The sequence below is a fragment of the Dinoponera quadriceps genome, unplaced genomic scaffold (assembly GCF_001313825.1).
Source record: "Dinoponera quadriceps isolate SergipeBrazil2010 unplaced genomic scaffold, ASM131382v1 scaffold2131, whole genome shotgun sequence".
Classification (NCBI taxonomy): domain Eukaryota; kingdom Metazoa; phylum Arthropoda; class Insecta; order Hymenoptera; family Formicidae; genus Dinoponera; species Dinoponera quadriceps.
This window is the reverse complement of record NW_014556217.1, coordinates 51661-120342: the sequence shown is the minus strand read 5'-3', so window position 1 is coordinate 120342 and position 68682 is coordinate 51661. Positions and strand designations below refer to the sequence as shown.

The 68682-nt window shown below is 38.9% G+C and overlaps 13 protein-coding genes and 1 pseudogene across 13 annotated transcripts; all 14 read right to left on the bottom strand.

Moving 5' to 3' along the window:
* Positions 1-2568: 2568 nt before the first annotated feature.
* On the bottom strand, positions 2569-4751 carry LOC106747196 (odorant receptor 13a-like). Its single transcript, XM_014624543.1, has 6 exons — positions 4495-4751; positions 4015-4360; positions 3579-3809; positions 3220-3333; positions 2909-3064; positions 2569-2619 (listed from the first exon to the last, which is right to left on the bottom strand). Exons 1-6 carry the CDS (start codon positions 4749-4751, stop codon positions 2569-2571), a joined length of 1155 nt encoding a protein of 384 aa, XP_014480029.1.
* A 1125-nt stretch (positions 4752-5876) lies between these two features.
* LOC106747205 (odorant receptor 4-like) lies at positions 5877-8371 on the bottom strand. The gene is made up of 6 exons (XM_014624552.1): positions 8115-8371; positions 7352-7697; positions 6925-7161; positions 6391-6504; positions 6128-6283; positions 5877-5927 (listed from the first exon to the last, which is right to left on the bottom strand). Exons 1-6 carry the CDS (start codon positions 8369-8371, stop codon positions 5877-5879), a joined length of 1161 nt encoding a protein of 386 aa, XP_014480038.1.
* A 1050-nt stretch (positions 8372-9421) lies between these two features.
* On the bottom strand, positions 9422-12090 carry LOC106747206 (odorant receptor 4-like). Its single transcript, XM_014624553.1, has 5 exons — positions 11767-12090; positions 10830-11066; positions 10030-10143; positions 9765-9920; positions 9422-9472 (listed from the first exon to the last, which is right to left on the bottom strand). Exons 1-5 carry the CDS (start codon positions 12088-12090, stop codon positions 9422-9424), a joined length of 882 nt encoding a protein of 293 aa, XP_014480039.1.
* Positions 12091-13737: 1647 nt separating this feature from the next.
* LOC106747208 (odorant receptor 4-like) lies at positions 13738-16389 on the bottom strand. Its single transcript, XM_014624554.1, has 5 exons — positions 16066-16389; positions 15125-15361; positions 14353-14466; positions 14093-14248; positions 13738-13788 (listed from the first exon to the last, which is right to left on the bottom strand). The coding sequence occupies exons 1-5, from the start codon at positions 16387-16389 to the stop codon at positions 13738-13740; spliced, it is 882 nt and encodes a 293-aa protein (XP_014480040.1).
* A 3135-nt stretch (positions 16390-19524) lies between these two features.
* On the bottom strand, positions 19525-23448 carry LOC106747195 (odorant receptor 13a-like). The gene is made up of 6 exons (XM_014624542.1): positions 23043-23448; positions 22401-22746; positions 21430-21663; positions 20677-20790; positions 20378-20540; positions 19525-19607 (listed from the first exon to the last, which is right to left on the bottom strand). Exons 1-6 carry the CDS (start codon positions 23297-23299, stop codon positions 19525-19527), a joined length of 1197 nt encoding a protein of 398 aa, XP_014480028.1. The 5' UTR covers positions 23300-23448.
* A 2380-nt stretch (positions 23449-25828) lies between these two features.
* On the bottom strand, positions 25829-27225 carry LOC106747194 (odorant receptor 4-like). Its single transcript, XM_014624541.1, has 5 exons — positions 26893-27225; positions 26567-26785; positions 26223-26336; positions 25974-26126; positions 25829-25879 (listed from the first exon to the last, which is right to left on the bottom strand). Exons 1-5 carry the CDS (start codon positions 27223-27225, stop codon positions 25829-25831), a joined length of 870 nt encoding a protein of 289 aa, XP_014480027.1.
* A 2883-nt stretch (positions 27226-30108) lies between these two features.
* LOC106747193 (odorant receptor 4-like) lies at positions 30109-31481 on the bottom strand. The gene is made up of 5 exons (XM_014624540.1): positions 31164-31481; positions 30829-31059; positions 30502-30615; positions 30253-30405; positions 30109-30159 (listed from the first exon to the last, which is right to left on the bottom strand). Exons 1-5 carry the CDS (start codon positions 31479-31481, stop codon positions 30109-30111), a joined length of 867 nt encoding a protein of 288 aa, XP_014480026.1.
* A 2625-nt stretch (positions 31482-34106) lies between these two features.
* On the bottom strand, positions 34107-35735 carry LOC106747192 (annotated as a pseudogene).
* A 2029-nt stretch (positions 35736-37764) lies between these two features.
* Positions 37765-39150, bottom strand: LOC106747191 (odorant receptor 4-like). The gene is made up of 5 exons (XM_014624538.1): positions 38836-39150; positions 38502-38732; positions 38154-38267; positions 37905-38057; positions 37765-37815 (listed from the first exon to the last, which is right to left on the bottom strand). Exons 1-5 carry the CDS (start codon positions 39148-39150, stop codon positions 37765-37767), a joined length of 864 nt encoding a protein of 287 aa, XP_014480024.1.
* A 2233-nt stretch (positions 39151-41383) lies between these two features.
* Positions 41384-43281, bottom strand: LOC106747190 (odorant receptor 4-like). The gene is made up of 5 exons (XM_014624537.1): positions 42961-43281; positions 42588-42818; positions 41786-41899; positions 41528-41680; positions 41384-41434 (listed from the first exon to the last, which is right to left on the bottom strand). Exons 1-5 carry the CDS (start codon positions 43279-43281, stop codon positions 41384-41386), a joined length of 870 nt encoding a protein of 289 aa, XP_014480023.1.
* Positions 43282-45997: 2716 nt separating this feature from the next.
* On the bottom strand, positions 45998-47475 carry LOC106747189 (odorant receptor 4-like). Its single transcript, XM_014624535.1, has 5 exons — positions 47143-47475; positions 46753-46983; positions 46387-46500; positions 46138-46290; positions 45998-46048 (listed from the first exon to the last, which is right to left on the bottom strand). Exons 1-5 carry the CDS (start codon positions 47473-47475, stop codon positions 45998-46000), a joined length of 882 nt encoding a protein of 293 aa, XP_014480021.1.
* A 1913-nt stretch (positions 47476-49388) lies between these two features.
* On the bottom strand, positions 49389-53287 carry LOC106747188 (odorant receptor 4-like). The gene is made up of 6 exons (XM_014624534.1): positions 53067-53287; positions 51858-52203; positions 51415-51645; positions 49780-49893; positions 49530-49682; positions 49389-49439 (listed from the first exon to the last, which is right to left on the bottom strand). The coding sequence occupies exons 1-6, from the start codon at positions 53285-53287 to the stop codon at positions 49389-49391; spliced, it is 1116 nt and encodes a 371-aa protein (XP_014480020.1).
* Positions 53288-61411: 8124 nt separating this feature from the next.
* Positions 61412-63094, bottom strand: LOC106747203 (odorant receptor 4-like). Its single transcript, XM_014624550.1, has 5 exons — positions 62921-63094; positions 62341-62571; positions 61993-62106; positions 61639-61794; positions 61412-61462 (listed from the first exon to the last, which is right to left on the bottom strand). Exons 1-5 carry the CDS (start codon positions 63041-63043, stop codon positions 61412-61414), a joined length of 675 nt encoding a protein of 224 aa, XP_014480036.1. The 5' UTR covers positions 63044-63094.
* A 1527-nt stretch (positions 63095-64621) lies between these two features.
* On the bottom strand, positions 64622-67505 carry LOC106747209 (odorant receptor 4-like). The gene is made up of 5 exons (XM_014624555.1): positions 67176-67505; positions 65892-66122; positions 65619-65732; positions 65362-65517; positions 64622-64672 (listed from the first exon to the last, which is right to left on the bottom strand). Exons 1-5 carry the CDS (start codon positions 67503-67505, stop codon positions 64622-64624), a joined length of 882 nt encoding a protein of 293 aa, XP_014480041.1.
* Positions 67506-68682: the final 1177 nt, after the last annotated feature.

Here is a 68682-nt window from a genome sequence, read left to right as displayed (position 1 = left end):
TCTGTGCTCTTAACATCATGAGTATTAAAGTACAGCCGCTTTGGGGACTTAAATTATACCATTCTGTGCGCTTTAACTTCGATCATTTTATTCTGCGAAAGTAGGAACAGCTGAGACTGTTAATACTCTTATGGTATTTGCGAATATTTCTTCAATGCGAACTTCCAAAGTAACACATTATTGATTATTGTTGCAGATATTGTTTTTATTGTTGCAGATTTTTGTCTCTGACCTTTCAGGCCTTCAGGCCTTATTTCTCTTTTCTTATATCCTCCTGTGAAGCATTATATAAAAGTTTCCAAATTCGTTGCAATTTAAAGTAAAAGAGATTTCATTATTTGCTTCGTTACAACGGAGTTACCGATTGGCTGTAATAGAGAAACGATACGTAGAAGATTATTGAAACAGCTCGGGGGTTATAAGTAAAAATGATTATATGTAAGAAAGTTCAATGGAGGACAAGTAAAATTTAGTATATACGTTACATGTGTTAATATCCAGGTGGCTAATTATAGAAATAATTGTAAGAAGTAATTATAGAAATAATTATATGTATATGTGTGTGTGTGTGTGTGTATAGAATCGAATTATTTTTATCTATAATCGATCTTTTACTTATAGTTACGACAAAAAATATCAAGGTGCAAGTCCGCAAACGTTCGCGGCGAATAGCAGTGACATGATGTACGTGTACAAATTCTCAAGTTACTCCGAGAACATGATCGTTTTCTGATATTTTCGAAGAATTTTACTCATCGTGATAAGAACGAATTCGCGTTTTCTTCTCCTCTGACCTTCCTTCAGCACCAGTTCGCTCAGCCAACAAAGCAGGATGTTCATTTGATCGCTTACATACGGAACCTGAAAATAATTATTCTACCGCCTATTAGAAAATAATTAGAGCCAGAAGAAATATAGGAGAAGAGACAAAGAGGGAAAGAGAGGAAGAGAAGGAAATATCATTAGCCGACCTTTGAAAGATGAAACGATACGCAACGTGTTAAACAACGTTACGAGAAGGTGTCGCTCAGTTACTATCATTCCACGATAGTTGCGTATTGTTCGTAACAAGAGCCTGCCTCGTCGCAACTTACCAAAATCAAGAGTATGATGTTCACTAAGCCGGCTTCGTATTCGGTCATCAAGAGAGATACGTGAATTGAGTGTGCACCAGTGCTTTGTACCTGAATTCCGAATGTATGTTGACAGAAAGCTTCACCTTTAAGAGCAAAGGTAACATAATCTCATGATCGTTCACGTCCACGTCCTCGAAAATGATCCCGATGCTGTACGCGGAAGGATGTGCTGTCGTATCAATAGAATCAGTCAACAGAGCCCTAATTGAAATGAATCTTTTTAATCCAATAGCAATATTATTGAAACTAATATATCATACATTGTTTTGATAACTCGAGTGTTAGTTACAATAATATCAAATCAAGAAAATTCACTCCAATTACGGCATTGTTGACCAATTCTATCGATGCAACAGTATTTTTTCGGTGTAACGTATAACGATTATTATCGCGCAAAAATTGACTATCATGCATTCATAATGCAACTCGATATTTTTATTTTGCATTTTGCTTCGTGCGTATTGGCATCATTATCAGTACTATCATCCCAGTTCTTCGTTATCATCGATAAGGTTTTCCCTTGGATAATTTTTGTGAATAATTAAAATCCTCTTTTGCTCCTCGAATATGCGTCGAACCTTTTTGTAAATTTGGGAAAGGGGAACGTGAAAAGGGGATGTGAAAAGGGAACATATAAGGGTCATCCTTTCTTTATTTTTGCTTGTTGTCAAACTGCCAATTATTCCGTTTAAATATGTAATGATTCGTACGGACGTAGATATAACGGTGCAAATATAATAAAATATACAAATATTTTTTAGATATTTTTTCTCTCAGCGTAAAAAAGTAAATTTTGTTTTACCCGTGACAATTGATATGCCGTAACATCTTTTTTTTACAGCGTCTTTCTGGTGAACACAGATGAGGAATGCATTGTTTGAAATGGGGAGATGAAATTGCAAGTGGAAGTATAGATGGATCGATCGCATTGTAATAATAAGGGTACGGACGTACGCGAAGAATTTCTCATATTGAATTCTCTGGCGAGTAACAAGCGTTATTGATCTCGAATTATCCGGTCACTAGCGCCCAACAACTTTCTCATTACACAGAAAGCGTAGAAGCGTGCGTAAACTGGTGCAAATCGAGAAAAACGTAGAATTGCATTGAATCGCTGCAGTCTTTCTTTATCAACGTTTTCATCATCTTCATTACATGATTTTTACTCTTATTAATTGCGAAAAAGTCGGTGTATCACAATCTTGTATGATTTATTTTATGTCTCACAGTAAACAAAGACGCGTTGAGGTTGGTTTATTTTTTCATATCGCTTTTTTAAAAAATCACCATAGTCGCGGAGCGTATCAGCGTATGGAAAAATATGTTGCGCTATTATTGTCTATCACTAGTGAGGACTTATTTAAACAGCATGCGATATATGCGTTTCACGACTACTGCTTAATAATCTTCCGACCGAACGGTATGTGTGTGTTCATTGCATCGCCAATAAGACCGACAAATACGATCCCGAGGCTTTCATGATCTATAATGAGTTATGCTCTTTATATTACATATTAATATGATCTTTTAAATCTTTTGTTACACTCTATATTATGAAAAAGCACTATTAAAAAAATATGCTTTAAAATGTCGACAAACAATTTTACCAAGAAGAGAGATCGCCGTGGAGAGATTTTACGAGCGTAATATTCGGAAAAGATTTATACGCGCAAACGAGAAGCGAATTTTTTATGTAGAAAAAGAAACGAGCACAAACAGCGTGTTTGCAATCACTGTTCGAAATGATGTTGCGTATTACGCGCGAGTCTTACGTTTGTAAAAGATTCTAAAGAGAGGTCCATTATTTTCCCAACTGTGAGCGTTAATTGCTTCTGTGCTCTTAATATTACGAATATTAAAGGACGGCTGTTTTCAGGTTTTAATTCGTACCATGCGCAATTGTACGCCGCGGTTCCGATCGCTTTGCTCTGCAAAAATAATTAATCAATTAGAGATAATCGGGACGCTGCCTTATAAATATCTACGGCATTTGTAATCGTTGCTTTAATACGCAAACAGACTCGAAGCAATCCGTTGCCGGGTTTATTTATGTCACAGACATATTGCGCGTCTCGCCTCTAACCTTGTTTTTCAGATATTCACCGGCGAAGCAAAATATGAACGCTTCCAGATTCGTCACAGTGTAAAATAAAAGAGACCTCACTATTTGCTCCGTCGCATCGGGGCTGCCGATCGCCTGTAATATCGAAGCATCGGGGCGAAAGAATTACTGAAACCGCCGGCCGGAGTTACAATAAATCGATATCCCGCCTGTAATGTATGTAAGAAAGCGCGAGAGAAGGAGGGAGGAATTATCGAGACGCAATAACGGGAACGGACGCGCCGGAAATCGGGAATGCGATCGATCGGTTTCCACCGAATTAAACATTTATATATTTATATATTTTCATTCGCGGATATATACAGCGACTCGAGACTCACGGTCACGATGAGGAACGCCAACGAGCATATCAGCACGGTGTTGGACATGAATTGCACCAGCGCGATATACGTGTACAGATCATCGATGTACCCCGAAAAGTTGATTATTCTCTGATGTTTCCGTATGATTTTGTTCGTCGTATTAACGATCGGTTCGCGTCTCTCCCGCTCGGGCACGAGCTCGGCCAACCAACTGCGTAGGACATCCATTTGGCCGCCCACGTGCAGAGTCTGAAATAATAACTCCGTCGGTCTCCATTAAACATGATTAGAGCTCGGAAAGGATTCGCGCGCACGGACGATGAGCAGCGAGAGGAACAGCGAAAGAGACAAAAAAAGAGCAATTACACGCGACGTTACTCACCTCATGTTATAATTTGGAGAAGTGCGCGCTACTCACGGGCAAACCGGGCGACTGTTCGTCGCAGCGACTTACCAAGGCTAAAAGCAGCGAGTTCAGTAATCCGGTGCCGCAGCCGGACATGATGAGGTGTACGAACTGCGCGCTCAACAGCAGTCTGTACGTGCGCTTCGTGCTTATGTCGACAGGAATGCTCACTTTCAGGAGAAGCGGCAATTCCGCCTGCTCATCGGTAAAATCGACATCGGCCAGCAGTATGCCAGCGCTGTACGCCACGATGGTCAGCACGTGAAGAGTGAACATCGCGTTGGTGATGCGGGACGACAATTTCGCCTTACTCGTCGTCTCACGCATGTCGATCGCGCTGTTAGCGCAATCGTCCCAGTCCTCCGCCATTATCGTCAACATTCGCATGAATTTTCTGCGCAACGACACAATCGTCAGGCAATCTGCGTGTTATTCCGCGAGTTTCCGCTGCGGAAATGAACGTCGCGCGGCAGCCGATCATTTTTCTCGCGGTCGTACGAGAGCACGTGGTCGGCTCGCCTTACTCACCGTTGGTTCCACCAAAATATAACCAATTTCGTGCTGAACTTCACCTGCGTGAGGAAGCTACTGAAACAGTCTATCAGGTCGAACAGATCGTTAGAGTGCAGGTGCAGCAGTAAGTATCGGTAATGGCAGACATCGTCTATGCCTAACGCGATGACCCAATACGCCCTGCAGATCGCAATGCCCGGCGTGGTCGGCCATACGCCGCACACGGTGAGCATTAATTGCAATGTGCGATTAATTGTACTTCTGCGAGTCATTATGCCTTAGTTCGCTCTCGTGAACGGGGAAGAACATCGAGGCGCATGTGAACGGCCACCTTTACAAGGAGGGATAAAAGGGAGAGAGGAAGAGATAGACAAGTGGAGGGAGAGAACTGTGTGATCCCAATGGATTTGCGGATGGATCTCCTAATAACGGCTCGACGTATATCATAGGATACCAGAATAAAGACTGGGAGGTCCCGAAAGGTCATGAAATGAGCGCACCCTCGGCTGCTCGACCAATCGGAGCTCCTCATTAAATATTTTTATGCCTTGCCATGCACACAGTCCCCCTCCTCTCCACTGGATACAAGCTCGATGTAGATTTTCGCGACACTGATATTCGAAAAGGGAAGGCAGCGATTACTCTCTCCTTCTCTCTCCCCTCCCCTCTCGCTCTTTCTCTTTCTCTCTTTTGAACACCGATGATGCGCACTATTCTCTTGTTTAAATATACAACAATGTGTGCGGCCGTAGATCCGTGCGTCGGCGAACGCGGTACTTTGCGCGGTTAGTCGCGTTCGTTGCACTTGAGAGAAGTTTCCAAGTCAAGAGGATGCGGATGAGGCGTCCCGGATGCCGCCGGAAGTGCACGCTTGTTCCTGCGTGCTACAGTTGATGGAGAGAGAGAGAGAGAGAAAGCTCTCGCGTTTATAAGAAATCAACAAGTGTCCGTGAGCTGGTTAACGTGAATGAAAGACTACTGCACGTGAAACGATTCGACGCAGCTTCGATATTTGATATTAAGTATGCGGAAACAAATGTATCTTAAGGCTAGTGATTTTATCCCTGCTTTACAAATGGACGAAACTGCCCGAGCCACCGGATTGAATCCTTTATTCATTGTGCAACGGATAATGTTACTTCGTGAGTTCCGGTATATCAGGTTCTATGAAGGAATTTCTATATGAACAACGACGAATCGGAGAAGACTATAGCTTTGTATTATTTCACAATCGCGCGTTTCGCGTAACTGCGACTTTCGTACTAACTAGCGACAGGATAACACAGGATTATGTCACTGTGCACTTGCATCACACTAGTGAAGACATGTTCGCACGTCCCTCGAGATACATGCTTCATGACTATATTGCTCAGAATTTCTCAAACCGAACGCGATGCTCATTGCATCGCCAGTAGCACCGACATGTACGATCCCGAAGCTTTCATGATCTATATACAATAAGGTAGTTTCCTTTAATTAAAGATTAATGTGTTTCTCTATTCTCTTGTAATTTTTACTAGTATTGTGGTAAAAAAAAGGTGCTCTTTAAATATTGTTACACGCGATAGATTGCACGTGATTTCTTCGGAAAGAAATCATGTGAGGAGACAGACTGTTACTCGGAATGATTTTGCGTACTAAATCTTACACTCGTGAACGATTCTAACGAGAGATCCATCATTTTCCCCACTGTGAGCGTCAGTTGTTTCTGCGCTCTTAATATCACGAGTATCAAGATCCGACTGTTCTCGGGTTTCAGTTCGTACCATGCGGAATTGTACGCCGCAGTTCCCACCTCCTTGCTCTGTGTGTACAAATAGTAATTAGCAGGTTGCCCAGAATCTCTTGCGATTTAACAGGAATGAAGTAATTTGTATTCTTTTTACTAGTCGCGCAATTATCGTCCCTGACCTTGTTTTTCAAATATTCTCCGGCGAAGCAAAATATAAACGCTTCGAGGGTCGTGACGGTATAGAATAAAAGGGACCTTTTTATCTGCTCCGTAGCGTCGGGACTGCCAATCGACTGTAATATCGGAGAGTGGCGTACAGGGAATTATTAAAATGTGCTTGCAAAGCCGTAAGTGGTTTATACTTTTCTACTTAATGTAGTAAAAGAACGTAGAAAAGAAATGAGATTTATAACATATAAATTTAATTTTTCTTAAACATATAAATAAATGGATAAATTTATAAATGTATATATTAATTATTCATATGTAATTATTATGTATTATTCATATATAATTATTTATTCATATGTTTGTAAAAAATTAAAATAAATTTATAAATATAAATATCCTAACATAAATTTATAAATTTATAAATATAAATTCATAATTTATTTATTTAAACTTATTTATTTCACTATATGTATATATCTTTTCATATAAATAAATAAATATATATGTATTTTTTTATATGTAATATTTAACACTTTACTCACAGTTACGATAAGAAACCCCAGAGTGCAAATTAGCAACGTGTTCGATGCGAAATGTACCAACGTGATGTACGTATACAAATCCTCAATGTGCTGGGAAAAGACGATAATTTTCTGATGTTTTTGAATAATTTTGTTGGTCATAATGACGACGGATTCGCGTTTCCGTTCGTTCTCTTTGGGCACAAGCTCGGTCAACCACCAACGCAAAATGTCCATCTGACCGCCCACGTGTAGAATCTGTGAAAATAACAATATCACCGCATATTAAAATAATCCGAAATAGAGAGGAAAATGGTTCGGGGAATTTTTCAAAGAAGATTTCTTTGAGTGGTGAAATGAGACAATTTTTTAGATGCTATTATTAGATCGTTATATCACTACCAGTTGCGAATTGTTCGTAACGAGTACTTGCGTAATTGTAATTTACCAAAGTTAAAAGTAGAGCGTTCACCAAGCCGACCGCACAGCCGGCTATGAAGAGGTACACAAATTGCATGGCTAATAGTGCCTTATATCTCAGTTGCGAGTGTATATCGATAGGTACTTCCACCCTTAAGAGAAGGGGCAGCCAGTTCTCGCGATCGTTGACATCGACGTCGGCGAGAATAATTCCGCTGCTATATGCAACAATCGTTAACCCGTGAAGGGTAACCATCGCGTTAGTGATACGACCTGATAATTTCGCTTTGCACGTTGTCTCATGCGTGCCGATGTCACTGTTGGCGCTGTCGTGCCAGTCTTCCGCCATCATTGTCAACATTTTGACGAACTTTCTGTGAATGAATCGGTAACGTCGATTATGTCGCTGATATTACAATAGACATCGGAACGTTCGCTTTATGAAGATTTATGTCTCTTGTTGTCGCCGGATGTCAGGCAATTATCACAGTGACTCATTTTAACATTTATTTTTTTATGAAATTCAACATTTTCATATATTTCCATGTATTTCCTGTATTTCATATATATTTTATATTTTCATATTTTTCGGAGTACGCAATCACGTTTGCAGTTATAACGACGACTGGTAACGCAATTTTTATACACGGTCAATATCACGAATACTCTCCGTCTAAACGGCCAACTTATGTATTTATTGAAAAAAAAAAAAAATTCGTTACGTTTCGCTTAACGTATTTCGCAAGTTATTCGCAACATCGCTTTGTCAAATCGTATCTCCCCTTACTTACCGCTGATTCAACCAAAAGACCGAGAACTTAGTGATCAATTTGATTTGCGCAATGAAACTGCTAAAGCAGTCCGCCAAATCGAAGAGGTCATCGGTACGCCAGTGGATTAATAAATAACGATAATGACAAAACTCGTCCGTCGCTAATGCAATGATCCAATAAGCCCTGCAGATTATCATGCACCAAGTGCCTGGCCATATACCACATAAAATGAGTAAAACTTTTGTTGTGCGATTGATAGTACTTTTATGGGTCATTGTTCCCTATTCTCTTCTCTCTCCCTCTCTTCCCGTCTGTACGCCAGAGTAGAACCAACAGTCTGAGCGATTATCAGAGAAGGAAGAAAAGTCTATCAATCCCAACGCATGTTTCGAAGACAACACGATATGTATATTACAGAATACCAGCGTAAAGACTGGAAGCACCTAAGAAGTTATCAAATCGTATTCTTACACTGATCGACCAATGGCAACCGCTCATTAAATATTCTTTACTGCGTGTAGTCCTCGCTGTGGAACAGGCTGGGCGATCTCTCCCTCTCTCGGCTACTGGCGATGCAAATCGTCCCGTTTAAATATGCAACGCTTCGTGCGGACGTGGGCACGATGATATACAACTGCGATAGATGGCCAGTCATGCTCTCGACTTCAGAAAAGTTTCGAAGTCAAGAGGGTAAAGAGCCGGCAAAACCGCGAAATGTGGCACGACAGAAGTAGACGTGCACTCTACGTGTTGGTTCGCATGCGACAGCCGTCAAGTGCCAATCGCGGTCATAATTTTGGAGGAATTCAGGAGAGCCCGGTGGATTGTCAGTCGATGTGTGAGGATTCGGCTCGTATATCGGATTGGTGCGAAACTTCGTCGCGTTTTCTAACCAGCTTTTCTCTCAGAAATCACCGAATTTCTACAAGCGCGGAATCGCACAGTCAATGAAATGACACGTATTCAACCGCTTGATTATATCTTAAAATAAATAAGTGTTATGTATGTACATTGTGATAAGAAAAAACGGGATGAAATTTTGCACCAAGCTATTATAGAAAAAGCATTTTCTTCTTTATATATGAAATACTTTTTACTAAGATTACCATGTGTATGTGTAGATTCATATTATTTCATGAGCAACGTACGTTTCATATATGTATTACCGATAATCCTCAGGCTTCATGCGTACATATAAAAATATGCTGTGTATCGCTGTCGTGCGCTTTCTTATCGCTAGTGAAAACATGGTCACACACCACTTGGCACATGCTTCACGACTATACATCGCTTGAGAACTTTCGAACTGAAGATGACGACGAAGTTCATTGCATCGCCAATAACACTGACATATACGACGCTGAGGCTTTCATGATCTATAATAAGGTCATCCTATTTTTATTACAATTTTATGTTTCTATCATTTCTTATTGTGTGTAAATGTGCGTATAACATTGCATAAATAATGCATTTTTATGCATATACGGCAATATGATAAATTGCCTGCGAAACAAATTATGTAAATGAGAAGCTAAGGGGAAAATGTTCTGTACTATCCGATTACAAACTTGTCTCACAGATGTAACTGGGAATTATTTCGATCACTGTTGCAAGTGATTTGCACCATTGTTATCCGGAATGATTTCGTACGTTGTGCATGAGTCTTACGTTTGCAAAGCTCTCTAAAGAAAGATCCATCATTTTGCCGGCTGTCAGTGTCAACTGCTTTTGTGCCCTTAATATTACGAATAATAAAACGCGGCTATCCTGGGGCCTCAGGTTGTACCACGCCGAGTTGTACGCCGCAGTACCGATCGTTTTGCTCTACGAAAAAGTAGTTTCTTTTAATTCAACGAGTTTTTATTCATATGGTAAATTCGAATTCAATCGTTATCATCGATTATCGCCGTAATTGTTCTCTCATATATCCAACCTTGTTTTTCAGATATTCTCCCGCGAAGCAAAATATGAACGATTCCAGATTCGTGATGGTATAAAACAGGATAGATCTCATTATCCGCTCAGTCGCGTCAGGGCTGTCGAGCGACTGCGATATGGAAGTGGCACGCGCATAGAATTATTGCAACATTATTATTAAAATACTTTGCAAAATTGCGTGTTAAGGTAAGCAGTCGACACGAATGATGTAACCGCATGAAAAAAGTGTAATAGTAATGTTAAGGTATCACGTGTACAATTACACACAAAAAAATACATTCCGCATTCAAGTAAATGTTTCTTGTTTCAAGTATTTTATAACTTTACATAAATTTGCAAATATACCTTAAGTACTGCATCAATAAGCATCATATTAAAAATATATCAAATCCTAATAAGGTGTGATACTTTAATTAAAAGCATTTAATTAAAACAAACTTCAATTTTTTCATTTAAATGAGTCGAATTTAACTTTTCTTCGATAAAGTTTCTAGTATTCATAAGAAGAGAAGAAATTTTTCTTTTTATTAAGTGGTAATAAGCTTAAAACTTGTGATGAGTATATTTTAAGACTATTATCAGGAAAATATTTTTTATTGAAGATAAATATTTCACTTATAAAAGAAGGAATATAAACTAAGTAATCACTTTTCTGAACAATAGAATGATGTTATTATTATTATTCCTTTTTTTCTTATTCTTTTTGTACGCGCACGAATGCGTGAAAGACGGCGATCAATTTCACAATGAAGCTTATTGTTTTTATCTATAATATTTGGACCGCGTGATACTCACACTTACGACGAGAAATGCCAACATACAGATCATTGTTGTATTCAAGGTAAACAACGCGAACGAGATGTATGTGTACAAATTTTCGATGTACGTCGAAAACAGGATGATCCTCTGATGTTTTCGAACAATTTTATTCGTTACGACGACGACTGATTCGCGCGTTCCTCCACTCTCCTTCGGTATAAGATGAATCAACCAAGAGCGCAGGACGTCGATTTGACCTCCCACGTGTAAAATCTGAAAAATTCCATCGCTCGAGAGACACTTAGAGAATTCGAACTTTTTCATCACTGAACAGAGGTTCAACGCTGCATTGTAAAAATTGTATATGTTATTTATTAAGATTAGCCTTAAATGCAATGTAATTGAGTTATCTATAATTTTTAACTCTGTATGTATTATTGATTTATTATTTATTTCGAAAGATTATTTAAAAAAGTAAGAACGACGTGTCCAATCGATAACCAGTAAACTTTTATAATCAATTATAAGAATGATATTAAATTAATTATTATAATTTTAATAGTTATAATTTTTATTATAGTCACAATTTTCTACTCAACAATGTAACTATTGTGAATGCAACATACTTTATATTACACTTATATAGAACGGAAAATCATAACACTGATTATAACTGTTAGTTGGTGTTATTGCTGAGTATTGCCTTAACACATCGTTCTTACCTTTAGGAATAATTTTCCTAAATAAATTTAGAAATTTAGTCCGAAATTCCGTACAATATAATTACATTGCGTGTTAAGAAATGTTGCATTGACGTTTTATTGATGTTTAATGGGCAACCTGTCACTTTATCTTACGTGAATGTCCAGAAACGAAAGGGTACGATTATAAAAGAGTGGCAACCAAATTATACCGTGCGCTGAAGCTGCAAGTTAACGTAACAAGTGCAATGAGCATTGACAGGGTCGCATACCAAAGTTAAGAGCAGAGAGTTCACCAGACCGGTGCCGACGACGATGGTCAAGAGATGCACGAATTGCGCGCTCAACAGCAGCCTGTATGTGCGTATTGTGCTGATGCGCACGGGAAGCTCCACTTTCATAAGGAAGGGTATCTCGGACTGGTCGTCGTTGATATCAACGTCCGCCAAGAAGACGGCGAAACTGAACAGAATAGTATTGGACACGTGAAGGACGAACATAGCGATGGTGATGCGGTCGGACAATTTTGCCTTGCACTCGGTCTCACGCATGTCGTCGTCGCTGTCGGTGCACTCGTTCCAGTCCTCCGTTATCATCGTAAGGATCTGGACGAATTTCCTGCGGACCGATCGAAATCGCCCGAATGGTGGTTTCACGCGCCTCGTTGTTGTCTCAGTCGTCGTCACTTACCGCTGATTGAACCAGAAGACGAACAATTTAGTGAAAACCTTTATATGCGCCATGAAGGTGCTAAGACAATCCATTAAGATCGGCAGGTTCTCGAGCTTCATGTGTGACCGGAAATACCGGTAATGACAGATCTCGTCCATCATTAATGAAAAAAGCCAATATGCCCTGAAGATGAAGGCGTATGACGTGCCCGGCCATATGCCGAATAAAGTGAGTACAATTTTCGTCGTGCGATGAACTGTACTTTTACGCGGCATCGCGTTTCTTTATTTTGCTCTCTCCTTCTCTTCACACGAGACGACGTACATCCAGGTGTGCGCCGCAAGACGCACTCTCAAGGAAGATGGAGATAACGAAACTATTTTGTGCTGGTACTTTTCAACAACGGCACGATGTGTATCGCGGGATAGCTGCGTAAAGACTGAGAGGACCGAAGAGTTCATCGAATCGGTGCCACCCTTGCACGGCTGACTACTGAAAAGTTCTCATAAAATATTTTCATCGTGTCGCTCACGACCTTCGAGTGCACTTTGCAACTTTCCGGAACTTTCACCTAAGGATACATCGTGGGGTCATTATTCTTTTCCTCGAACGCTGGAGATATACTCGTAAGATTGGTCGTCTTATAAATATGTAATGCGATGTATGCGGACGTAGATAGATCGAAGATTACCGATCTCCAGTCGCGTTCAGCTGTCTTCACTTCAAAAAGTTTTCGAGCTTACTTAGCGACGAACTTTCGAAGGGAGAGGCTGGCGTGCAATGGCGAATCGTCCCGTTTAAATATGCAATGTTTCGTGCGGACATGGGTGCCACAATATACAACTACGATAGATGACCAGTCATGCTCCCGACTTCAGAAAAGTTTTGAAGTCAAGAGAGTAAAGATCCAGCAAAACAGCGAAATGTGGCGCGAATTAGACACGTATTCTATGTGTTGGTTCGCATGCGATAGCCGTCGAGTGCCAAACGATGTCACTATCGCGGTCGTAATTTCAGAGCAATTCAGGAGTGCCTGGTGGATTGTCAGTCGATGTGTGAGGATTCGGATCATATATCGGATTGGTGCGAAACTTCGTTGCGTTTTTTAATTAGCTTTTCGTTCGGAAGTCCGTATAAGGAATTTCTACAAGCGCGGGATCATGCGACTAACAAACCGATGCATATTTAACCACTTAATTATATCTTAAAATAAATAAATGTTATGCATATTTTGATAAAAATCGCTATGAATTGTTGCACCAACCTATTATTGGAAAAGCATTTTCTACTTTATATATGAAATACTTTTTATTAAGATTATCTAAAATTCACTAAGATTTTCTAAGTGATTTGATGTGTGTATGTAGTTTCATATTGTTTCATAAGCAACGTACATTTCATATATATATTACCGATAATCCTCAGGCTTCATGCGTACATATTCAAATATGCTATGCATCGCTGTCGTGCGCTTTCGTATCGCTAGTGAAAACATGGTAACACATCACTCGACACATGCTTCACGACTACATATCGTTTGAGTACTTTCGAACCGAAGATGACGACGAAGTTCATTGCATCGCCAACAACACTGACATATACGATGCTGAGGCTTTCATGATCTATAATAAGGTCACCCCATGTTAATACAGTTTTATAATGCAGTTTTATGTTTCTATCTTTTCTTATTGTGTGTAAATATACATATAACATTGCATAAATAATGCACTTTTATGAATATACCGCAATATGATAAATTTCCTGCGAAACAAATTATATAAGTGAGAAGCTACGAAGCAAATGTTCTGTAGTTTCCGATTATAAACGTGTCTCATGGGTGTTACTGGGAATTATTTCGACCACTGTTACAAGTGATTTGCACCATTGTTATCCGGAATGAATTAGTACGTTGTGCATGAGTCTTACGTTTGCGAAGCTCTCTAATGAAAGATCCATTATTTTGCCGGCCGTCAGTGTCAACTGCTTCTGTGCCCTTAATATTACGAATAATAAAACGCGGCTATCCTGTGGCCTCAGGTTGTACCACGCCGAGTTGTACGCCGCGGTACCGATTGTTTTGCTCTAAAAGAGAAGTTTCTTTTAATTTTACTTTTTATTCACACGCTAAATACGAATTTAATTGTTATCATCGATTATCATTGTAATTATTCTCTCATATATCCAACCTTGTTTTTCAGATATTCTCCCGCGAAGCAAAATATGAACGATTCCAGATTCGTGATGGTATAAAACAGGATAAATTTTGTTATCCGCTCAGTCCCGTCGGGGCTGCCGAGTGACTGCGATATGGAAGCGGCACGCGCATAGGATTATTGCAACATTATTATTAAAACACTTTGCAAAATTGCGAGTAAAAGTAAGCAATCGTATGGAGTGGTGCAACTGTGTGAAAAAAGTGCAATGGTTATGTTAAGATATCACGTAAACATGTGTTATTACACACAAAAAATATATACTGCATTCAAGTAAATGTTTCTTGTTTCAAGTATTTTATAACTTTATATAAATTTGCAAATATACCATAAGTTCTGCATCAATAAGCATCATATTAAAAATATATCAAATCCTAATAAGGTGTGATACTTTAATTAAAAGCATTTAATTAAAACAAACTTCAACTTTTTCATCGAATTTAACTTTTCTTCGATAAAGTTTCTAATATTCTTAAGAAAAGAATTAATTCTTCTTTCGATAAAGTGGTAGTGTACTTTTCTAAAACTTGTGATGAGTATATATTTAGGACTATTATCAGGAAAATATTCTTTGTTGAAGATAATTATTTTACCTATAAAAGAAGGAATGTAAACTTATAATCACTTTTCTGAGCAGTAGAATGATATTATTATTATGATTTTCTGTGTACGCGAGAGATGGCAATTAATTTCACAATGTATCCTATCATTTTTATCTATGATATTTAGCACGCGTAATACTCACACTTACGACGAGGAATGCCAGCATACAGATCATTGTTGTGTTCAAGGTAAACAACGCAAACGAGATGAATGTGTACAAATTTTCGATGTACGTCGAAAACAGGATGATCCTCTGATGTTTTCGAACAATTTTATTCGTTACGACGACGACTGATTCGCGCGTTCCTCCACTCTCCTTCGGTATAAGATGAATCAACCAAGAGCGCAGGACGTCGATTTGACCTCCCACGTGTAAAATCTGAAAAATTCCATCGCTCGAGAAACATTTAGAGAATTCGAACTTTTTCATCACTGAGCAGAGGTACAAACGCTGCATTGTAAAAATGTATTCGTGCTTTAATGAGTTTAGTCTTAAACGCAATGTAATTAAGTTATCTATAATTTTTAACCCTGTATGTATTATTGATTTATTATTTATTTCGAAAGATTATTTAAAAAAGTAAGAACGACGTGTCCAATCGGTAACCAGTAAACTCTTATAATCAATTATAAGAATGATATTAAATTAATTATTATAATTTTAATAGTTATAATTTATATTATAATTATAATTTTCTCTTTAATAGTGTAACTATTTTGAATGCAACACATTTTATATTTCACTTATATTGAATGGAAAATTATAACACTGATTGTAATGCTACTGTTAGTTGGTGTTCACTGAGTATTCACTTGGCACATTGTTCTTGCTCCTTTGAGAATCATTTTTCTAAATAAATTTAGAAATTTAATTGGAAATTCCGTACAATATAATTATATTGCGTGTTTAGGCATGTTACATTGATATTTAGATGATGTTCAGTGGGCAATCTATCACTTTGCTTTGCATAAATGTCCAGAAATGAAAATGTACGGTTATAAAAGAGTGGCAATCAAATTATACCGTGCGTTGAAGCTGCAGGTAGCGTAGCAAGTGCAATGAGCGTTGACAGGGTTGCATACCAACGTTAAGAGCAGAGAGTTCACCAGACCAGTGCCGATAACGATAGTCAAGAGGTGCACGAATTGCGCGCTCAACAGCAGCCTGTATGTGCGTATTTTGCTGATACGCACAGGAAGCTCCACTTTCATAAGGAATGGTATCTCAGACTGATCGTTGTTGATATCAACGTTCGTCAAAAAGACGCCGAAACTGAACAGAATGGTAGTGACCACATGAAGGACAAATATGGCGATGGTGATGCGGTCGGACAATTTCGCCTTGCACTCGGTCTCACGCATATCGTCATCGCTTTCGGCGCACTCGCTCCAGTCCTCCGTTATCATCGTAAGGATCTGGACGAATTTCCTGCGGACCGATCGAAATCGTCCGAATGGTGGTTTCACGCGCCTCGTTGTTGTCTCAGCCGTTATCACTTACCGCTGATTGAACCAGAAGACGAACAATTTAGTGAGAACTTTTAAATGTGCCATGAAGCTGCTAAGACAGTCCACCAAGATCGGCAGGTTCTCGAGCTTCATGTGTGACCGGAAATACCGGTAATGACAGATCTCGTCCATCATTAATGAAAAAAGCCAATATGCCCTGAAGATGAAGGCGTATGACGTGCCCGGCCATATGCCGAATAAAGTGAGTACAATTTTCGTCGTGCGATGAACTGTACTTTTACGCGGCATCGCGTTTCTTTATTTTGCTCTCTCCTTCTCTTCACACGAGACGACGTACATCCAGGTGTGCGCCGCAAGACGCACTCTCAAGGAAGATGGAGATAACGAAACTATTTTGTGCTGGTACTTTTCAACAACGGCACGATGTGTATCGCGGGATAGCTGCGTAAAGACTGAGAGGACCGAAGAGTTCATCGAATCGGTGCCACCCTTGCACGGCTGACTACTGAAAAGTTCTCATAAAATATTTTCATCGTGTCGCTCACGACCTTCGAGTGCACTTTGCAACTTTCCGGAACTTTCACCTAAGGATACATCGTGGGGTCATTATTCTTTTCCTCGAACGCTGGAGATATACTCGTAAGATTGGTCGTCTTATAAATATGTAATGCGATGTATGCGGACGTAGATAGATCGAAGATTACCGATCTCCAGTCGCGTTCAGCTGTCTTCACTTCAAAAAGTTTTCGAGCTTACTTAGCGACGAACTTTCGAAGGGAGAGGCTGGCGTGCAATGGCGAATCGTCCCGTTTAAATATGCAATGTTTCGTGCGGACATGGGTGCCACGATATACAACTACGATAGATGGCCAGTCATGCTCCCGACTTCAGAAAAGTTTCGAAGTCAAGAGAATAAAGATCCAGCAAAACAGCGAAATGTGGCGCGAATTAGACACGTATTCTATGTGTTGGTTCGCATGCGATAGCCGTCGAGTGCCAAACGGTGTCACTATCGCGGTCGTAATTTCAGAGCAATTCAGGAGTGCCTGGTGGATTGTCAGTCGATGTGTGAGGATTCGGATCATATATCGGATTGGTGCGAAACTTCGTTGTGTTTTTTAATTAGCTTTTCGTTCGGAAGTCCGTATAAGGAATTTCTACAAGCGCGGGATCATGCGGCCAACAAACCGATGCATATTTAACCACTTAATTACATCTTAAAATAAATAAATATTATGTATGCACATTTTGATATAAAAAAAGCGGGATGAACTTTTGCACCAATCTATTATAGAAAAAGTAATTTCTACTTTATATGTGAAATACTTTTTACTAAAATTACCATGTGTATGTAGTTTCATATTTTTTCATAAGCAACGCATGTTTCATGTATGTATTACCGATATTTCTCGGGTTTCATGTATATATATATAAAATTATGCTGTGTATCGCTTTCGTGCGCTTTCGTATCACTAGTGAAAACGTGGTTACACATTCGGCACATGATTTCACGATTATTTATCGTTTTGTAACTTTCAAACCGAAGACGAAGACAAGGTTCATTACATCGCCAACTGCACCGTCATATACAATGCTGCGAATTTCATGATCTATAATATGGTTACCCCATTTTTATTACAGTTTTATATTTCTATCATTCCTTTCTCGAAACTCGACAGTTTTCGAGCTTACTTAGCGACGAACTTTCGAGGGAAGAGACGGGCAGTTAGACCTAGAATATTGCGAAAGAACGTAACATATCGTGTTTCTTTGTGTGTAACAAATGAGAAGAGATATCCATCGCTATATCAATATCTGGTGGGAAACTTGCGGGAGTGCATGGCTTTGTTACCGAGTGCAAAAATAAGTTTTGCTCCATGTGTAAAAGCAGATCAGACGACATATAATATGTCAAATTTGCTTTTTTATTTGGACTTTTGGCGGGTAGAACAAGTTTTATTTCGCGTATGTCAACACTCTTCAAGTTGTGATTTCTTTTTGAACTCTTGAAAGTTGCGTAGTAATGTTATTTTGTCGAATTTGAAAATTCTTTCGGATCGATTTGTGCCCCTATTGTGCGCAAAAGTAAGTCAGATGTTTGATAAATAAAAATATTTGAATTTAAACGCTACACGACTCAACTTATCGATCTCGCAGTGGAGAACTTTCTCAGTTACGTTATCGGGAATACAATCGCGCAAGTATATCACATGACATCATGAAAATTTCGACGAAATCAACGAGATTAAAGATATTGTTACTCATTTGATTTATGTGCGAATTTACTTTAGTTACACAACACGACAACTGTCTTTCGACACTCTTTAACTTGTTTGATGCGCGTCGAGACGTCGTTCTCGTTGCATTAATGAGAAGAGTGCAACGGCCTTGCTGTAATTTATGGAAATGGGTACGCATTAATTATCTTTTACGTGCTATTCTCAAGGTTTGGAAAGTCATCTTTTTTTTTAATTACTCGTTAACGTTACTTGTGTGTGTTGTCCATTGAAAAATATAACTTGTTACTTTTATCATTACTCAGAAAATAATAACAACGGTACAATATGCATTATTTCTATTATTATATCACAATGCTTTCTCTCTTCCTTTTCTTTTTAGGAATCACTGCCTCATTTTCATTGTAATCTCTGAAAATTGCCAACTCTATTTTCTTTTCACGTGCGTGAAAAGAGAATAAAGCGGCAGCAAATATTTTTTATATACACAAAGTAACAATAAATGCTACGTTGCAGTTACTAGAAAAAAATATGTCCGAAAACATGTTATTGCGTTACGGTTATTTAAAACAAGCAACACCTGTAATTCATAACAGTAATAGCGTTACAAATAACACTTAGCTTCTTCAACCCCGTGTGGTTGTTCCTTTAAAATGTGATACTGTTTTATTCTTTATTTTTGTATATTAATTTTGTATATTATGTATATTATCTAAAAATACATACATGGGATGTATACTGCTTTTCCAATATGTTTTCGTTGATGAAAACAATTTAGTGAAGAAATGTCTGCATGTCATTCTTTGTTCTCGTCATTTCATGCGTTTATTATCGACTAGGAATTGACAAAGTAGAAACTAACGATGTTTATCTCATCGCCAACAGCACTGACAAATATGATCCCGAGGCTTTCATAATCTATAACATTGTTGAATCCTTGTAGTGAAAATAAAGAAATATGGTTAAATTTAAATTCTTTTATATTCACATATATACAAGGTATTTGTCGCTAAGTGGAACATCCGTCACATACTTGTAGTTTAGGTCAATGTGAATAGAAAAGACCTCTATCATTTTGCAAACAACCACGCAAAATTTTGAGTCATTAATTAAAGAAGCCTATGTACATGGCCATTNTAATCATTTTTTTTTATATGATCTTTAAAAAAACATTATGCTGTTATCCCTAAGGTAATTAATTCCAAATTAATAAAATTTATTATTCTTCATTTATATATTCACTCATTTATGTTTATATTTCTATTAAAGTTTTTTAAATTTAATTATCCTCCCAATAAAATATGTATAAAAAATTTTTTATATTTTATATATATAAAATTCTATAGGGTCTTCTTGTCCCATAAATTTATTTAAGTCTTCTTACTCAATAAAAAAATTCAATTTTTAATTTTAAAAAAGCTTAAATTTTATTTATTCTTTCATACAAGTTCCTAATTAAGGAACAATATATATATACATAACAATATATATATATACATACATAAAATTTTGAGTTATATATATTATATTACATATAAATTTTATTTCAGTTATATTATATATACTATAATTTTTCAGTTATTATATATATATATATTACTACATATAAATTTTTATAACCAAAAATGCTTTAAAAACACAGTATATATGTAATTTGATCCAAAAATAATCTTCCATAAACTTTATACATCTTACACCTGTAAAAGACTCTAAAGATAGATCCATCATATTGCCGGCCCTAAGCTTTAGTTGCTTCTGCGATCTTAAAATCACAAATAATAAAACACGACAGTCTTTGGCCTTCATATCGTACCATGCGGAATTATACGCTGCATTTCCGACCGCTTTGCTCTACGAGGAATAAAAGATAAATAAAGATATTTATTAATATTTGCAGCGTTTCTCTCCTTATCATTATTTTTAATCTCACAGATATGTAAATTATCTATTTAACAGTTACTCATTGTTATCGCTTTTCATCGCTAACCTTGTTCGTCAGGTATTCACCAGCGAAGCAAAATATAAATGCTTCGAGATTCGTCACGGCATAAAATAAAAGAGATCTCATTATTTGTTCCGTGGCATCGGGATTGCCGAGTGCCTACAATGTCAATGCGAGATGCGAATATGAACAATGATGTAAAATCGTAAGTAATTATCCAGTCGACATATCCAATATGCTAATTAGGAAGTAAAAACATATATTGCATTTATATTATTTTATCCCTCATATGTTATTATATGCTGTATTTGAATTATTATAAATATAACGCATATGTTGTAACAGTTATGTTACAGTTCTAGTTGTAGTCACATGTATTTTTGAAAAAGGATAAAATCAGTATAACAAGAACATTAAAAATTAACTTTTACGTTACATAAAATATATAAATTTTATTTAACGTAATTATTGTGTCGACTGGTCATTTTAATAAAAAGACATATGATAATATACACAATGTAGAAATATGTACAATAAAAAGTGATGATATAAGTAAGATATATCGGTAATGTTAATGTGTCAATATATGGCAACATGTATTACATATTGGTTTGAAGAGAATAATAATAATAATCAATTTTAACCCTTCCGTTACTACAAAGTTTGACCAAAACGCGACCTTACGTTACGAATATTCACTGTTAATATCAGTCGTGTTCAATATCAATTGTTAGTGGCGGAAAGGTTAAAAAAATGTTTGTACTTTTATGTTCACGGACTTTTAATAATTCTACTTACGGTCACAATGAGAAATCCCAATGAACAAATCATCACCGTGTTCGACGCGAATTGTAGTAAAGATATGTACGAGTAGAGATCGTTAACATTCTGCGAGAAATGGATAATTTTCTGATGCTTCTGAATTATTTTCCTCATCGTGACGATTGATTCGTCCTTCTCGATCTTTTCGAGCTTTATAACGTCCGTCAACCAGTAAAGTAAAATGTTTACTTGACCACCCATATGCAGGGTCTAAAAAATAAGGATATTTTCATATATAACAATGATTAGAAGTTACTGTAGAAGTTATTATAGAAATGTATGTTTAAGCAAATGAAAAAAAATAAGAAAGCGAAAGAGTCTCGCGAAGTAGAGATAGAATTAATTGTAGATAGTCTTTATAAAAATATTTCACCGTTTTTACTCCTTATATGGTCCGTTTTAAAATTATTCTATCATTTTTATACTTGTTTCTTGCACATTCAAGTATCTGCAGTCTATTAAGCAGAGGAATGTGACAAGTACATGTGAATATTCATGAGCGCTTGTGAGTGTTAAACAAGTATTTTGTACTTGTAGATAAATGTACGTTTATCTCAAATTTACACAACACGTATACGTGTTTATTACTTAAAAATACTCAATGGTACGTTAATAATACCATTCGGATATACTCATATGCAATTTACTCGTTATTATGGAAGTGTCCCTCTCTGACTTAAAAGCGAGACCATACTCAACCGAATGCACGCTTTCATTACTCCAACTAACAGTTTTCGCACGCTAAAAATGGTGAAATATTTGTGTAAGGGAGATAAGCAGATTATGGATAGATTGAAAAATAAATATGTCGGTCTCTTCAATATATTTATCGTGCGATTGATTTTGCGGTGAAATATTTGTAAGAATTTCAATTCACATTCAATAACCATTACAATATTTATCACAGTATTTTGCTTATGATACTTGCTCATGTAGGTGCTGGTTACCAGAGTTAGAAGCAGAGCGTTGAATAAACCAGCTCCCCAGCTGCACACCATCACGAACACGAACTGCGTAACTAACACGACTCTGTATTTGCATCGCGTGTTTATGACGAAGGGATATTCCATTTTCATCATGAGGGGCAGTTCGGCCGTTCGATCAGTGATGTCAACGTCGGCTAAGAGGATGCCAATGACGTACGTAAATGCGGCAATTGTGTGAAGGATAATTAGCCCGTTACAAATACGACTCGAGGTTTTCGTTTTGCGCACAGTTTCGTGCAACGCGACGTTACTGCTCGAGTAATCGCTCCAATCTTCCGACATCGTTGTCAAGATTTCGATAAATTGTCTGCGAACAATTCCGTTTATCAATCATCCTAACGACGATGACGACAACGAATTTTTTTCACGTGTAATATTGGGAAAATATAAAACATATATGAATATACAAACGTATAAAAACAAAAGTTATCAACATATATAAAATACAAATTTCTTAATTAATTTTTTGGCATCATTCCGTATAATTGTCAAAACAATTCGACGGCTTTTCTTTTTACCCATATTGTCTATGGATCTTACACTGAAACGTTTCTCGTAAAACCGTAACAGATTTTCGCGTCATCGTCACGTACCGTCACTTACCGCTGTTTGCACGAGAAAATGATGAGCTTGGCGGTCAATTTCACGTGCGCCAAGAAACTGCTCAAGCAGTCCATCAAGCCGAAGAGATTGTCGAGATTCAAATGCGTCACGATGTATCGGTAGTGGAAGAACTCACTAATTACTAGCGTAATGAGCCAAAACACTCTGCAGATTATAAAATACGACATACCTGGCCAGACGCCGAACATGGTGAGCATCAGCTCCACCGTGCGATTAATCGTACTTTTGCCAGTCATAATTTCTCCCTTTTTTACTAATACTACTTTTCCGATAACTACGATCTATGCACGAGCCAAAGCATCGGAACTAGCGCGAATGATCGAGCGAACGCGCACGCCGAGACGCGGGATGCGCTTTCGTGAGAGTTGTATTTTCTCAAGCTCGATGTGTGTTACGCAAAATTAGCACGAAGACTGAGAACTGCCGCGCGACGGTGAGTACAGCGTCTAGCTTTGCATGATCAACCAATGGGAGTCACTCATTAATTATTATTCTCCTCGTGTCGTGCGTAGATCACGAAGACATTTTACCATAGCTTCTTGTAACTTCGAGAAAGAAAATCGAAAAGACAATGTGCCCCCTGTCAGTCGTGTTCGCGATGCACTCGTGAATAATTCGCTCTAAATATGTAACGACTGGCGCAGACGTATGCGGGACCAAGTATATTTGATAGCAAGGGGCGCCCAGTGTGATCCATAGAAAAGTTTTCAGATTCAGAGAACGAAAAGACTCGAGGAAGGCTCGGAGGAAGCGAGAAATATCGTTAAGCGGCGAAACTATCTAAGTCACAACGTATCACGAAGCTTTTCGATGAGGAAACTCAACTTGTAAAAATTTGCCAGTTTGCATTAGCGTTGTCAACATAAGCCGAATGTTCATCCGGTACTCAAATTTGTGCGTACCAGCCGAAAACATGCCATATAAAAACGTAAGTAATATTCGAATAATTTTCAGCTGTTATTTGTTATTGATTTTTATAGCAACCGATTTTGTCCTTTGTTTTCTTAAAGTATTATCCATCCTACTCATGTATTCGGATATTCGGATATTTGAGTGACTCACCAAGTAAACGGAGAAAGACTACTCAAAAGATTCGGTGTGTCTCGGTAATACTCGAGTACTCGGATTCCCAAATATTTATAAATATTGAAAATGTAAGAAGAAATTTTTTGAATTAAAATATTAATAATTTATAAGTAAAAAATTTTGTATTACATTAAAATGGGGAATGTGTTAAAAAGTATAATGTTAAATTAACACATTCACTTTGTCAACATATATAACACAAAATTGGGCACACAGTGGGCCGTTTTTAACATAAAATTTTGTCGACACATTGTGTCGATACGCTTTCCGTCGTAATTATCATCGCATAATAGACTAAAATTATATTTGCTATGATATTTCTCAAGGTCCCTAGAGGAAAAGTATATTAAAGGAGGCATGGTCCTCCAATTGTTGATTACGGTACAACGGTTAAGAACGATTTGCTTGAAATGCAAAGTTCGTGTAAGAACATACTCGGTGTGTGCGTACGCGTATCGATTAGCGAATCGTACGCGACCGCCGAAGAAGATATCTCGAGTTTTTCCGAATAAGCGAACCTCAAGAGAGAACGAAGAACAGAAGTATCTTATAGTCCGCCAAAGACGATATTCCGAGGAAATGAGTCGGAGAGTCACGCCGGAAAGGGGGAGTCGACTCACGAATGGATTCGCGGAGAGAGCGAGATATATACTGTGTAATTTCTTACAAACTGCAGTTCAGGTCATCGTTAGTTTGAATGAGTTACATCTACTTCGGAGGACGCAGTCGGGCTTACGTCGCGTTCTGTAATCGTCGCCAACGTCATATTTACGTGCCGTCGCGGCGTTCGCTTTACAATACAACATTGTTCGTCGCGCAGGTGTCGCGTTGACTATGGCAAGCGCGATTTCCTCGCTTCCGATTGCGATCCGAACAGAGAAGTATCTTCTCCTCCTCTTCTTTATCAAAGATAAGCATCAAAGACAAGTTCGAGAAGCACATCTTAATTAAACTCTTGAGAGAGAACCAACATGCGCTGAGAGGCAAATACATATCGTATTTACAACTACACAGAAAAGAAGTGCTGGCATCAAGTAAACAATTATTCCAATACTCTTCAGCAAATTTTTACTTGGATCAAGTAATGTTTACTTCATCTAAGTAAAACATTTTTCAAGTAAATAATTGAAGTAAAATGTTTACTTGATCCAAGTAAAAATTTGCTAAGGAATATCGGAGTAACTATTTATTTAAATCTAGCACTTTGTTTTTCTATGTATAATACTACAACTATATATCATAGTAAAAGAATATGTAGTAAAAGAATATGGTAAAAGAATTATAATCAGGATAATTATTTTTTTAGCAAGCGCTATTAGAATGTCAAGGATAATAACTTTACATGCATATTGCCATAACGATTTTTGGGCTTAAATCCATAAAACGGATTTTTTTTGAGACTGGAAATATCTATTATTTCTCTTAGTATGTGTGATAAATCTGTTTTACGAAAGAAGTGACTTATATAAATGTTTCGACGAGCGGCTGTGAGTTGGAAATTGGATGGTAGCAAAGTATTTCTCGCATTTCTGCGAATTGTTTGTTAATTCTCTTTAATTTCCAACAATTAATAATTCCTAAATATAAATAATCTCTACTAACTACTGATTCCTAACAAAATAACTCGTAATATTTAGTTAAAGTGTTTATTAATATTTAATATGGAATGTGCATTCTCTTCAATACATCGCCAGTAGGACCGACATGTAGGACGCCGAAGCTTTTATAATCTGCAACAATGCGGAATGCTTTAATTCAGCTCACATGGAACGTCACTGGAATATCGCGAAGGTTACCATGCGAAATTTACGCGGCGCGTCTTACACTGGAGAATCGTTCCAACGAGAGATCCATGAACTTTCCCATTGTGATCGCCAACTGATTCTGCGATCTCATTATCATGAACAAAACGGCGCGACCGTGGTATTTGGATTGATACCAAGGCGAACCGTATGCAGCTTCGCCGATTTCTCTGCTCTACGTGCGGAGAAGAAAACACCTCATAATCGAAAACCTATGCTGCGTTGCATCCATTACCGCTTACCGTCGATGATTGCGCATACAAGAGCTAACCTTAGCACTAATGTATTCACCGGCGAAGCAAAATACGAAGGTCTCAATGTTAATTGCGCAATAAAACAAGAGGTTCTTCATTAATATTGTGGAGAAATTAGGCGATTCGATTGACTGTAATAATGAAAACGACACCACAATAATAACGAACAAGGAATAATTAATTCCTATTGATATCATGTTTTGCGCTTATTACAGAATATTAATATTTCTCGTTGTTATTAATAACATATTAAGTGCATAAGCGCGATTATGGATATTGTTGACATGCGGAGCTTTTGATGAAGGATTAACTTGCAGTAATCATTATTTTATTTGTTATGGAATTCGTGGTAGCTACTCACCGTGACGAGTATGAAGCCCAAGCCGCAAGTGATTAAAGTATTGAGCACGATTAACATCAACGCGATGTACGTGTAGAGCATCTCAACGTTTTTCGAAAAACTTATGACACTCTGGTGTTTCCGGATTATTTTCTTCACCACGCTCGCTTTGTGCTCGTTCTCATCCATGTTCATCAACCAACTACAAATGACGTCGATCTCATCGCCTAAGTACAGCATCTAGAATACACGACCGTGTCCATTACCGTACAGAGCGATAAGTAATTCACAATAAGCTCGACGATTAAATATTAATTATTCTGTCGGACGCACCTCCGAATACTCACCAAAATAATAAGAACCGAATTAAGAGAGGCGGCCCCGGTGGTAATTATCAACACGTAGAAAAATTGTATAAATATCACGAATAGATACACGGATTGTCTATTGCTGTCGAATGGAAGATGCATCATCAGAATGTACGGTCGCGTCCCGTTGGAAGCCTCGTCGTAATGAATTCCGCTCGAGAGGGTGCTGAGGGAGGTCATTACTACCGATACCGAGCTGAATGCCACAATGAAATTAGGCAAAAAATGCGATACGTGCGCTTTGCCGTTTGTGCCGACTGTGCTGGTATAGACCCTGCTCCGCTCCCGATTCGTCAGCATATCTCCCCACATCTTGTCGAATCTTCTACAAGCGATTATTCTTACGGGCGATCCCAACGCTTGTCGTAATATTTCGATCTTTACATATAACGGATAATAACAGCCGGTGCTGCGATGTAATCGCGGTGGGTTCCGACTTTAATACCGTAAACTCGTACGAACGAAAGCTCACGTTTAATCCCGAAGATAAAAGCGTCGCGATTAACCCGAAATCTCCTCTCACTCGGTCGCGGTATCGAAAAATCGAACCCACCGCGATTTCCCCGCTCCCGGATTTCCGATAGACACTTGTATTCGCGTCACAGTGATAATCACAGTGAGATTACACGCGTATGAAAATACTCTCGATCGCATTACCAATTTTATATATGCGCAATACAAATGATGTTATGCGTGTCTCACCGCTGTTGGGACCAGAAAATGATCAGTTTGATGAGCTTCATGCTCACGGCCAATGTCGCCGAGAACGCGTACATAAAAATGGTAAAGTTGATGGAGTGCGCGTGAAGGATGAGAAACATGTATTGAAGAGTCGTGTTGGTTGTCATTACGATCAGCCAGAACATTTTGCACATCACACCGTTGAATGTGCCTGGCCAGATGCCGAACACGCGGAGCAGCATCTCGAGCGGCAGACTAATTATTCTCCTCGATTGCTCGCTTTTCCATTTTTCCATATTTTTCCCACTGCTGTTTTGCGAAAGGGCGATCTCGGTAACAATTCCGTGTCGAACGTTATCGTAAGCGGATGCGTTGATTGCCGGATGATATGCTCGACTGAATGTCCTTCCGTGAACTGAAGTGTCTCGACGGAAAATGAGCGAATGAACATTCCCTTCTTCGACCCCGGTGGGAATCGCTCATTAAATATTTCAGTCGGGTATCACACAGGTCGCGTGCACATTCGCTATTTCTTTCTATATTTCTCAATATCGATGAAAAAGAGAAAAGAAGAAAACGTCTTAAGGAAAGGCGATTTTCTCTTGAATTGTCAGATGACGCAGAGCGATGAAGAATTCTCTTTAAGATAATTAAAGATTCAAGGAGTCAAGTATGCTTGGACGCGGCATGTGACGTCCGCTGTATATTGAATTGCTTCTAGCGATCACGTGTTCCTTTGACTTTTCGCAGACATTTATTTTCAAAAGAAAAGAACCCGCAACAGCCGATCGAAGGATTTTTTACGTGTAATTCAATTGCTGCGCGCACTTGCCGCTCATTTGCTTTAATATTACAGGGATTCATGCAGCGACAGGTGTATGAAAATTAGCTATGCGTGCTAAAGAACTCGCGAGGTAACGTACGAAATATTGGAGAACAAAACGACGACTTGTGTGTGTGTGTGTGTGTGTGTGTGTGTGTGTGTGTGTGTGTGTGTGTGTGTGTGCGCGAATGTGGTGTTTGAGATACTCAGTGCTCGATTTCATGGCTATACTTTTCGGTACTATATTGCTCTAAATAATCGATTGCACGGGACCATAAAACGCATATTACTCAGGTAACATAATATTATTCAATATTCATATAAAAAATCACAAATGAATAAAATAAACAAATCTATCATGTATAATATACTGATTTTCGCAACAGTTGATTTCCTGTGGATTTATTATCCGCTTTTCTAAGCGATTGCTTATCCTAATTACAATACTTGTACGCACATCGAGTGTGCGATCGCTAAAGGAGATATCTCGAGTTTTTCCGAATAAGCGATTCCCAAAGAAGCGAAGAGAAACAATGTCTTATAGCCCGCCGAAGACGATAGCCCGAGGACAAAAGTCAGTTTGCGTCAAAAAGGGAAATCTCACAGAGGTGAATTTATAAAGAGATGCGCAGATCATCGCTATTTTCAACGAATTATAATTGCGGCCGGGAAACATTGATGTCGTGCTTTGAAACCGTCGCAGTTATATTTACGTGTCACCGCGGTGCATGCTTTGCACACTGAGGGAGAAAAGCACTTAAAAATTTATTTGTGAGATTTAAAGCATATTTCTGAAGCATATTAAAGCATTTTAAAGTATATTAAAACAAACATTATATTTGTGAAATAAACCTTATTTTTATGAAAATAAGTTTTATATCCTACAAATGAATTTCTAGATATCTTTTTCTCAGTACAACGCATCCGATCACGACGATGTCGTATTGATATTGGCACGTACGGTCCCACCACTTCCAATTGTGATTCGGACGGAGATGCTTCTCTTCTTCTTATTCCTCGTCAATGTATAAAGAATAACTAAGTACAGAGAAAAAAATTTCTTTAACAATTTAATTCTTATAATAGTAATAAATATCTTTTTACGTTGAATAACATATTCCTTTTATATTTTTATCCAAGCATTACAATAGTCACAAGTAATGAAGTAATTATTTGAAAGATGTAACACTATGTTAGAAAAATAATAAAATATTTCATTGTGTTTTGGTGGAACAGTATTTAATATATAATAAAATAAATTTTTCTTTCATTAAAGACCGGATAATGTTCTTTCTAAATAATACTATTTCTTCTGTAAAATAATATGGTTTACTCTAGTGAGACAACAACATTCTCATCTAAACAAAATATTATTTGAAATTGAATTATTATTTATATTAAACAAACCCAAATCTTTTTCTTTGTGTGAAAAGTGAGTCTTAATTAATTTCACAAAAGCCAATGTAAGTGATAAATATGTTTCACGAAAGAAGTGACATGTAAACCTTTTGTCACTGAACGATTGGATATTGGACACTTGTCAATGGTAAGAAACAGCAAAATTTGTGCTAAATTTCTTTAATTTCTAAATTCTAATTATTCCTAATTACTAGCAATTCCTAAGCTACCAATTCCTAATTAACATGTCTTAACATTCACTTAAAATGTTAATTGTGGAAAATGTATTCTCTTCAATACAACGCCAGCAAGACCGACAAATAGGATGCTGAAGCTTTTACAATCTGCAACAATGTTGTGCACTTTTAAATCAGTTCACACGAAACGTCACGAATATCGCGAAAGATGCAACATGAGATCTACGCAGCGCGTCTTACAGTTGAGAATCGTTCCAGCGAAAGATCCAAGAACTTTCCCATTGTGATCGTCAACTGATTCTGCGATCTCATTATCAAAAATAAAACGGCGCTACCGTGAAACTTGGATTGATACCAGGGCGAACTGTACGCAGCCTCGCCGATTTCTTTGCTCTATGTGCGGAGAAGAAAACACTTCATAATCAAAAATCCATTTTACATTAGATTTATTATCACACATTGTCGATGATTGCGGACTCAAGAGCTAACCTTGGCGCTAATATATTCCCCGGCGAAGCAAAACACGAAGGTCTCCATGTTAATTGCGCAATAAAACAAGAGATTTTTTATCAACATCTTAGTGGAATTAGGCGATCCCATGGACTGTAATAACAGTAAAATTACGCCGATAATACCGTCAATTCGATTAATATAATTAACTCGTATGAATATATTACTTCGTGTCATAAGGTATTAATATGTCTCATAAACACGATTATAGTTTTGCACATATTGTTTACAGGCGGGCCTGTTGATAAATACTTATCTGCAATAATTATTACTCTCTTTGCTGTGAAACTTGTCGTGGTTACTCACTGTGACGAGTATGAAACCCAAACCGCAGATGATTAAGGTATTGAGCAGGAGTAATATCAGTGCGATGTATGTGTACAATGACTCGATATTTTCCGAGAAGGTAATGACATTCTGATGTTTCCTAATTATCTCCTTCACCATCGTTACGTTCGCCATGCGTTCGTTCTGTCTCTGCGACATCTGCATCAAGGATTTACAAATGACATCGATCTGGCCGCTTAAGTACTGCACCTAAAAGACAGCAACCTGTTCGTTTGAGCGTAAAAGAAAGGGAAATTGACAGTGAATCCGACGGACTTAATTACTTCTCGTATATTGCTTTACAGAACACTCACTAAAATAATAAGAACCGAATTAATGGTGGTGGCCGCGGCGGTGAGGACCAACAGATAAGAAAATTGCAGTAATATCACGATTAGATACACGGGTTGATTATGGACGAATGGAAGATGCATCATCATGAGATACGGCCGCGTCGCGTTGGACGTTTCGTCATAATGATAAACGGCCTTGAGGATGACGCTACAGTTGAGTATCACTGACACCGTATTAAATGCCACTATGAAGTTAGGTAAAAAATGCAACATGTACGTTTTGCCGGCCGTATCACCTACGTTCGCAAAGACACTGCTAGGCTCGGAATTCATCGACATCGTCCCCCACATCCTGTTAAATCTTCTACAAGCGATTATTCTTACTGGCGGTAATACCACAGACCGAAAGTTTTTCGTTTTTATATTTATCATATTTATACGGTCGAAGAGTCACGATATAATCGCGATGGGTTTCGATACCGATGCTGTAAACACGTACAAAAAACGTTCACATTTAATCATAATGACACATCTTCTACACATCTCTTTTTACAGTCGCAGCATCGGGAGATCGAACTCACCGTGATCACATCGCTTCCGGATCGCTTCCTCATCGCTTTCAATAAACACTTATATACATTGAGAAAAATCCTCTAAATTTCTAGATATTTTCCGTTATAACTATACCTTCTTTTGGTTTTAACTCGCAATCGGTATTAGAGCAATTTGTAAGATTATTATCACTGACATTATAGCAACACTTACGAGAAAAATGGGATTCTCTTCAAAGTAATTTTCTCATATATGCAGTTACAGTTACTACAAATACCAGAGATTTTTTCTCAGTGTACATACATAGCGATCATTACACACGCACGAAAATTCGATCTCATTACGATTTTACACGTACAATACGCAATATATCTCACCGCTGATTGAACCAGAAGAAGACTATTTTCATAAACTTGTTACTCTGCGCCAGGGCCATAACGAACCCGTACATAAAAATGGTGAAGTCGATGGTACGCGCGTGGATGACAAGAAACGTGTACTGAAGAATCGTGTAGGTTGTCATTGTAATCATCCAGATCACTTTGCAGAGCAGACTGTACGATAAGCCTGGCCATATGCCAAACAGGCAAAGTAACATCTTGAGCGGCCAACTGATCAATCTTTGAGTTTGCACGCTGCTCGATTTCTTCATCTTTTTGCTCTCTGTTATTTCACGAAAGAGGATGTCGGTAATTCCGTGTCGGACGCTGTCGTATGTGCACGCGTTGATTGCCGGACAATGTATACGGCCAGATCCTTTCGTGAACTAAAGTGTCTCAACGGGAAGGTGAATCGGACGAGCGCTCCCTTCTTCAACCCCAATAGGAATTGATCATTAAATATTTGCATTCGCGTACCACACGAGTCGCGGGACCACTCGCTGCGTTTTCTCGCCATAAAAAGGGGAAGAGAAGAGAAATGTCCTCGGGAGACGCGATCGGCTCTTGAATTGACGAACGGCACGCTGCAATGAGCAATTTAAGCTCTTTAAAGATTCAAGGAGTCAAGCATGCGTATACATTGTATCCGCCGAATGCCACATTATTCCTATCGATCACGGATAATGTTCTCCTGATTTATGAAACATCATCTTCAAGAGAAAAGAAGAGACAGCAGTTGGTCGAAGGATTTTTTACGTATAGCGCGATTGTTATGCACTCGAGTGTTGCTTGCTTTAATAATGTAATGTACCATGCAAGGATGGGAAATATGAATGTATGCAAAACCTGGCGCGCTGAAAACTGAGTTAAGCACGAGATATCAGAGAGAAAATAAAATTACAATGTGTGTGTGTGTGTGTGCACTCTCGCACACGCTAGTGCGGTGCTCTTTATACGGAGAACTTTGTTTATTTCTTATTGATTTGTTAACTTACATCCTACTGAGGCCCTTTTGTTGAATTTGTTCTTACTCTCAACAAAGTAACTCATGTGTATGATAACCACGTAAGGCACGCGATGACCAACAGCAATGGTCCGTTTCCCAATTGTTAAATGCGGTACGGCCGCCAAGAAAGGTTCTCTTGAAAAATTCAAACTTTCTGTAAGCGTACACGCGACACGCATACGCATATCGATTGGCGAATTGTGTACCGCCGAAGAAGATGTCTCGAGTTTTTCCGAATAAGCAATTTCCAAGGGAGCGAAGAGAAAAAGTTTCTTAGCGCCCGCTGAAGACAATAGTCCGAGAACATAAGTCGGAGGTTTACGCCGAAAAGATGCACGCAGGTGAATTCACAGTGGGAGAAAATGTCACCGTTACTTTTAATGAATTATAACTTCAGCCAGAGAACGTAGATGTCACGCTTTAAAAACCACCGCCGTTATATTTACGCGTTATCGTGCTTGCGCACAATGGTATATGCGATCCTGCCGTTTCTTATTGCGATTCAAGCATGAATATCAAGGATAAGGGTGAAAACCAATGGCGAAAATCAATGTGATATATCTATTTGACAAACAAGAAGCGCCGCATGTAAATGTCATCGCTGGCCAGCTAGATATTGGAAATTGATCGGTGGCACACAAGACATTACTCGACTCGGCAAATTGTTCGCTAAATCTCTCTTTAATTTCTCATCACTAATAATTTCTGGCAATTGACACTTTCTACTAACAATATTCCTAGCTACTAATTCCTAACTAATAAGTCTTACACTGTTAACCTTGTACCGCGAATGTTGGTAGTATATTTTGAAATAAGAACCCTACATAATCGCGAGGTACTTTTCGAGGTTAGTACCTCAAATTTTGAGATACTATTGAGTAATGCCTCTAAATTCGAAGTACTAAATTGTAATTATAGAGTTTTACAGGATTTTGTTTTGTTTCAACATGTACTTCCAATTTTGACGATACATGGTTAACATTGTAACATTCGGCTAAATTATTTATTACGAAGTAAATATTCTTTTCAATACATCGCTAGCAAAACGGACATATAGGACGCCGAAGCTTTTACAATCTGCAACAATGTTGAATGTGCATCTTTAAATCGCACGAAATATAACTCGAATATCGTGTGAAGTGCAATGCGAAATTTACGTAGCGCGTCTTACAGTGGAGAATCGTTCCAACGAGAGATCCATGAACTTTCCCATTGTGATCGTCAACTGATTTTGTGATCTCATTATCATGAACAAAACGGCGTGACCGTGAAATTTCGATTGATACCAGGGCGAACCGTACGCAGCCTCGTCGATTTATCTGCTCTACATATGGAGAAAAAATACTTCAAAATGGAAAAAAATCCATGTTACATTATATTTATTGCCGCATACTGTCGATGATTACGGACGCAAGAACTAACCTTTGCGCTCACGTATTCTCCGGCAAAGCAAAATACGAATGTCTCGATGTTAACCACACAGTAAAACATGAAGTTCTTTATTAACATCTTAGAGAAATAGGGGGACCCAACGGACTGTAATAGCAGTAAAAATATGCTTATGATACCGGCGTATCGATCCAATAATAATTAACTGATATTAATATATTATTTCGTGTTTTAACATATTAATATGTTTTTTTACTACTAATGACATATTAACTCTTTGCGTTTGAGGGCTCCGAAGCGGAGCCATTTAAAATTTGTCTTCAAACTTAAAACAAACTATTAACAACTATTAACAAATTAACAAAATTAAAAAAACAATAACATACAATAATGACTTTTCTTTTAATGCGCATATCATTTACTTATATGTGAATATGATCTTTCCACTGAAATTGCTTCGAGTTGCTGGTAATATGAATGAAAAAAAACTTCGAATGCAAAGGGTTAAACACATAAACAAGTTTTACACATATTGTCTTCGAGTGTACTTATCTGCAGTAGTCGCAACACTTTTTGTTGTTAAACTTATGATTACTCACTGAGACGAGTATGAAACCCAAGCCGCAGGTGATTAAGGTATTAAGCAGGATTAATATCAGCGCGATGTATGTGTACAGTGATTCGATATTTTCTGAAAAGGAAATGACTTTCTGGTGCTTCCTGATTACTTCCTTCACCATCATCACGTTCGCTATATTATCGTTTTGTGCTAGCGACATCTGCGTTAAAGATTTACAAATAATATCGATCTGGCCGCCTAAATACAGCACCTAAAAGAAAGCACCCTGTTTATTCGAGTGTGAAACAAAAAGAAATTAGCAGTCAGTTCGACGAGCTTTTAATTAATTTAACTAAATATTTCTCGTATACTGCTTATGGAACACTCACCAAAATAATAAGAACCGAATTAATGGTGGCGGCTCCAACGGAAAGGATCAACAGATAAGAAAATTGCAGTAATAACACAATCAGATACACGGGTGTATTATTGACGAATGGAAGATGCATCATCATGACGTATGGCCGCGTCGAGTTGGACGTTTCGTCATAACGATAAACGGCCAAAAGGATGATGCTAGAGTTCATTATCACCGACAATGAATTGAATGCCACGATGAAGTTGGGCAAGTAATGTAATATGTGCGTTTTGCCGACTGTGTCTATTACGCTCGTGAGGGCACTGCTTTGCTCTGAATTCATCGACATGGTTCCCCACATCTCATTGAATCTTCTACAAGCGATTATACTTACAGGCGACAAAAAAAATATCACTCAACTGTAGTCTTTTTATTCTTATAATGACCATGTTTATATAGTTGAAGAGTCACGATGTAATCACGATAAGTTCCAAGTCTGATGCTGTAAAGACGTACGATCGAACTGAAGAATCGCCTGAAAACGTAGGAAAAAATTAAAATATCCGAGTACCCATCCATTGACACAAGGGTTAATCGCGATGATACGACAGCATCTCTTTACACACAGTCACCGTATCGGAAGATTGAACTCACCGTAATCACATCGCTTCCGCATTTTTGATAAACACTCATATACACTGAGAGAAATTCCTCCAAATTTGTAGACTTTCTCGGTCTTAACTATACATTCTTCTGGTTTTAATCTACAAAATGGTAGTGGCAATATGCATGTTGAAATATTATTACCGACAGTGTAGTAAAGCTTATTGGCAAAATGTTTATGTTGAATGTAATCCTAACACACATGCGTGATTATAATTATAAATGCTAGACGTTTTTTCTCAGTGTACACAGTGATCATCATACGCGTATGAAAGTATTCTCGATCGCATTACGATTTTAAATGCACAATATATAATATATATCCTACATGTCTCACCGCTGATGGGACCAGAAAAGGACTATTTTAATCAACTTCGTGCTCAGCGCCAGGGTCAGAGCGAACGCGTACATAAAAAGTGTAAAGTCAATAGAACGCGCGTTTTTCAAGTGAATCGTCCTAAGCCGCTATACCATAGTTAACAATTGAGAAACACAACGTTGTTGTGTATTCTATATATTTTTTCCGCTGAGCATCGAGAACAGTGAAACACGGTTCACAATCAGAAACAATTTGACATACGACGGATGTCGTATGCCACGTCTACGCATGCTTGACTCATTGAATCATTAAAGAAAATTGCTCATTGCTACGTACCGTTCGTCAATTCAAGAGCGGGTCGCTTTCCCCGAGGACATTTCTGCTTTTGTTCATATTTTTTTGTAAGAAAAATATCGAGAAATATCGAGCAAACGCGGCGAATGTACACGCGATCGTAAGATGCGCAAATGCAAATTTAATGGCCAATTCCTACTGAGATCGTAGAAGGGAAGGTTCGTCCAGTTTATACTTCGTCGAGACATTTTAGTTCACGGAAGGACACCTAGTCGTGCACATTGTCCGGCTATCAACACGTCCGATACGGTACCGACGCGTTACCGTGGTTATATTTCGCGAAATAGCAGACAGCGTAAACATGGAAAAGTCGAAAAGACTGATGCTGGCCGCTTCAGATGCTACTCTGCCTTTTCGGCATATGGCCAGGCTTATCGTACGGCCTGCTCTGTAAAGTGTTTTGGATGATCGCAATGATAATCTGTATGATTCTTCAGTACATATTTCTTGTCATCCACGCGCGTTCCATTGACTTTTTGCGTGGAACGCGCCGAAGAAACGAAAGTCCGAGGAGATAAGCCGGAGGTTCGCGCTGGAAAGACATTCAAGGGTGTATTCACAGAGAGAAAGCTGTGCATGTCATCGCTATCATCAAGGAATTATAACTGCAACCGGAGGACCTAGACGTCCTGCTTAAAGACAGTCGCCGTTATATTCACGTATCACTGTAGTGCTCGTTTTTGCAATATAATATTGCTGGAATATTGCATTGTCAATTCCATACGTGATCCTGCCGTTTCCTATTGTGATTATCTATTCAAATATATCTACTGCATCAAGGATAAAGGTGAGAACCGTAAAAATCAATGTGATAAGTCCATTCGACGAAAAGAAATACTGTATGTAAACGATTTGACACTGACAAAGTTGAATATTGGAAATTAGTCGGTGGCAAGACATTTCTTGACAAAAAATTGCTTACTAAATTTTTTAATTCCTAACTACTACTAATATCTAACTACTGACAATTCCTAGCTACTAACTTCCAACCAATAAGTATTAACATTCACTTAAATTATTTATTACAAAGAAGATATTCTCTTCAATACATCGCCAGCAAAACCGACATGTAGGACGCTGAAGCTTTCACAATCTGGAACAATGTTGATTATACATCATTATTTCATACAAAACGTAACTCGAATACTGCATAAGATGCAACGCGAAATCTGGCCGGCTTACAGTGGAGAATCGTTCCAACGACAGATCCATGAACTTTCCCATTGTGATCGTCAACTGATTCTGCGACCTCATTATCATGAACAGAACGGCTCGGCCATGAAACTTCGATTGGTACCAGGGCGAACCGTACGCAGCCTCGCCGATTTCTCTGCTCTATATACGAAAAAAAACACTTCAAAATGGAAAAATTTCGTGTCGCGTTACATTCATTGTCGCACAATGTCAATGATTACAAACGGAAGAACTAACCTTGGCACTAAGGTATTCCCCGGCGAAGCAAAATACAAATGTCTCAATATTAATTACGCAGTAGAACATGAGATTTTTTATTAGCATCTTAGAAAAATTAGGTGACCCAGCAGACTGTAATAGCGGAAAAATACGCCGATAATGCCGGTTTATCGTTCGAGTAATAATTAACTCATGTAAATATGTTACTTCGAATGATAAAGAATAAATATGTTTCATTGCATAGACACGAATAAAATTTTGAACTTATTGTCCACGGTTGAACTTGTTGATAAGGACTTACCTGCAGGACTAATCGTTGCTCCTATGCTGTAAAAACTTGCTGTAAAACTTGTCGTGGCTACTCACCGAGACGAGTATGAAACCCAAGCCGCAGGTGATTAAGGTATTGAGTAGGAGTAATATCAGCGCGATATATGTATACAGTGACTCGATGTTTTCCGAAAAGGTAACGATCCTCTGGTGTTTCTTAATTATTTCCTTCATTATCGTTGCGTTCACCACGCGATCGTTCTGTCTCTGCGGCATCTGCGTCAAGGTTCGGCAAATAATGTCGATCTGACCGCCTAAATACAGCACCTACAAGACAATACCCTGTTCATTCGAATGTGAAGCAAGGAGAAATTGGCAATGAGTTTGTCGAACATAATTATTTCTCGTCTAACGCTAATAGAACACTCACCAAAATAATGAGAACCGAATTAATGGTGGCAGCCCCAGCGGAAAGGATCAACAGATAAGAAAATTGCAGTAATACGACTGTTGCGTGTACGGATTGTTTATTATTATCGAATGGAAGATGCATTGTCACGACGTACGGCCGAGTCGCGTTGGAAGCTTCGTCGTAATGAAAAACGCCCAGGAGGGCGGCGCTAGAATTCATTACCACCGACACCGAATTGAATGCCACGACGAAGTTGGGTAAGTAACGTAATATGTGCGTTTTGCTGTCCGCTGCGCTCTCGAAGGCTCCGCTGTGCTCTGAATTCATCGACATCGTCCCCCACATCTCGTTGAATCTTCTATAAACGATTATTCTTACATACGACAATGTCACTCACCGACAGTATTCCAGTTATATAATGACCATACTGATATAGCCGAAGAATCATGATGTAATCATGATGAATCTCGATTTCGATGCTATCAAGACATTCAAGCGAACGTTCACACTTAACGGCAACGATACGACAACATTTCTTTCCACACGGTTGCGGTATCGGAAGATTGAACTTACCGTAATCACACCGTTTCCGGATTTCTGATAAACACTTATGTACACTGAAAGAAATCTCACTAAATTTATAGACATTTTTAGTCCTAACTATATTTTGTTTGTAATCCACGAAAAAAGGAGTAGCAATATGCATGTAAAATTATTATTACTGACATTGTAGTAACGTTTATTAGAAAAATATTTCTCATTACTGTAATTCTATCACATATGCGCGACAATAATAATATATAATATTATAATAATGTATGACGTTAACATATAAATATCTGAACATTTTTTTTCTCAGTGTACATAGTGATTATTACACACGCAGGAAAATATTTTCGATCGCGTTGCGACTTTACATGCACAATACGTATTATATTTTGCTATGTCTCACCGTTGATGGAACCAGAAAAAAACTATTTTCATAAACTTCGTACTCATTGCCAGAGTCAGAGCAATCGCGTACATAAAAATAGTCAGGTCGACAGAACGCGCGTGGATAACAAGAAACATGTATTGAAGACTCATGCAGGTTATCATTACGGTCGTCCAAAATACTTGGCAGAGCAGACTGTACGAAAAGCCTGGCCATATACCGAACATACGAAGCAGCATCTCGAGCGGCCAACTGATCAGTCTTTTTGACTTCTCCATGTTTGCGTTGTCCGGCACTTCGCGAAATATGACCACGGTAACGCGTCGGTTCCGTATCGGACGTTATTGTATGTGGTCGCGTTGATTGAGACGATGTGCACGACTAAATGTCTTTCCGTGGACTGAAGTGTCTCGACGAAGGATAAACCGGACGAACCCTCCCTTCCACGATCTCGGTAGGAATTGATCATTAAATTTGCATTCGTGCATCTTACGGTCGCGTATACATTCGCCGTATTTTCTCGATATTTTTCGATACGTTCTTGGAAAAAAGTGAACAAGGGGAGAAATGTCCTCGGGGAAAGCGATCGGCTCTTGAATTGACGAACGGCACATCGTAATGAGCAATTTTCTTGAAAGATTCAAGGAGTCAAGCATACGTAGACGTGGCACACGACATCCGTCGGATGTCAAATTATACCTAGCGATCGTGAATAATATTCCTTCGTTTTCAAATGGAAAGTCACTTTCAAGAAAAAGAAGAGACAGTAGTTGGTTGAGGGATTTTTTATATATAGCGCAAATACTGCCCTCTCAAGGTTTGCTTGTCTTAATAATGCAGGGTATCGTGCAAGGACAAAGACTGTAGGTATATGAAAGTCAAACATGCGCGCTGGAGAACTCGGAAGGCAACACATGAGATATCGGAGGGAAAATAAAATTGCATGTGTGCGTGCGTGCGTGCATATAACGTGGTACTATTTTAACTTAGCGTATTTCCGGTTATTAATTTGCCTTCTAACGCTCCTTTGTTGAGTTTATTCTTACGTTCGATAAAAGGACTCACGTGTTATTTAGAAGTACACGCGAGCAAAGATTAGTCCGAGGGTATAAATCGGAAACTTTCGCCGGAAAGGCAAGGGGGGGGGGGATTCATAAAGAGGAATATATGCAGGTCTTTGTTACTTTCAACGAATTATAACCGCAGTCGGAGGACGTAGACGTCGCACTTCAAAAACTGTCACCGTTATATTTACGTGTTACCGTGGCGCTTGCTTTACAATGTAACATTGTTGCTCTCGGCGGTATCACGTTGACAATAATACATGCAATCTTATTGCGATGCAAATATAGGCACTGCATCATAGATAAAGGCGAAAACTGCGCAAATCAGCGTGACATATCTATTTGATGAAAAAAAGCGCTATACATAAACGTTTCGTCGCTAACCGGTTGAGCATTGGGAATTGGTCTGCGAAAGGCACTTATCAACAGTAAACAATAGCGTATGCTAAATCTCTTTAATTTCTAAACACTAATCATTTCTACTGAACTACTGAAAATTTTAACCTACTAATTCCTCTAATAAGTCTTAATATTCAGTCATGTGTTTATTTTGAATAAGATATTCTTTTCAATACACCGCCAGCAGGACCGACATGTAGGACGCTGAAGCTTTTACAATCTGCAATAATGTCGACTGTGCGTCTTTAATTCACGCGAAATGTAACTCGAATACCATGTAAGGTGCAACACGAAATCTATGTGACCGTCTTACATTGGCGAATTGTTCCAAAGAAAGATCCATGAACTTCCCCATTGTGATCGTCAACTGTTTCTGCGATCTCATTATTATAAACAAAACGATCCGACCGTGAAATTTGGATTGATACCAAGGTGAATTGTACGCAGCGTCGCCGATTTCTTTGCTCTATATATAAAGAAAAAACACGTCATAATCGGAAAAAATCCATGTTACGTTACATTCATTATCGCGCACTGTCGATGATTACGGACGCTAACCTAAAGAGCTAACCTTGGCGGTGAGGTATTCCCCGGCGAAGCAAAGTACCAATGTCTCAATATTAAGCACGCAGTAGAACGTGAGGTTCTTTATTATCATCTTAGTGAAATTAGGCGATCCAACGGACTGTAATAGCAATAAAAATACACTGATAATATTGGCATATCGATCGAATAATAATTAACTCGTTTAAATATGCAGCGTATCCTGAAAATTTTGATGAACGGCCGGCTGCAGGTAAAATGGTGTTAAACTGATTGCAATGGCATATACCATTTTGCAAAACTCGTAATAATTAATGAAGAATTGATTAATTTGTATAAGCTAATAAGCGTATGGGAAGAGGTAAGCCGGACTCTGTATAAAGAAAAATGGCCAACTCCCGAAGATCTAACAACGATGGTTGATGATTGATAGCGAGAAATGAATTTATTTTCGGCGCGTAACTCTATGTCACATGCCGCTCGCAGCTCGCTGCATTACTACACATCTAGAAATCAATCGATGCTCATCGTTACTTGGAGATCTCCAGAAGTAATTCATTTTTCTTTATACAAATTCCTATCTACTGCGTGTGTTCATTAGCTCATACAGATTAATTATTTCCTCATTAAGTATTGCAAATTTGGTAAAATTGTACATGACTTTCCTACTCGATTAATCCATTCTGCCTGCACAGTTACTATAGTATTAATAGATATCATTAAAAACAATTAAAGTTTTGCACATATTGTTCGCAGGCGGACTTGTTGATAAGGACTTAGTATCAATAATCCTTACAGCTTTTGTTGTGAAATTTATCGTGGCTACTTACTATGACGAGGATGAAACCCAAGCCGCAGGTGACTAAGGTATTAATCAAACCCAACACCAGCGCGATATATGTGTACAGTGATTCAATATTTTCTGAAAAGGTAATGGCCCTCTGGTGTTTCTTGATTATTTCCTTCAGCACCGTGACATTTGCCATCTGGTCGTTCTTTCCTTGCGGCAACTCCGTCAAGAATTTACAAATGACATCGATCTGACCGCCTAAATGTAGCACCTGCGATATAGCACTCTGTTCATTCGAGTTTGAAATGAAATTGAAATTAAAATTGAGAAAGGGAATTGAAAAGGGAAAGGGAAATTGACAGTGAATTTGGCGAACTTAATTATTTTTCGCACACCGCTTAGAGGACACTCACCAAAATGATAAGAACCGAATTAACAGTGGCGGCTCCAGCGGAAAGGATCAACAGGTAAGAAAATTGCAATAGTACGATGGTTAAATACACGGAATGTTTATTAACGTCGAATGGAAGATGCATTATCACGACAAACGGCCGCGTTGCGTTGGAAGCTTCGTCGTAATGAAAAGCGCCCAAGACGGCGGCGCTGGAATTCAGTAACACCGACGCCGAATTGAATCCCACGATGAAGTTAGGTAAGTAACGTAACACGTATGTTTTGCCGGCTGTGTCTCCCGTGCTCGCGAGGGCACTGTTGTGCTCTAAATTCATCGACATCGTTCCCCACAGCTCGTTGAACTTTCTACAAGCGATTATTTTTACAGACGACAGTATTATTCACCGGCATTTTTTCAGATTTGTAATGACCACGAAGATATAGCTGTAAAGTCACGATGCAATTACAATGAGTTTCGATCTCGATGCTGCGTACAAGAGAATGTTTAATTGCGACGATACGACAACGTCTTTCTGCACGCGGTATCGGAAGATTGGACTCACCGTGATTACACCGCTTACAGATTTCCGATAAATACTTATATACACTGAGAGAAATCTCGTTAAATTTATGGATCGGTTTTAGCTATACTTTCTTCCGGTTTTAATCTACGAAATAGTAATAATAATATATATGTAAAGTTATTATCACTGATACTGTAGTAACACTTACTAAAAAAAATAATTCTCATTGGCATAATTGTACCACATATACGCAATTGTAATAATATACAGTTATTTAATATGTAATATTAAGTCAATCATTTAATATATAATATTAAAATATAAATACCAGGCTACATTATACATATTTTTCTTCTCAGTATATATAGTGATTATCGCACGCGCAGGAAAATATTCTCGATTGAGTTTTACATGCACAATACGCATTATACACTACATGCCTCACCGCTGATGGGACCAGAAAATTATCATTTTCATAAATTGGCGACTCATCGCCAGAGTCAGAGCGAGCGCGTACATAAAAATGGTAAAGTTGATTGAACGCGCGTTGATAAAAAGAAACGAGTACTGAAGAATCATGCAGGTTACCATTACGATCAACCAAAACGCTCTGAAGAACAAACCGTACGAGAAACCTGGCCATATGCCGAACAGGCAAAGTAGCATCTTGATCGGCCAACTGATCAGTCTTGCCGACTTTTCCATGTTTACGCTATTCGTTATTTCGCGAAATATGATTACGGTAACGCGTCGGTTCCGTATCGGACGTTATTAATATGTGGTCGCGTTGATTGCTAGACGATGTGCACGACTAAATGTCTTTCCGTAGACTGAAGTGTCTCGACGAAGGATAAACCGGACGAACCCTCCCTTCCACGATCTCGGTAGGAATTGATCATTAAATTTGCACTCGTCCATCTTACGGTCGCGTGTACATTCGCCGTATTTTCTCGATAATTTTCGATACGTTCTTGGAAAAAAGTGAACAAGGGGAGAAATGTCCTCAGGGAAAGCGATCGGCTCTTGAATTGACGAACAGCACATCGTGATGAGCAATTTCCTTTAAAAATTCAAGGAGTCAAACATACATTGACACACGAGACTCGTCGGATGTCAAATTGTTTTTAGCCATCGCGGACAATATTTCTCCATCTTTTTATAGAAAGTCGCTTTCAAGAAAAAGAAGGAACAGCGGTTGGTTGAGAGATTTTTTACATATGACGCTATTGCTGCCCTCTCGGGGTTTGCTTGGCCTTAATAATGCAGGGTATCGTACAAGGACGGGAATTGTGGGTGTATGAAAGTCAAATATGCGCACTGAAGAACCCGCGGAATATAACGCACGAAATATCGGGGGAAAAATAAAATTCCAACCTGTATGAATGTGCTGGCTCGTGTATGGTTGTGTGGTATTGTTTAAAATTTACGCATTGAAGGTTAATGACTTCTGAAATTTCTTTGTTGAGTTTATTTTTAATTTTGATGGACGTATTTACGTGTTACTTCGTAATAAGCTCGACGCACGCGATAGCCGAGAACATTAAATAATATCGAGACTATTTTCTTCAACTTCAGTTAATATGCGGATTTTCTATGACGAAGTCTCTTTTTTATATTTATTAAGATTCTCATTATGTAGTGCTATTATTATAAATCAGGTAATATCTGGTTTCGGATATTCAGATATTTGTCCAGTAATGAACTTCGTGGATATTATTGGGATACTGTTTGGAAAAATCGAATATTTGTGTGTGTGAAACAAAAAATTACAGATTATTCAGATTCCCACATAATACCTGTCTGACATGTATTATTAATTTTCGCAACAGTGTATTGCACATCAGCTGCAGATTTTGTCATTTTATTTCCTAGTATATTGTCTAGAAATAGAAATACAGAAGACAAAACAACGTTCCGTCTTCCAAATATAATCTGAGGGACGACGGCCAAGAACGATTCACATAAAAAATTCAAGTTTTTCGTAAGCGTACACGTGACACGCATGCACATATCGATTGACGAACTATGCATAACCGTTGAAGAAGATATCTCGGGTTTTTCCGAATAAGCGATTTCCAAAGAGTAAAAGAAAAGATATCTTATAGTCCGCCAAAGATAATATACCGAGGAAATAGGTCGGAGGATCGCCTCAGGAAGGGACTTATGCACACATATACAGGTGGATTCATAGAGAAAAATAGATGTGCACGACATAAATAATGTGTAACACGTTTTCTAGTGGCAATCACCTATTAAATATTTGCATGCGCACATTATGCGATTCGCGTGTGTCCTCGATATTTCTTGAAAAGAACACAAGATAAACGGAGAAATGTCTTCTGCGAATCGCTCTTGAATTGACGTACGGCATGCTGCGTGTTGAAAATTAGATAAAATTACGGCATTTCTCAATTGCGAAGAGTGTGCTAATTTTATTTAATTCCTAGCTACGCGTACTGATTATATCTTGTAATATCTTATCTTGCATTTCTTTTAAAGACTAAGTATTATTAGTATGGAGTGTGTTTTCTCCTCAATACATCGCCAACAGTACCGACACGTAGGACCCAGAAGTTGTTATAATCTGCAAAAATATCAAAATGTATGTCCTTAATTAATGTATCACTTCGTTATCGCGGGGATTACAACGCCAAATTAGGCGGTGCATCTTACACTGGAGAATAGCTCCAACGAGAGACACGCAAACTTTCCCATTGTGATCGTCAACTGATTCTGCCATTTCATTATCATGAATAAAACGGCGTGACCGTGGAACTTGGACTGATACCAGGGCGAACTATACGCAGGCTCGCCGATTTCTCTGCTCTACATGCGGGGAAGAAAACAATTTATGATTGACTATTTGTGCTACGTCGCATTTATTAACGCACACTGCCGATGGTTGTGGATGCAACAGCTAACCTTGGAACTAAGGTATTCCCCGGCGAAGCAAAATATGAATGACTCAATGGTAACCACGCCAAAGAACATGATATTCTTCTTTACTATCTTGGAAAAGTGGGGCGATGCGATTGACTGTAATAGTCGAAAAATTACGCCGACATTTTGGGGGCAGAACGATCGAGTAATAATTAACTTGTATTAATATGTTATCTCGTGTTATGCAATATTAACATTCTTCGTTACTATTAATTATTATGAAATAGCATATTAAATGGAGAAACACCATTGTGAACTTGCATATTGTTCGAAGATGGATTATTCGACAAGGATTTATCTGTAGTAATCATTAATTTTTTGGCTATGAAACTTATCGTATTTACTCACCACGACGAGTACGAAACTCAAGCCGCAAGATATGATGGAACTGAATAGGACTAATATCAGTGCGATGTACGTATAGAGATATTCGATATTTTCAGAAAAGGTAATGACACTCTGATGTTGCCGGATTGTTTCCTTCATCATAGTCACATTCGTCTTACGCATGTTCTCTTCTGACGACATCTTCATCAAACATTCACAAATGACATCGATCTGATGGCCTAAGTGCATTATCTAAAAGATAGGAGCCTGTTCATTTTCTTACAAAGTAAAGAGGGAAAACGTAAGTCCAACTATATAGTAAAATATAGTCATAGGAAGAGTGTATTACAAAACAAAATAATAACAAACTGAACGAGTTTAATTTTGTCGAATGCTGCTATGAGCACTCACCAAAATAACCAAAAGAACCGAATTAATAGTAGTGGCGGCAGAGAATAGAATCAACACGTAGAAAAACTGTAGAAATATTATGAATATATACACTTGTTTGTTATTGTCAAATGGAAAATTAGACAATAGGATGTAGGGCCGCGTTGCGTTGGAATCTTCGTCGAAATGAATTCCGGTCTTGAGGGTGTTGTAGGAAGTCATTGTTACCGACATCGAATTGAATGCCACGATGAAGTTGGGCACGAAATGCAAGATGTATCTTTTGCCGATTGTATCATCTTCGCTGGCAAAGACACTGCTGTGCTTCCAATTCCACAACACTATTTCCCACATCTCGTCGAATCTTCTACAAGCAATTATTCTTACGAGTGATAATAACTTCCCGCGACATTTGGATTTTTACATATGGCCATTATAATAATCAAGGTGTTGCAATATAATCACGATTAGTATCGACTTCGCTGCTATAAACGTGCATATTGTTTCAGTAAACGCACATATTTAATCTCTATAAGAGTACGAAAATTAACTCAACATTTTTTGTCACTCAATCGCGGCATTGAAATATCGACCTCACCGCAATTACACTGCATTCGGTTTCTCAATAAAAACTTATAGAAATGCATAGTGATAGTTAAACGTACACGAAACTCTACACACGAAATATACTATGGATCTTATTACGATTCTACACGAATAATACACATTACATCATGTATATCTCACCGCTGATTATACCAGAAAACGCATATTTTAAAACACTTGATGCTCATCGACAAAGATATAGCGACCGCATACATAAATATGGTAAGATTGGCAGAGTCCGCGTGGAGGATAAGAAATATGTATGGAAAAGACGTGTAAATTATCATTACAGTCATCCAGAATATTTTGCAAAGTGGAGCGTATGATATGCCTGGCCATATGCCGAATACTCGAAGTAGCATTTCGAGCGGCCAACTAATAATTCTTCCCGAGTGTACGCTTTTCGATTTTTCCATGTTTGCGCCCTTCAGTTCTTTGCGAAAGGAGGTCTCGGCAACGTAATAATTCTGCAACGGACTTTATATCGTATACAGACGCGTTGATTATCGAACGAAGTGTGTAATGAGATGTCCTACCGTGAACTGAGGGCTCTCGACGGAAGATAAAGCCTGCCGAATATTCTTCTCTGCGGTCCGAGTAGTAATTGTTCATTAATTATTTCTGCTTGCGTTTACATCATGATAGGCCGCGTCTAAGTTCTTTACATTTTCTCGATACCTCTCGATACCACTATTTAAAAAAACACGGATTAAATGGAGAAATGTTTACAGGGTAAGCGAAATGTTCTTGACTTGACGGACAGCACTCTTTAATTTTCTTTAAAGTTCAAGGAGTCTTTCAAGAAGTCAAGCATGTGTAGACTTAGCACGTTTCTCAATGTTCATAGATGGAAAGAAAAATGATAGCAAAGGATACACCGTCAGTGCGTTTCCCAATTAATAATTGCGGTTCAAGGGACAAGAACAATTGTTTTGAACAATTTATGCTTTTCGTAGGCGTACAATTACGCGTATTGACTGATGACGAATCGTGCATAACAGTGTACATGACCGCTGAAGGAGATATATCTCGTGTTTTTTCGAATAACTATATGTCCAGGAAGAATGAAGAGAAAATGTTTCTTATAGTCCCGTAGACGACATGTTCAAGAAAATAAGTCAGAGGGTTGCGCAGTTAAAGGGGAGTCAACACATGGACGGATTCACGGTGAGCGAGCTATATGTCGTTTAATCTTTTACAAACTGCAGGTCAATGCTAGCTTCAACGAATTAAGTTTGCTTCAGAATACGCAAACTCCTCTATATCGAGCTTTGTAGTCGCGCTTTGTAAATGTCACATTTGCCCATCAGTGCGGTAGCCGACATCGTTTGTTGTATTGACACGTGTAGTCCTCCTACTTCGGATTGCGATTCGAACGGAGATGCTCTTCATCCAGCTCATCGTCTTCGATGCCGAAGGTAAGAGTGAAAAACGTGTCTTAATTGATTCCGTGAAGACCAATAGACGTGATATCAGTTAAACGATAAGAGGTGACGCGTGTAGACGTTTCTTTGTTGACCGTCTGTGTTGAAAATTGGACAAAATTAAGGCATTTCTCGATTGCGAATAGTGTGCCAATTTTATTGAATTTTCAACTAAGCGTACTAGTAACTTGTAACATTTATTTTAAGAATTTATTATCAATAAAAAGTATGTTTTTTTCAATACATCGCCAACAATACCGATACGTAGGACCCTGAAGTTTTCAAAATCTGTAAAAATATCAAATATGCAGCTTTAATTAGTGCGTCACTCCGATATCGTAGAGAGTGCTATTCCCCCAATTACGCGGTGCATCTTACATTGGAAAAAAGCTCCAACGAGAGACTAGTAAATTTTCCCATTGTGATCGTCAGCTGATTCTGCGATCTCATTATCATGAATAAAACGGCGTTACAGTGGAACTTGGACTGATACCAGGGCGAACTGTACGCAGCCTCGCCGATTTCTCTGCTCTATATGCGGGGAAGAAAACACTTTATGATTGACAATTTGTGCTACGTCAAGTTTATTAACGTACATCGCCGATAATTGCGGATGCAAGCAGCTTACCTTGGCACTAAGATATTCCCCGGCGAAGCAAAACACGAATGTCTCAATGTTAATCGCGGAATAGAACATTAGGTTCTTCTTCACCATCTTAGAGAAGTCGGGCGATCCGATTGACTATAATAGTCATATGGGTAAAAATGATGAAGTGGCGAATGAACGACCGAGTAATAATTAATTTGTATTAATATATTATTTTGTGATGTACAACATTAACATACGAGGGTGGGGTGAAAAGTTTCCGGCCTGAAATAGAGATGGCGCCAGCAGGTTTAATTTTTGGCTTGTATTCTATGGTACTATATCTTAATAGATTGTATATAAATTTTCAAGTAGATTGCTCTATTTGTGTACATTTGAGAGCCGGTTGAATAGGACGCCTCGATTGCTTACGTGAAAATGAAAAAATCAGAGAAGCCTGCTGTCATCAAATACTTTTATTTAAAAGGCCTAACACCATTACAAATTAAAGAAGAGCTGGATTCCACACTGAAAGACTCTTCTCCATCATATTCAACGGTTAAACAGTGGGTTTCTGAATTTAAGAAAGGTCGCACGAGCACTTCTGACGATCCACGTTCAGGACGCCCCGTTGAGGTCACAACTCCCGAAATGATTGAAAAAATTCATAAAATAGTGATGGAGGACCGCAGATTAAAAGTAAGATAGCTGAGGCTACTAGGATGTCAACTGAACGTGTGCGCAATATTTTACATGAACATTTGAGCATAAGGAAGCTGTGTGCTAGGTGGGTGCTGCGTTTGCTAACGTTCGATCAAAAATTCACCCGGAAAACTGTTTCAATCGAAAATTTGGCGCTGTACAAGTGAAACCCCAGCGAATTTTTGCGTCTATTGATAACTGTGGATAAAACTTGGATTCACCACTACACTCCTGAAACTAAACAGTCGAAACAATGGATCGGACCAGGTAAACCAACCCCAAAGAAGGCAAAAACAATTTTATCGGCGAATAAAGTTATGGCGACTGTTTTTTGGGATGCGAAAGGAATTATTTTCATTGATTACCTGGAGAAAGGTAAAACCATCACTGGTCAATACTACGCAGAGTTATTGCAGCGTTTGAAGGACGAAATGAAAAATAAACGACCTCACTTGGCGAAGAAAAAAATCTTGTTTCACCATGACAATGCACCTGCCCATTCGTCGGTCGCTGCGATGGCTAAAATCAAGGAATTGAAGTTCGAATTGTTCTCCCAACCAGCATATTCACCAGATTTAGCCCCCAGCGACTTTCATTTGTTTCCTAACCTTAAAAAATGGCTCGGAGGTAAAAAATTTGAGACCAACGAGGAAGTCATCGATGCTGTAAATGAGTATTTTGAGGGACTTGACATATCGGACTATAAAAATGGTATTTTGGCATTAGAGCACCGTTATGAAAAATGTATAAATCTTGATGGAGATTTTGTTGAAAAATAAAACGAAAAATAAAACGAAAAAAAAACGAAAAAAGTTGTTTTTCTTCATCAGGCCGGAAACTTTTCACCCTACCCTCGTATCTCATTACTATTAATAACATATTAAGCGCATGAATGCGGTTAACGAGCCTGCGTGTTGTTTACATATGGATCGCGGTAATTATCGTTTTCTTTATCATGAAACTAGTTGTACTCACCGTGACAAGTATGAAACCCAAGCCGCAGGTGATTAAGGTATTAAGCACGAGTAATATCAACGCGATGTACGTATAAATAGCTTCGACATTTTCCGAAAAGGCAATGACACTTTGATGTTTCCGGATTATTTCTTTCACAATAGTCACATTTGCTTTGCGCATATTCTCTTCCAGCGGCATCTTTGTCAAGCATCTACAAATGATATCGATCTGATCTCCCAAGTACAGCATCTAAAAGACACGATCCTGTTCATTCTCGTATAGAGAGTAAAAAGGGAAAATATAGGGCGAAGTATAAAACAAAGTATAGACACAGGACGAATATATAACAAAGTATGGACATAGAACGAGAATATAAGAAAGTAAAGTATAGAACAAGTGGGACGGCGAACTGGAGGAGCTTAATTATTTCGCCGAATACGAACGCCGGTACGAACACTCACCAAAATGATTAGAACCGAATTAATAGTGGCGGCACCGGCGGATGAAATCAACAAGTAGAAAAATTGCAAAAATATCACGAGTAAATAGACGGATTGTCTATTAACGTCGAATGGAAGATGCATGAACAGAACGTACGGCCGCGTTGCATTGGAAGCTTCGTCGAAATGAATTCCGGTCTTGAGGGCGTTGTAGGACGTCATTATTACCGACAACGAATTGAACATCACGATGAAGTTGGGCAAGAAATGCAACATGTGTCTTTTGCCGGTTATATTAACTGCGCTCGCAAAGGCACCGCTGTGCTCCCAATTCATCGATATCGTTCTCCACAGTTCGTCGAATCTTCTATAAACGGTTATTCTTACGGGCGGTAACAAAACTTACCGGGACATTTGGATTTTTACATACCGTCACAATTAAAATCAACGAGCTGCAGTGCAGCCACGATGAGTCTCGATTTCGGTGCTGCAAACATGTTTATGCAAACGCACGCCTCTAATCGCGACAATTAACAAAAAATTTTTCTTCACTTAGTTGCAGCATCAGAAAATCGACCTCACCGTAATTATACCGTTTGCTATTTTTCATTATAAACTTACAGAAGTGCATAATTAATGAAGGTGTAACGACTCTGATGATATTCAATCAAGACGAAGGGAGGATGACAAGACGGCAAATAAGAGTCGATCGTTGGTTTTTTGCGTTATATACATTATATACATATGTGAAATGTAAACGCAAAGTGAGATCGTATGTTTCAGTTCCGATTTTGATTTAGAAATCATGTTTTGTCCGACTGCTACTTGTTGATAACTATGCACGGTCTTATAACTGACACATGTAAGTCAAATCTAATAGAATATTACTAACGAGTTTAGACGGATTGATCTATACTTCTAAGTTAATGACTTCAGCTGACTAAGCTGATGTTCTTTTAAGAAGTGTAATTGCTTGTCAATTTTTTAATATATGTTCGTTGCGGAAGATGCCAAACCGGGACCGAAACGTACGACCTCATTTTGTATTTCTTTCACTTCACATATATACATAACGCAAAAAAACCGGAGGTTAACTTTTACTTGATTGTCTTGTTATTCGTCATTCCTTTATTTGCTTTGAAGTGCATAGTGATAGTAAGATGTGTACGAAAGTACTCTGAACCTCTTTACGATAGAAGCACAATACACGTTACATCATATATGTCTCACCGCTGATTGCACCAGAAAATACTTAGTTTGATGAGCTTCATGCTCAACGCCAGAGTTGCGGCGAACGCGTACATGAAAACGGTGAAGTTGATGGAGCGCGCATGCAGGAAAAGAAACATGAATTGTAAAGTCGTATTGGTTATCATTACGATCAGCCAGAATATCTTGCAGAGTGGACCGTAAGATACACCTGGCCATATACCAAATAGACGAAGTATCATCTCGAGCGGTCGACTGATAATTCTTCTTGATTGCATGCTTTTCGATTTTTTCATGCTCGCGCCGTCTAATCTTCCGTCAAAGTGGATTTCGGTAATGAGATTCCGTAACGCAGTTCCGTATCAGACGCTATCGTACGTGAACGCGTTGATTACCGGATGATGTGCGCATCGAGATGTCTTTCCGTGAACTCAGGGGTCTCGACGAAGGATGAACCGGATGAATCCTCTCTTCTCCGATCCCAGTAGTAATCGTTCATTAAATATTTGTATCCACACATTACGCCGCTCACGTGTACACTCGTCACATTTTCTCGATATTTCTTGTACTGTTCTTAAAAAAAAAGAAAAAAAACTAAGGGAAGATAGAAGTGTTGCTAGGAATAACGAACTACTCTTGAAATGACAGACGCAGGCACGGCACGATGAGCAATTTTCTTTAAAAATTCAATGAGTCAAGCATACGTAGACGTGTCACACGACATTCGTCGGATGTCGAATTGTTTCTAGCGATCACGAGCAATAACCCTGCGATATTTTATAGAAAGTCATTTTCAAAAAAAACAGAAGAGACAGCAGTCCGTCGAAGGATTTTTTTACGTACAGCACAATTGCTGCGCACTCGCCGCTAGCTTGCCTTAATAATGCAGGGTATCGTGCAACGACAGGAATTGTGGGTGTATGAAAATCAATCATGCGCGCCGAAGAACTCGCGGGGTTGCTTGAAATAAGAGAGGGAAAATAATATTACAAATTGTGTTCACGTGGATTTGTGTGTGTACGCGTGAAGACACATGCGATTGCGGTGCACTTTATACCCGTAAACTTAGTGTATTTCAGGTTACCGACTTGCCTCTTGAGGCTTTTTTTCGAGCTTATTTTTGCTTTCCACGAAGAAAGTCACGCGCTACGTATGACCGCACGACACACATGATAGACGAGAATTGTGAAAAATATCGAGATGACTTCAATTTACGTGCGAATTTTCTGTATCTCGAAGTCTCTTTCTTGTACTCATTGGGAAGTTCAGAATATAAAATTGTTGTTATAAACCGGATAATCTTTTGGTTTAGGTATTCGGTTACATATCCGATATTGGATAAGGTGGGTTCAACTGGGATATTTCTTGGAATATTCGAGTATTCTGTACCAATAATCGCAGATCATAGTGATTTTCAGATAGTACTCACAATATTAACTGTTATTGTTTTCGGACCAGTAGTGCTGGCGTCGGTAAAATCGTGGGTAATTCGAGTTTCCACCACTTAACGAACGACGGTATTACTATATGTATAACATATCTCTGTGTCGCTAAACGTATCACTCGGCCGATCGGCTCATTTCACTTTCCGTGAATTTCGGAGAGCTTCGTTCGACTATACGAATATGTTATGCGTGCGGTAGTATCATCGCTTGTCAAGTGGTAGAGACTCGAATTATCCATGATTGTACAGCACTGTATTTGACTTTACTCTTTTAAATCGATTTAGTGAAGATGCCACTGATTGAATGAGTAAAATAGCATTGTACCAATAATCAGTAAATTTGCTAATTTTTGCAGATTTGTATCTATTTATACTGCTATTTTCTGGTTGCCGGGTAGTACTCGTGAATATAAATAAGTTCGAGTACTCGTATAATTTCCGTGAATGTCTATGTTCTAGCAACAAGATAGTCCCGAAAGACTCAAGTGCCTAAACCCAGGTAGTACCTGGATTATAATGGTAACATTAATTCGGAATTCAAAATCGCAAATTCAGATAATACGCATTTGTTATCCGAAAATATCTGATAGAAATTGATTTCATTTCAGCTGATTTCCTCTTTTGTTTTACTAAGAGATGTTCGCAATACTTGGGTACTCTGAGAAATATCCGGATTATTTGGATATCCGGGTAATACTCAAGTATCCGGTATCCGTCTATTGGCGCCACTAGTCAAAGATCCAATTTTGCTTTAATGTATCACAAACTGCCGCAACTGGATATATGTGAGTAATTTTGTTATCAACGATACGAGCGGGGAAAATAATTGCTGTGCGCTACATGTCACCATGTCTATCGAAATGAAACCCAACAAAAAGTGGGAAATGCGGTGCGATACATTCGCTATCATTGCTGCTATCGTCGGGTACTCTCTCAGCGAATGTTTGTGAGCTACGTTATAATAATGTAGTACATATTATATAATATATACCACGCGATATAATTATTATATTAATAACTATTAATATCATTTATCAATATTTTCATATACGTATCGTTTGCATAATTTGCATTAATTAAAGTTAGCTGATATTTAATTAATCTTCCGTGACTCTTCCTAATTTTATCTCTTTGTCCGAAAGAGGGGAACAGATCGATTAATTCTGATCAGAGTTGAATAAAGTTCATTGGAAACGATACTCTGAAATAATCGTCGGGCTGTTTATAGCGCTGTTATTACTGTGGCGTGTTCTACTGCTGATTGAATCAGCGAATGACCAGTTTGAGCGGGCGTAATAAGTTAGACTCCACACCCCAGTCGTTCGTTAATTCAGGAAGTTCGATCGAGCGTTGGTGTTCGATAACATATCGACATCGAAAAACTCGGATGATCGGGCGAATGGAATTATCCTCGAACAATCGATGGAAAGAAAAACGCACAGCCGGTCAGCCAGATTCAAAAAGTACGAACGAGGATCGTCCAAACGCGCTTGCAGATTCCGTGCTTTTGCATTTCCCGCTTTTGTATACTCATGTACTGCATCATTGTTATTTTTTCTTAAAGCAGACACGTCGATAGGATAACCAGATATTCGGGACTGTCGCACAGGATAAACTCCGATCGATCACCCAAACGCGATATCCTCGTACGAATTGAAACGATCCTGAAACAGAGTCTTCCTCCCGCCCTCTCTTTCTGATAATCAATAAATGGTGTTCATAAAATATTTACCTATGCATGCGTATCTCAGTCGCCATGCCTCCTGCTCAGTGCTCTATCGCTCGTGGAAGCAAAATGAAAAAAAGGAAGAAGAGAAAAAGGAGGAGAGAAATGAGGCTAAGAGAAGAAAGGAAAGCAGAAAGGAAAATTGCAACAAAGGCGATCTGTTTCGGAGCCGATGATTGCGCAGACGGTGCGGCTCTGAGTAGTTTGCTTGAAAAATTCAGGAGTCCGCGGCGAGCGCTGCGGACGCAACACGTGAGCGTAAATCGGATATTAAATTCAGCGTGATGACCGTAAAAAGAGTCTCGAGTTCTCGCGAAAAGCGCGCTTCGCGAGGAAAAAGGTGGAAAACTATCAAGGGGGATATATATAAAAGCGCAAGATCTGTTCTCCTGCGTTAACAATTTAACCAGTTAAGTGTGTTTGACGACTATATCCGTCATGGAGATGTGGCAGAATCTTGTGTCATGACGACTATATCCGTCATGCGTAAAATTTTGTTACAATTTGATATTTAAATTGTAATTCTGGCAAAAACTAAATTATATTCGTAAATTTTAGTATGGGTAAAATGTTTAGAGGTCAAGACGAAATGAAACAAACAAATGAAAATTATAAATAATTTGAGTTGGATTTATAACTTCCTGAGAGCTATACCCGTCATCGCTTGATTATCGCGACACACACTGGTGGGCGCTTTGCAAAGAGATCGCCACAGTTAATTGGTTAAGAAATCATGCAACATCGCGGGCAGCATCCGGGAGTGGAACTGGGTTCGGAATTGCACGTTGCGATCCCAAGAAAGTTGAATAGATTACCATGGAAAATGTCGGATGAGAGAAATATCGAGCGGAGAAACGCGAAATTGCGAAAGTTGTTCCTCACATCGTTGCCGAGTGTGATTATATTGTTTCATTAAGGTCATAATTATATCGCTGGGAAACAACGAGATCGTATGTCGAATCCAGTTTATTTAGATTGTTGTTGCTGGTTTACTATAAATATCCTTACATTGAGACAAAAGTATTTCAAAATTTATTCGTGGGATATAGGGCTTAATTCACAAAAATAAATCTTATTTTTGCGAAATAAATTTTGTATCTCACAAATAAACTTTTAGGAAAGTTATCTCTTTCGACGAAAACGCCTAGGCACGCATACATGTGCACGCGCGAGTGCGCGATACATGTGAGAGGAAGCGACGAGTAATGCTGTAGACTGCTTATAATATAAAAAATAAATAAGAAGCAATGTCAGAATTTGTTATCTATTCGAGTGGTAGCGTTTTTTTCTTATACGAGGGCAAGGTGAAAAGTTCTCGGCCTGACCCAGAAATGGCATTCCAATCGGCGAAAGTTTACGTTTCCTGCCTGCGCGCACATATCATTAGTTCGTATGACAAGCTTCAACTTGTTCGTTCAAGTAGTTTGTGTAAACGAGTCTTTGCAGTACACGTCTTGCGCGTGTTTCGTTAGAATGGATAAATTTGAATATCGTGCGGTCATAAAATTCTTCGTTTTGGATGGGTTAACCCCTAAGGAAATTCATCCGAAGTTGACAAAAGTTTACGGGAACTCTGCTCCTTCAATCTCAACCGTTAAAAAGTGGGCAGCTGAATTTAAACGTGGTCGCACGTTGCTCGAAGATGACCCACGTGAAGGACAGCCAAAAACTGCAACCACACCGGAAACTATCGAAAAGGTGCACAATATCGTGTTGGACGATAGGCGAATAAAGGTGTGTGAGATAGCTGAGGCCGTGGGCATATCGGAAGAAAGGGTGCGAAACATCTTGCACGAAGAATTAGGTATGCGAAAGCTCTGCGCAAGATGGGTGCCGCATTTGCTGAATGCGGATCAAAAGCAAATGCGCAAACGACATTCGCAGGAATGTTTGGATCGATACAAGAGGGATCCGATCGATTTTGTGCGGCGATTTGTCACCATGGATGAGACATGGGTCCACCACTACACACCAGAAAACAAACAGCAGTCGAAGCAGTGGGTGGAAGCCGGTGGTTCAGCGCCAAAGAAAGCGAAGTCGATCGCATCTGCCGGAAAGGTCATGGCCAGTGTGTTTTGGGATGCCAAAGGGATCCTGTTAATTGATTACCTTGAAAAAGGCAGAACAATTACAGACGAATATTACTCTAACCTTCTTGACCAGCTCGATATCAAAATTCGCAAGAAGAGGCCTGGCTTGAAGAAGAAAAAAATCATCTTTCACCACGACAACGCACCTGCACACAAAAGTGTGTTGGCAATGGGAAAACTGCGGGATTTGAGGTACGATTTGCTCGGCCATCCCTCCTATTCTCCTGATTTGGCACCCTCGGACTTCCATCTCTTCCCAAACCTGAAGAAATTTGTTTCTGGAAAGCGCTTCGCGTCCAATCAAGAAGTTGAGAGGGTCGTAGATGAATATTTTAACAGTCTTCCAGAATCTCACTTCCGGGAAAGAATACTGATGTTGGAGAAACACTGGACCAAGTGTGTTGAAGTCAAGGAAGATTATGTAGAAAAATAAAACCGCTTTTTAACTGAAAATCACAGTCTTTCATTCAGTCAGGCCGAGAACTTTTCACCTTGCCCTCGTATTGAATTCTGAGCTTAAAAAGTCAGTATTTTTTTGTAAAGACTACTTTTTCTTTATTTAGAGTAAATTTAATCTACGATTAAACAATTAATTATATAAAAAAGCATATATATATATATATATATATATATATATATGCATATGGCTTTGCATAATTCATTTTTAACTTTAAATTAATTAATTAAACATTAACTTAATTCTTTTCATTAAGTTAGTTTTGGTTTAGGTAACTTTTAATTTAAGCAAGTTAATTTTGTAGGTCATTAACTTTGAACTTTGAATTTAGTTAAAAATGATAATTAACTTACTCAATTCTAAGTATTATTAACAATTAACTGTTAAGTATCGAAAATTATTACGACAGTAATAATGGAGAAGTTTTAGGTAAGAGTGCAACTAAATAGAATTTCGAACAGAACGTTCAGCATGTCGCTTGCATAAGCACGAAGGATCACGTGAATATATTGCGTGAATGTGACGAACTTGAATTGCTTGTTATCAAAAGACAAGTTCGTCTTTATAATGAGCGCATGGTAGTAGTTCCGCCATCGTCGACGTCGGAAATAATGACGATGCAAGTTATCACCACGGACATGATATGAAGGCCGATGATCCACTTAGAAATTCGACGCGACAGGTATGCTTTTCCGGTGGTTGCGCGATGTGCAAAGATTGCTACCGGTGCACACTTTCCAATGTATTTCTATCCTCGTCGATATCCTGTCGAGCATTTTACGAGCAGTGTTCAATTGACCATGATAACAAGAGCGCACATTCAATCTTCACGAGTTCACGTGTGAGTATGTATACTTGCGTATGTGTGGTGTGGACGGAAATTTATTCGTCAACCTAATATAACAAGTATCATGCGATATGATATCATACAACACACGTCGTAATTGCATGTCTGTCCGTTAATTGTTTGAAGATCAATCGGAGTCAACCGAGGCTTAATTAATCCCACGCTTCCGCCCAGCTCGGTCTTCAGAGACGGAATCGCGGAATAGATTCGCGTCGCGTGCGAATAATCCTCTGTGGATATTTTTAAATACATCTCATAGCGTTAATTGTGCTTCACCCGTACTGTTGCGTGTTTCAGCGCTGATTAAGCTAGAAAATGATGAGCTTCAGGGACAGTGTGAAGGCTATAATATCGTTCAAGGCGTTCATCGGGTTGGACGAGTCAATTGTGTAGAAGTGGTTAACAATGTAGCGATGATATTGAAAAATTTAAATGATCGCGAGTGATTATCCGGGACAATTGATGAAACAGAATGCGACACTCATTCGGTCAGATATCGAAGATGCAAAGGGAAAAAAGTTTCTTTGAATTTAGTATACGTGTTTGACCTGAGTTCGGCTGATTTGAGTTTATTTAATAACAATAGCATAATTTAATATCAAGTATCATTTTGTTTGAATAAAAATGTTGTTTCACTACAGCAAACCGTATTATTTGATAGAAAAGGAACATTATTATTTAGGGGAAATAGCATATTTAGTCGTGAAAATCGTTCATGGCTAGAATGGAAAATTGCGTCGCATACTGCATGAACGGGATGTGTTGATCTAAAAAAATAGACCTGTCAGAAATTACCGCTCGATACTTCGCGTTAATCGCTCCGGTGTACGTAACGCTGGTAAAGACATGGAAAGAAAGCACAAGAAAAGAAAAAAAAACACACACACATAAAGAGGCAGAAAAATGAAATTACAACAAAGACGATCCGTTCTCGAATCGATGACCGCGCGAGCGGGACAACGGTGGACGATTTGCTTTAAAAATGCAGGGATCCGAGCAAGCGTGCCGGGTAGCACGCACGTCGGATGTGAAATAAATCGCGCAGTAATCAAGGAGAACCTCGAATTTCCGCGAAGAGAGCGCAAGAGGCAGAAGAACGAAAAACGTCGAAGGGGATTTCTTACGTATACGCGCAAACCCTGCTTGTGTCAATAATGCAAGGAGTCGTGTTACATTATCCTCCGGATAATATGCGGGTGAACGTCAGAACCAAGATTGCCGGCTGCGACTTCTGTTAATACGCCGAGACACGGAGACCAAGGGGAGGAATATACATCCAGCGGGAAATAGAATAGCGGATAGTTTCCTATTTTCCTCTCTTTTTCACTTTCCCTCTCGTCGTTGCTGGAAGGGTCATTATCAGAAGAGACCTTCGAAGAGTTCGCATTGCAGCACAAATTATCGTTTCATCGCGAGACACACGTGTATCTCGATGTAGAAAATGTTGATAAGCTGAAGCGGAAGCTGTAGAGGCGGCATTTGCATCGCAAAGATAGGTGTTTCTTCGTGAAAAAAGGATCAGTCCGATCACGGATGCGTCGTACGGGCTATCTCATCGATATTCGTGAAAACTGTCAGACGGTCAAACAGCTCGCGACGTCATATATTTCAACTGTGCGACAAATGGCAGTTGAAGCGTTAATTAACATGTAACTAATAACATATGTGGAATCAGTCGCGTCTTGTAATCAGAACAGATCCTGTTTACATGAGGCTCTTATGGTCTAAGCGCGATTCGCTCTCGATAATCGCTCATGGTTCCACCCAACTAACCGTGATCGATTCGTCCCTCCGTGTCTCTCTCAGGACATAGCCAGCAGCACCGACACGTAGGATGCCGAGGCTTTTACGATCTATAACGACAATATTCCATGCATGATCAGGATTAAACATGACGCGTGATAGCGAATGAGAGAAACTCAATGGAGCTTTAATATGCGAATGAATGATTCATCAGAGTGACGATATCGGCGGGTGCGGGACACGTTCATCAGATAACGTGAGACGACGGTGCAGCGCGAAGGCTTACGCTAGCGAAACGTCCCAGTGAGAGATCCATGACCTTTCCAATTGTGATCGTTAATCGCTTTTGGGATCTCAGTATCAAGAACGTAATCGGCCGGCTCTCGTTCACACACATGTCGTACCAGAGGGACTCGTAAGCCGCGTCTGCGATGTACAGGCTCTGAAAAAGCGAGGTAAATAAGAAGGGGAATTATTGACCTCTGTAGAAACGCGAGGTTTACTTTTAGCGTGCAGGATAATAAACGAGCGTGCGAGTAAGGGAGCCGGCCGATCAAGATGTGTCTCGGGTGGCATCGCGATTAAATCGATTAACGCGACGGTGATACCGGGCGTTGCCGTGTTAACATCATACGCTGACCTTAGTGCTCAAGTATTCCCCGGCGAAGCAGAATATGAACGCTTCGAGATTCATGACGATGTAGAACAGCAGGGTCTTTACCAGTATCGTGGCAATATCTGGGCTGCCCAATGACTGTAACATCATTTATACTGAATTTTTATTGTTCAGCCACTTAATAATTAAATTAAATTAACGATTCTGTCGAGATCTTATTAAAGAAGTTTAAGACTTTATTGAAGAAGTTGAATTCTTAATATCATCCTTCATATCAAGGTTTCAAGATATAATAAAAGATACCTGATAGTTAATTAAAGATAGAAAGATAGCAATTAATTTCTCCCGTAGACATCTTTCAATATTACTCACAGAGGCAATGACAAAGCCTATGGAGCAAATAATCAAAGTGTTCGACACAAATTGCATCAGCGCGATGTAAGAATAGAGACTCTCGACACTCTCGGAGAACATAATGATTTTCTGATGTTTCCCAATGACATTCTTCATTGTGATTTCTGTCATACCATATATGTTGTCTTTGGAGAAAACGTTCGTTAACCACTCTCGCAAGATATCGATCTGACCGCCGACGTGAAGTATCTATAAATTACAGCGAGCAAAAAATGATTACCTTTCTTCACTCAAAAATATCTTTATTCTATTCTATCTTTTGTTTTTCATGGCCATTTATTTTTTGTTTAACAACGATCATTTTTCTGTTTAAAAAATTAGTCTTTAGGAGATTCGATATAATGCTCTTTTAAAATCCGCTCTTCAAGTCGCGAGATATCTATCCTGAAGAAAGAGAGAGAGAGAGAGAGAAAGAGAGAGGGGGAGGAGGGGAAGATCGAGAAATTTGCCACGTCCAGATATCGAAGCTCGACAGTCTCCTCTCTAACAACCATCTTTTAAATTCATGAACGTTTCTTCCTACACCGACGTGACTCACCAACGTCAAGATTAAAGCGTTCAGCACGTCGATAGCGCAGGCGTTCGACAACAGCTGAAAGAATTGCACGACCATTACGAGCTCGTAAACGGGCGAGCTGTTGCTGTCGAAGGGCAATTCCATTTTTATAATGAGTGCCCGCACGGGCACGGTGGACGCATTAAAATCCCCATTCTCGACGTCGGCCAAGAGCACGCCGAAGCTATAAGTCACCACTGCGACCATATGGAGGCCAATGATCGCGTTCGAGACGCGATAAGACATCGTGGCCGTGTTCGTCGTCAAGTGCATGCTGAATGGATCGTTCGCACACTCTTTCCAGTCGGTGGCGATCATCGTCAGAATCTCGCGGAATTTTCTGCGACGCATGCACACAATGGGACAAGTTTCGGGTCAAATATAATTATTACTATACACACACACACACACACATATTTGTATTACACAATCGATAAATGAAAAGCTAAATCTAGGAGCCGGAAACTTATAAATTTTTATTAGCCATTCTTGTTTATCGAGTTCTGAACGATTTTACCGCACGATTACGAAAGCGATACTGATGTGGACGGAAAAGTCGATCTGACTTACCGCTGATTGGTCCAGAAGACGATGAGTTTGATGAACAACAGGGTATATGCCAAGGAACAGCTGAGATTATCCATGAGATCCGGCAGGCCGTCGGTGTGAAAGTGCAGCACGAAGTATGCGTACTGAAAGACCTGCGTGGCGATGAGCAACACAGACCAGAACACCCTGCTCAGAGCGACGCACGACGCGCCCGGCCAGACGCCAAAGATGAGAAGGACGAGCCTTATAGAGAAGCACACCGTGTTGGTGTTCGTCATGATCGCGGTAGCAAGGCACGAATCTCTTTATCATCAATTTATGAAGCATCGACTCGGCCGCGGCATGTGCTTGAAGCGTGTGTCGCGAGATATAGATCTCGCTAAAGATTGGAAGCCGCAGGAGAGCTCCTCGCGGAGCGACTGACCGTGCTCGATTGGTCATTAATTATTCTCGCGGTACCGAGAGCGGAAAACACAGCCGTGACTATAAACGTATAATCACGGAGCGAAAAAAGATTGAGCGAGGGAGAAAGTACACTTTGTAAAGGTAAGAAGCGAGTTTTCGCGTTCCCTCGCCGCCTTCTTTCTCCAGCGCGACGCTGCGATGCGACAGCGGCGAATTACGTATGATTAAAAGTGCAGGGAATTTTGCGCGAGTACAAAGTGTATAATTTCGGAGAGGGAAAGTCGTGGTAAAAGAGCCGCGATAACGGAAAATTGACAGGGGTTTGGGGGGAGAGTGGAGGAGGGAACAATGCCAGCGGATGGGGAAACCGCGAGGCCGCTTTGTGCTCCGGTTCATTTAATAAACAGCACGTATCTCATGTTATCGATCTTGTCTATATTGGAGAATATTGGAGAATATTGGAGAATATTAGAGTTTATTTTCTTCTTTGTTCTCTCTCTCTCTCTCTCTCTCTCTCTCTCTCTCTCTCTCTCTCTCTCTCTCTCTTGGCAATGATGAAGCGCATGGGACATGTCGGGAATGACTAATAAATAATATACCGTGACGACGACTTTAGTCGGTATTAATTTATGTGCAAATTTTCTTCTCCACGTTGAACAGTAGCAGCAGGTAGTTCGTAACGTGGAAATTACGTGGAAATTGGACGTACGACGTCGCTTCGGTACATCTTCAGTATATCGCGAGTAGAACCGATATGTAGGAAGCTGAGGCCTTTACAATCTATAACAATGTTCTCTGCGTTTACTTCGGAGAATATTCGCGAGTGGATGCAGATCTGTGAAGTAGGGTTAATGTGAAACATCGTTTTCGAAACATGGGAAAAAATAACAGGATAACACAAGTGAGTAGGGAGTACGTGAAACTACGAGCCGTGCTCTTCAGAGTACAGAAAGTCAAGTAAACTATAATGATGTGAAAATTAATTGATGATAAGATCCATGTTGTCAGTATATATTGGATGGTTTCTACATCCGGCCATCCGGATATATTCATCCGGTATTCAAATTCGCGGATATTATCTGAAGTAATCGAGTATCCAAGTACACAAAATCGCGGATAATATTTGGCTAATACTCATTTACCATTTATTACTAATTTTAGTAGTAGTTGACTTCGCGTCATTTGATTTGTTTCTCTCTTTTTTTTAAAGTGCCTACTGTCTCCATTATATTTACTTATATCTCTACTAATCACGATAATGAAGTATTTGGATAATTGGTAAAATAATCAGATATATGGGAAACGTTTGAAAAAGGGAAACACATGAAAGATTCGAATATCCGAGTTGTTTAAGTAGCATGATACTTGAATATGATGAGAGATAACATTTGAAGGTAACATCTTGATTAAACAGTTATCGAGACAATCGGCGTAATAGAAGTTCCTGTATGTAAGATAAGTGATCTTACACTGCTAAATCGTTCCAAAGACAAGTTCATGACCTTCCCGATTGTGATGGTTAATTGATTCTGCGATCTCATTATCAGAAGCAACATCACCCGACTGTCTTTGAAATTCGATTCGTACCAGAAGGAATCATATGCGGCATTTCCAACGGTTTTGCTCTATACGTAAACGCCGAACAGAATGCGATATCAACATATCTTTACGATAGTAGATGTGAGTAGCGATATTCTGCTTATTTTACGCATCGCCGATATCTAACCTTAGCGCTGAGATATTCTCCAGCGAAGCAAAATATAAATGCCTCCAGGTTCATCGCGATATAAAATAAGAAAGTGCTTATTATAATTTTTGTAGCACTGAGCGTTCCGACTGACTGGAATATTAAAAAAAGAACTGGTGGTAATGGGAGAGCGATGAAACCTATCGATAATTAAAAGCGATCAATGTCGTGCACTACAGTAGATTATTCAATGACGTCCCTATGAACCATATTTCCTTTTATCGCAACGCGCGATTGTCGGAAGCTACTTACCACAACGATTATAAATCCCAAGCAGCAAATAATTAGAGTGTCCGATACGAACAACGCCATCGCAATACCTGAGTACAGATCCTCGATGTACTGTGAAAAAGTGATAATTTTCTGATGCGTCTTAATTACTTTCCTTATCACAATGAGATTCGGGTCACGACTCCTTTCCATCGGATAAACCTCCACCAACCATTCGCAAAGAATTTCAATTTGACCGCTCACGTGCAGTATCTGAAATAAACCGTCTTGTCAATTGTCACGCTAATTGGGTTTTAAGAAGTATCTTAAAGCTTAAATCGAGCTCGTGATGCAAAATATCTTGAAAAGGCAAATGAGCAATAAAAATTGCAAGATGAATAAAAATTGTCAGTAAGTTATCTTTTGTAATGTGAGCAATGAAAGTAATTATTAGTTTATTCGACAACGTAATGTGATAGCAATTTTGTTAATACGTCGATGTCTTGATTTATATTTTCTGATTGTAATAAAATCTTAAGATAAATCGTAATAAATCTTAAGAAAAATCGTAAATAAATTCAAGTTGAATTCCAGCGAGAAATAAACCATCGAATCGACGTCGATTTGATGTCGATTTGACGTCTATTCGATGTTCATTTTTCATTTTTCTGGGGTATATCTCTTATCTCGTTTCATTAGCTCTCTTTTGATTGTAAGTAATTTTTAATTGTACTTTATATTTCGATACTACTAATTTTATGCAACTTAATAAGATGCAATAGTATCACAGTGCTGATCACTGATTATCATAACATATAATGTATTAATGAGATATTAATAAATGCCTTAAGGATGTATTACGCATTAATATCGTATTTTCAGTGGCGCATCAAGGAAACCACTCAAATATTAATATAATATTTATCAAGTAAATTTACGTTCTTACACATTTATTTTATTAACTAAATATAATAAATGCTAATTTGAAACGAAATTAATATAATGTCTGCATATTAATCTTTAGCAGTATTTTCCATTAAAATTTTATTTTTAGTGTAGAAAATATTGAAAATAGAATTTAAAAATACCACACTAATCTCAAGGAGCACGCTAATCTCAAAGAGCACGATAAAATCTTTACAATTTACAATTTCCCTTAAAGTGATTCAAGCTTTGAAGTACTGTTAAACTTTTGATGTCACTTTCAAATGCAATGTAGATCAATTTGTAATTTTGTTGTCATTTTCTGAGTTATGGGTAGATACATCCTCAAATAACAATAATAATTAGAGTATCTCGGGCATAGTATGGTAATATGGTACTCACCAAAATTATAAGTAGAATATTGATCGTTCCAATCGTACAGGAGCACGACCACAACTGAAGGAATTGCATAATTATAAGCGACTCATATACAAATCTTTTGTTACTATCAAACGGTATCTCCATCTTTAGAATGAGCGGCCGTGCAGTGGTATTGGAAGTTCTGCTGACATCCAAGCGGTTTACGAGAACGTCGCTGCTATAAAAGATTACGGCCGTCGAGTAAAATGCCATTGTCAAGTTAGCGAGCCGCTGCGATAGCTTCGCTTTGCACTTCATCGTGAACATGTTGAATTCCGTGCTGGAACACTTTTCCCAATCGACCGCCATCATTGTTAGTATCTTGTCAAATGTTCTACAAATAATTTTCGCTGGTCACGCACGTGCGAACGATGATGGGAAAGGATCGCCGCATAAATCACTGGCGACGAAATGATTTATCGCTGCGTGATGATTATCTTCGCGAAATTCGGCGCGTTTTTACTTTTACTTCGAGTGTACAAATGTTAGTTTGATATTTCGACTTATCGCCGAGTCCATCACATTCATCGCGTTTCCAATTGGCGAGTAATTGATTGTACCGATGAAACTCGCGATAAAGTAAATATCAAACGACAGATGCTGAGAGATGAAATATGAAAAGTTAACGTCACACTGGGAACTTTAGATGAAAGCTGAAAATGAGGCGCTTCACTGACACACTGCATATCGCTATGTATTATTGCGTATCTCACCGCTGTTTATACCAAAAAATTCCGAGTTTAATTAACAGTATCGTGTGCGGCATTATTTCACTCAAAGTGTTTATCACCTCGGAAAAGTTGACGCTATAGAAATTCGTCGTGATATATCGGAGTTGCAAGGTTTGCTCGATCATGAGCGTGACGACCCAAAACAATCTGCGCGAGACGATGCACGAGGATTCCGGCCAGATACCGAAAATTCGTAGCCAGATTTGTATTGACCGATTAATCGAATTCTCTAGTTTCATATTTTTCATTATTACTTTTTCTTTCAATCGTCCGCTTTTTCTTTCTCTTTTCAATAAAGACAAACTGGATATGTTCGCATGGGTCTTGACGGGACGACAATTTCGAACGTTATGAAATACGTTTGACCGATGGCGCTTTGTGCGCGATACACCTTTGTACGGACTGAAAGTCTAGCGGGAACGTGTGTATGTCTGTGTGTGCAAACCGTACGCTCCTTCTCTCGAGCCGTTGCTTATTAAATATTTTGATCGCATCATGCGCAGATTGCGTGTGTTATTGTCGCGGTATGTCGGCGGGGAGGAAAAAGTTTCCGGGTAGTCGAACCCCCTCTCGAATTGTCCGGCAAACCCGGAGCGCTGCGTAGCGCCGGTGTTATTTGCTTTAAAAATTCAAGCAACAACGGATAGCAACATGCGAACGTTATACGGCGTGTGTTACATTGAATCATGTCCGGTGACCGTGAGGAAAAGTTTTGTGGTTCCGTGGATGAGGGTCGATGGATAGCGAGAAGGTAGCGA

Coding starts and splice junctions, on each gene's coding strand:
- LOC106747196 (XM_014624543.1), bottom strand. CDS start 4,751: ATGACTCGCAGAAGTACAATTAATCGCACATTGCAATTAATGCTCACC. Junction 3,334..3,578: donor TGGCGTTCCTCATCGTGACC/GTGAGTCTCGAG, acceptor TCGATATTACAG/GCGATCGGCAGCCCCGATGC. Junction 3,065..3,219: donor GTGAATATCTGAAAAACAAG/GTTAGAGGCGAG, acceptor TTATTTTTGCAG/AGCAAAGCGATCGGAACCGC.
- LOC106747205 (XM_014624552.1), bottom strand. CDS start 8,371: ATGACCCATAAAAGTACTATCAATCGCACAACAAAAGTTTTACTCATT. Junction 7,698..8,114: donor GTCTTTTGGTTGAATCAGCG/GTAAGTAAGGGG, acceptor ATTCATTCACAG/AAAGTTCGTCAAAATGTTGA. Junction 6,505..6,924: donor TGGGGTTTCTTATCGTAACT/GTGAGTAAAGTG, acceptor CCGATATTACAG/TCGATTGGCAGTCCCGACGC.
- LOC106747206 (XM_014624553.1), bottom strand. CDS start 12,090: ATGATAACGGAGGACTGGAACGAGTGCACCGACAGCGACGACGACATG. Junction 11,067..11,766: donor ACTCTCTGCTCTTAACTTTG/GTATGCGACCCT, acceptor GGAATTTTTCAG/ATTTTACACGTGGGAGGTCA. Junction 10,144..10,829: donor TGGCATTTCTCGTCGTAAGT/GTGAGTATCACG, acceptor TCCATATCGCAG/TCGCTCGACAGCCCTGACGC.
- LOC106747208 (XM_014624554.1), bottom strand. CDS start 16,389: ATGATAACGGAGGACTGGAGCGAGTGCGCCGAAAGCGATGACGATATG. Junction 15,362..16,065: donor ACTCTCTGCTCTTAACGTTG/GTATGCAACCCT, acceptor GGAATTTTTCAG/ATTTTACACGTGGGAGGTCA. Junction 14,249..14,352: donor GAGAATATCTGAAAAACAAG/GTTGGATATATG, acceptor CTTCTCTTTTAG/AGCAAAACAATCGGTACCGC.
- LOC106747195 (XM_014624542.1), bottom strand. CDS start 23,299: ATGACTGGCAAAAGTACGATTAATCGCACGGTGGAGCTGATGCTCACC. Junction 21,664..22,400: donor ACGCTCTGCTTCTAACTCTG/GTAACCAGCACC, acceptor CTTATTTTTTAG/ACCCTGCATATGGGTGGTCA. Junction 20,791..21,429: donor TGGGATTTCTCATTGTGACC/GTAAGTAGAATT, acceptor TTGACATTGTAG/GCACTCGGCAATCCCGATGC.
- LOC106747194 (XM_014624541.1), bottom strand. CDS start 27,225: ATGTGGGGAGATATGCTGACGAATCGGGAGCGGAGCAGGGTCTATACC. Junction 26,337..26,566: donor TGGGCTTCATACTCGTCACG/GTGAGTAGCTAC, acceptor TCATTATTACAG/TCAATCGAATCGCCTAATTT. Junction 25,880..25,973: donor CGTTGGAACGATTCTCCAGT/GTAAGACGCGCC, acceptor GCATTGTTGCAG/ATTATAAAAGCTTCGGCGTC.
- LOC106747193 (XM_014624540.1), bottom strand. CDS start 31,481: ATGTCGATGAATTCCGAGCCTAGCAGTGTCTTTGCGAACGTAGGTGAT. Junction 30,406..30,501: donor GGGAATATATTAGCGCCAAG/GTTAGCTCTTGA, acceptor CTCCGCACATAG/AGCAAAGAAATCGGCGAGGC. Junction 30,160..30,252: donor CGCTGGAACGATTCTCAACT/GTAAGACGCGCT, acceptor ACATTGTTGCAG/ATTGTAAAAGCTTCAGCATC.
- LOC106747191 (XM_014624538.1), bottom strand. CDS start 39,150: ATGTCGATGAATTCAGAGCACAGCGGAGCCTTCGAGAGCGCAGCGGAC. Junction 38,058..38,153: donor GGGAATACCTTAGTGCCAAG/GTTAGTTCTTCC, acceptor TTTCGTATATAG/AGCAGAGAAATCGGCGAGGC. Junction 37,816..37,904: donor CGTTGGAACGATTCTCCACT/GTAAGCCGGCCA, acceptor ACATTGTTCCAG/ATTGTGAAAGCTTCAGCGTC.
- LOC106747190 (XM_014624537.1), bottom strand. CDS start 43,281: ATGTCGATGAATTTAGAGCACAACAGTGCCCTCGCGAGCACGGGAGAC. Junction 41,900..42,587: donor TGGGTTTCATCCTCGTCATA/GTAAGTAGCCAC, acceptor TTGCTATTACAG/TCCGTTGGATCGCCTAATTT. Junction 41,681..41,785: donor GGGAATACCTCACCGCCAAG/GTTAGCTCTTTA, acceptor CTTTATATATAG/AGCAAAGAAATCGGCGACGC.
- LOC106747189 (XM_014624535.1), bottom strand. CDS start 47,475: ATGTGGGAAATAGTGTTGTGGAATTGGAAGCACAGCAGTGTCTTTGCC. Junction 46,984..47,142: donor CGGTTCTTTTGGTTATTTTG/GTGAGTGCTCAT, acceptor CCTATCTTTTAG/ATAATGCACTTAGGCCATCA. Junction 46,049..46,137: donor CGTTGGAGCTATTCTCCAGT/GTAAGATGCACC, acceptor ATATTTTTGCAG/ATTATAACAACTTCTGGGTC.
- LOC106747188 (XM_014624534.1), bottom strand. CDS start 53,287: ATGATACTTCGTCTATTTGGTATATGGCCAGGTGTATCTTACGGTCCA. Junction 51,646..51,857: donor ATTCGGTTCTAATCATTTTG/GTGAGTGTTCGT, acceptor CGTGTCTTTTAG/ATGCTGTACTTGGGAGATCA. Junction 49,683..49,779: donor GGGAATATCTTAGTGCCAAG/GTAAGCTGCTTG, acceptor CCCCGCATATAG/AGCAGAGAAATCGGCGAGGC.
- LOC106747203 (XM_014624550.1), bottom strand. CDS start 63,043: ATGGAATTGCCCTTCGACAGCAACAGCTCGCCCGTTTACGAGCTCGTA. Junction 61,795..61,992: donor GGGAATACTTGAGCACTAAG/GTCAGCGTATGA, acceptor TCGCTTTTTCAG/AGCCTGTACATCGCAGACGC. Junction 61,463..61,638: donor CACTGGGACGTTTCGCTAGC/GTAAGCCTTCGC, acceptor TTGTCGTTATAG/ATCGTAAAAGCCTCGGCATC.
- LOC106747209 (XM_014624555.1), bottom strand. CDS start 67,505: ATGATGGCGGTCGATTGGGAAAAGTGTTCCAGCACGGAATTCAACATG. Junction 65,733..65,891: donor TGGGATTTATAATCGTTGTG/GTAAGTAGCTTC, acceptor TTAATATTCCAG/TCAGTCGGAACGCTCAGTGC. Junction 64,673..65,361: donor CTTTGGAACGATTTAGCAGT/GTAAGATCACTT, acceptor ACATTGTTATAG/ATTGTAAAGGCCTCAGCTTC.